Raw genomic sequence first — 72,089 nt, 5'->3', positions numbered from 1 at the left:
TTTCAGTCATGTAAAGAACACTCCCCTTCACCATTGCAATATTTTATCATATTTACAGACTTGATTTGCATAGAACTTGTCTAGAAGAGAGGTAGATATCGTCAAGAAACCAGGAATGTATCTTTCACTTGGGGCTAATTGTCTGTGGGAAGCTCTGACATTGACATCTGATTCATAGATTATTGGCTGGTCTTCAGGTTTAGCCACGTTTTTTGTTGTTGTTGTTGTTGTTGTTGTTTTTGTTTTTTAAGACACCCAGAACATGCTGACTCTCCCTCTAACTCTGTTTTTTTTTTTTTTTTACAGAACGTCCACACACGATTCAGAAGAGGAACCAGATCTCTTAGAGGTATGATGAAGTTGAGCTGGAAGGCAGTCAGTGAAGGTTGGAAGGGTCAGAATCTGGGAGTTAATGGAATCAGGGTGTTTTAGACTACAAGGGACATTCTATCTTCTACCACACTCTCTTGAGTAGGTAAAGGGAAATTTTGCAGATGATTTTGCTAAGATGCCTAGCAAATTGAGTCTCAGAGGACAGGGCTAAATGAGCACCCGTTAAAGGAAACAGAAACTCAAGGAGTCGGAGTCAGAGAACTGTAAGCATAATGTCCTACAGGCCTGTGATACCTATGAGAAAATGGAGCCCAGAAAGACAGAGCGACTCATTCAGTTCCAAACACTGCCAGGTCACAACTGTCCTGACCACTGACTCTTGCTGAGCTGTCGTCTGCATCCTGCATGTATTTTTCAGTTGGCAAAACTAACTTGGTTTACTCATGAGATTAGAGTAAAAAGTTTTTTTCCTTGTAAGATCACATTTAGAGTTCATTCTGAAAACCCAAGTGATATTGGGGCCAGATAAGAGAAGTGAATAGAACACTTGTTTTCCATGTGGCCAATCCAGGTTTAATCCCTGGCATCTGATATGGTCCCCTGAATAACATCAGAATTAATTCATGAGTGTAGAACCAGGAACAATCCCTGAATATTGCTAGGAATGGCCCTAATAGACAAATAAATAAAACTTGAAGAAGCTCATGCTCTCTCTTGAACAGAGGTCTCTCTCTCCCCTCACACTTCTCTACATTTCTTTCAATAAAAACTATTTTTGGAGGCCAGAGAGATAGCATGGAGGTAAGGCATTTGCCTTGCATGCAGAAGGTTGCTGGTTCAAATCCGGCATCCCATGTGGTCCTCGAGCCTGCCAGGAGCGATTTCTGAGCATGGAGCCAGGAGTAACCCTTGAGTGCAGCTGGATGTGACCCAAAAAAACAAAACTAAACCAAACCAAACCAAACCAAAACGAAACAAAACCTATTTTTAAAAAATAAAAACCTGAGGTCATTTCAAATAACATTACTAGAATAAAAAATATGCTCACATGGACACAAATAAGTCTTGAGTACCTCCGGGAGAGACCTTTAAAGGAAAAGAAAAAAAATGGTGCCAAAGAGATAGTACAGTAGTTAGGGTGCTTGCCTGTTATCTGGGTGACCCAGATTTGATCCATGGTGTCCGATATGGTTCCTGAGCCCTGCCTTGAGTGATCTTTGAGCAAAGAGGAGTAAGTCCTGAGCATTAGTGGTGTGGAAAAGAAAAGAAAGAGTGATAGTACAGCAGGTAGGACATTTGCCTTGAATGTGACCCATCTGTGTTCAGTCCCTGGAATTCCATATGGTCCCCTCACCTGCCAGGAGTAATTTCTGAGTGCAAAGCCAGGAGTAACTCTTGAGCTCCAAAGAAAAAGAAAGAAAGAAGGAAAGAAAGAGGAAGAGGAAGGAAGGAAAGACGAAGAGTGGAAGGGAGGAAATAAGGAAAAGGAAGATTATCATAACTGAACTACTTCAGTTCTAAAACACCTGGGGCCCTGCTCCATCCTCCTTTTCTAGTCCCTTTGTGTCTGGAAGGGCAACACCCTCTCAAGTAATGACTCTCTTATTGCTTTCAAAGTTGAACAACACAAAGCTTAGTCTACAAGGACAGCCTAGCCCCCCCTTGTCCTTAGGACAACAATGGTATATATTTTTTTACTTTGGCAGAGTTCTTTAGTTAACTAAATGTTGTCATTTTTAAGTTGGCATTTTGGCTTACAAACAGAAAAATATTAATGGGTGTACTTCAACAGTTTGGGGCATACTAAAAATAGCAGTAAAAATCACCTGTTTTCTATAACTTTTGTGGTCTAAAAAGTCCATTTTTTCTGGGGTCAAAATGCATCAATTCAGGCTAATAATACATTGCGAGTCAAAAGCTGCAAGGCACTTGTATACATGTATAGTCTTTGGATGAATTAAAGTGAAAAACATAAGCATTATCTAATAAATCTATTAAAATTTACTGCTAAATTGTCCATTGGTGGGTTTCAGTCATACAATATACATCATCCTTTACTGTCACCCTTTCTGTCACTGATATCTCCCATTTTTCCCCCTGCCCCTGCCTTACTCTAGGACAGGCAAATTGTTTCTTTTTTTTTTTTTTTTTTTTTTTTTTTTTGGTTTTTGGGCCACACCCGTTTGACGCTCAGGGGTTACTCCTGGCTATGTGCTCAGAAATCGCCCCTGGCTTGGGGGGACCATATGGGACGCCGGGGGATCGAACCGCGGTCCTTCCTTGGCTAGCGCTTGCAAGGCAGACACCTTACCTCCAGCGCCACCTACCCGGCCCCAGGCAAATTGTTTCTTACTCACTCTTTTTCCTCTCTCTCTCCATCTTTCCCTCTTTCTGTTTCCTTTTTGATACTGTGGTTTGCACTAATTTTAATAGTGGGGTGCCTTGCCTGTTAGTTTATCCACTTTCAGTACCTAATTTTTGTCCAGAGTGATTAGTTCCAACTATCATAATAAATCTTTTTTGATGAGCACATTCTTGAAAAGCATGATCAACTTCTGCCCAAAAATTAGTAAAAGGAGAACTTGTTAATAAAATATTAAGTAGGCATTATCTTCTAGCTGAAAGCAAGAAATGAATAAGGATGGATGGGCTTTATAGAGAGGGGAGGGAAGACTTTCTCACCAGGTCCAGGCTGGGTGTCAGTGCTGATTGAGTTGTGCCTTAGAGGGTCTCTTTCATTACAGTCACCTGCAGAGATGAGAAGACACAGATGACTTACTGGCAATACCAGTCGTGGTTGCGCCCTATGCTGAGAAGCAACCGAGTGGAATACTGCTGGTGTAACAATGGCTGGCCTCAGTGCCACTCAGTGCCTGTTAAAGGTATGAGGGGCTGACTGCATAGAGAATGAAAAGGACTGGAATTTAAGTTGGCATAGTAGGAGGCTGAGGTTTGATCCCTGGAAGCCCATTTTCAGGAGCACATAGTAGGCGGCCAAGGTTCGATCCCTGAGCATTGCTAGGCAAGACCTCTGGGCACCAAAGATGGAGAAACTCATGTTATCTCCAGATATAGTTTCAAATCAAAACCTACAATCAGATATGCAGCAATGTCAGGTCGGGTCTTTTCGCACCAGTGCCAGGAGTCCAAATGCCATCTTCTTGTTCCAGTCATGTTCAAACCTTCATTTGAAGAATCTAGTGTGTGCCAGGTGCTAAGCAAAAATATAGTAAAAAAACCATATGACACTAGGCAGATGTTGGCATTTGCCGAGATTGTTGTCTATAGACGAGAATAATACTGCGCTCCATGATTTGTCATGCACGTTAAATGAGTTCCTTTTCATAAACTGCTGTAAACTGACATGTATAGAGTACACCTAAAATTTGAGCTCATATTATTTTGAGAGCCACTTTGAAAGAATTTAGGGTTTTTCTTATTTCCATGTGACAGGTTGCAGTGAACCCAGGTGCTACAATGGAGGGACATGTTGGCAGGCTCTATATTTCTCAGATTTTGTCTGCCAGTGCCCTGAAGGATTTGCTGGGAAACACTGTGAAATAGGTGAGTGGTGGATGAGTGAGTGAGAAAGTGGAATGGAAATATAAACCAGCAAAGCTAATGGCAAGAACAGGAAGGGTGTGTTGTCTGTCAGAGGCAAGGGGGTGGAAAAAGAGCAGCTCAACCAAGATTTGATGAGAGAGTTGGGTGCACTGAGCAGAGCTTTGACATGTATCTGGGTCTGGCCATGACATCAGTCATCCAGGAGATTTCAGTCACCTGGGGGCCTTGTCTGGCCTCAGCATTGAGCCTGAGTGATGACAGAACCAGATGTGAGATGTTTTGGGAAAACTAATTGAAAGTGGAGCCCACCTGTAAGAAGCCACCTGTCATGTTATTTCTTTTCAATCAGATACAAGTGCTACGTGTTACAAGGACCAGGGTATCACCTATAGGAGCACATGGAGCACAGCAGAAAGTGGCTCTGAGTGTGTCAACTGGAACAGCAGTGTGCTGGCCTGGAAAGTCTATAATGGACGAAGGCCTGATGCTGTTAAGCTGGGTCTTGGGAATCACAACTACTGCCGGTGAGAGACCCCTTTGTTCTTTGGCGTTGGGGAAAAGGCACCATCAGCTCAGACTTTTTAGAGAAGGAGAAGCAAAAAGACAGACATAGAGAGGGCTGGAGAGAGAGAGAGAGAGTATAGAGCATACTGGTTTAACTCCCAGGACCCTGTCTGGTCTCCTGATCACTGAGTGCAGAACCAGGAGTAAGCCTATGTGTGCCCTGCCCCTATGCCCCACTGAAAAATATTTATAGAAAGAGACTGATTTTAAAGAATTGCCTCCCAGAATGGTGTGTCTGGAAACTCTGATTATACACAAGTCAGCAAGCTGGAAATGAGCAGGAATTCACATTACAGCTCAAACAAGAGTTATGGTTGTAGTTTAGCTGTGGAGTTATGATCCACACAAGTTATGATCTTGTACCTTCGGTGTTTGGTGCAATAGAGATTACACATTTTATTGTGGTGCTGGGGATCCTAACGGCAGTACCAGGGGACTGCATTCGTAGGCATTGGTGCTGGGATTGGAACTTTGCAGGCATTCTACCTCTGAGCCATATTCCTAGGCCTCTTGATACTTTATTTTGAGGCAGAATTCCGTCTTTTAGCTTTTGTCTCCGACCTCCATCCATGCCTGGTAGTGATCCGGGTTAGGGTAATTCCTAGCTATTCCCACCATACACGTATAAAGTATAGTATGTATTATATATATATATATATATATAGAGAGAGAGAGAGAGAGAGAGAGAAGGGAGAGAGAGAGAAGGGAAAGAGAGAGAGAGAGAAGGGAGAGAGAGAGAAGGGAAAGAGAGAGAGAGAGAGAGAGAGAGAGCGAGAGAGCGAGCCTGGGACCAAACCACCATCTGACACATTCAAGACAAATGTTTACACCCCTGTAAGATCTCTCCAGCCCCTGTAGTTTTTGTGCTTAAGGTTTCTTATTGGTTGGGTAAGACCCTCTCATATTTTCAAAGGAATTAAAGTTGACTTAGAGCAGATGTTAAACATACAAAATCCTTTCACACATCTGTTAGAATGTGGTTAAATTGCTGGGTCCCATAGCCTAGTCTAGTTGACATATAAAACTGCTTAATCACAGCAACTTGTCAGTTTGTCACCCACTCTCATCTTTTAAAATCATACTGAATCACCAGATAAAGACAGCAAGGTATATTTTTGCCTACAATTACCCAGTGTGTAACTGAAATCTCACTAAGTCTACCCAGAGAACAAGTCAAACAATTATTGTATCTGAGAGACTTCACTCTTAATCCGCTGGCCCTTCCTGTTGCCTTTTTCTCTCAGAAACCCAGACAAAGACACAAAGCCCTGGTGTTATGTCTTCAAAGTGGGAAAGTACATTCCTGAGTTCTGCAGCACTCCTGTCTGTTCCACAGGTAAGCGAATTATGTACCATGCCCCCCCTCCCATTCCTGGTGTCATTGGAAGAAGAATTTAGGAGGAAAAGGTCACATCTACCACACTTGAGATGGCAGAGGAATGGACTGGTAGATAGGCACTTTGGACATAGAGGGAAGATCAAAAAGGTGAGGGACTAGAATATTAGCATAATGAGTAGCGTACTTATCTTGCATGCAGTCGACATGGATTTGATCTCCAGCACCCCATATAGTCCCCTGAGCCCCGCCAGGAGTTATCCCAGTGTGCAGAGCTAAGAATAAGCCCTGAGCACTGCCTGATGTGACCTCCCTCTCCCCAAAAGGTGAAGTTTCTCATCTAGGCTTGACCTCTAAATACCTTTAGTTTGAGCTGGAGTTGAACTCTTTACCCATCTGTTTTCTCATCTTCAGAAGATGGGACTGGACCAGTGACTTATAGTTACTTTTCAAATAAATAGAGGTTCTTATCAAATGCTACACTCCTGATGTGTACCTGCATTAAAGTAACTCATTTCACAAAGTCACCCCTGATGACTTTGAAAGCAACTCCAGGAATAATCATCACTAATGAGCAGAAGCCAATTTCCTGCTGACTCTGCATCTTCTGAGAAATCTCTTTCAACCAACACAAATTAGTAGCAGATGAAAGTTCTGTGTCATCTTTAAATGAAAGAAGGGGAGGCTTTGCAGATTCACTTCTAGTCTTCCCAACCAAAAAATTGCCTTTTTTTTTTTGCATTGAATTAGTTTTATGTCAGGTTGATATTTCTTTTGTTACAGGAAGAAACAAGGACTGCTACTACAAAAATGATTTAACATATCGTGGCACCCATAGCCGTACCATGTCTGGTGCCTCCTGCCTCCCTTGGGACTCCAAGCTTCTAGTGCACAAGATCTACACAGCAAGGAAGGCAAATGCCCAGGCACTAGATTTGGGCAGGCATAATTACTGCAGGTGTGTAGCATAGGATTCTAGGGATTCCTGTCTGGGTAGAGGGTGGGATTTGGGTGTGAAATGGGAGATTTGTTGCCGAAAGAAAAACCCAGTAGGTGGAAAGGAGCCATGGATAGTAGTATCTAGTCCAACCTAGTTATGACTACAGTGACTATTATGGAAAGCAAGATGCACCTGTTTTTCAACCTGAAACCCAAGCTAGAGGTGTTGTACTCAGGGCACTTAGCACTCAAGAGCTGCCTACTGCACATGCCTTTATTTCAGAAAATGTAAGTTTCTTCACAGCATATTCCACAGTTCCTCCCAGCAGATCTTTGAGCTGTGAATATTATGTTGCTGATAGAAAATATAGTCACAGTTGTTTTCCAGTGCCCGAACAGAGCTGAGACTAGAATTCAGGGTCTTCATTCCACTCCATGTTTTTGCAATTGTTTTACAGAGCTTCCTTTCCCTCTTACTAACCAAGATGTGATTTTAAAATGTGATTGGAGGGGCAGGAAGGATAGTACAGAGGGTAGATCATTTGTTTTGCATGCAGCTAACCTGACCTGGCGTCAATCCCTGACACCATGACACTGGAGCTCACCAAGAGTGATCCCTGAGAGCAGAGTCAGGAATAAGCTCTGAGCACTGCCAAATATACCCCCAAAATACAAAAAAAAAAAAAAGTAATTGAAATATTTGCTTTCTCTTCATCTAGGAATCCAGACAAGGATATCAAGCCTTGGTGTCATGTGCTGAAGGACAACAAGTTAGCCTGGGAATACTGTGACGTGCCACAGTGCTGTAAGAACTTCCCATTAGCCCACCTCCCTACCACTGTGCTATCTCTCCAGCCTCTGCTCTCACTTTCTATCTCAACATGTTGTACCATCTCAAAACCACATGCATGCAGTGGTTGATTACTTTTGCTCAATCAAAATGTGAACTAATTAGGGCCGGAGAGATAGCATGGAGGTAAGGCATTTGCCTTTCATGCAGGAGGTCATCGGTTTGAATCCCAGCGCCCCATAAGGTCCCCCGTGCCTGCCAGGAGCAATTTCTGAGCCTGGAGCCAGGAATAACCCCTGAGCACTGCCAGGTGTGACCCAAAAAATATTTAATACAAATTGCAGCTCTGGTGTCAATGTACTAATGGGTATAATTTTTCAAAGTCATGTGGCCTGTGTTGGAGCCATAGTACAGACAGTAGTGTGCTTTCCTTTGACTCGGATTTGATTCCAGACATCCCATATGGTTCCCACAAGCACTGGCAGGTGTAATTCCTAATTGGAAAACCAGTAATATCCCCCAAGCATCACTGGCTATGGTCCCAACTCTCTCTCAAATAAATAATAAGAGTCATGTGACATGCCCAAGTTCACTAGATTCTAGGAGGTAGATCCAAGATCTAATCCCTCTGTTATAGGTGCCTTAGGAAAGTAGGGAGAAGAGAGGTAGGAGGCTCAAGAGGGAAGTCTACCACCCCCTCTCTACTCACTTCTGTCATGCTGGGAGATACCTGGGAAAGTTTAGGCCTGATAAAAGTGTGCCATGAGCACTAGAATGGTACGGATCTTACGTCTTACCAGTTCTATGTGTCAGTTGTTCTACCCAGCATGGGAATTTATACCTAGCACCCAATTATTACCAGAGATTATTAGATTTTCTGTACCAAACTGTATAGCACCATAAGCCTATAGAAACTTGAGATTCCAAGGGAAGAAACCTATATGGGTTCTCAAGGGTTTCACCTCAGGATATGGGTCTGACCACCACATCTGTCCTTTCCTTTCCCAGCCACCTGTGGTCTGAGACAATACAAGAGGCCTCAGTTCCGAATTAAAGGAGGACTCTTCACAGATATCACGTCGCATCCATGGCAGGCTGCCATCTTTGCCAAGTACAGGAGGATGCAAGGAGAAAGGTTTTTGTGCGGGGGTATACTCATCAGTTCCTGCTGGGTTCTCTCTGCAGCTCACTGCTTCCAGGAGAGGTATTTAGAGAACCCAGGAAATTTCACTCTTTCTGATTCTTTCACACCAGAAGAGGTCTTCTAAGATTATTTTTGCTTTAGGATTCTCCCCCAACGCCTGACAGTGGTGTTGGGCAGAACATACCGCTTGATCCCTGGAGAAGATGAACAAAAATTTGACGTAAAAAAATATGTAGTCCATAAAGAATTTGATGATGACACTTACAACAATGATATTGGTAAGATGACACTGTTCCCTTGCTCTAAGTCAGCATGACACCTCTTTCCACACTCTATCCCTCCCCCCAAATTAAAAGCAGCTCTTCTCATAGTTTTATTTTTTCATCTGTTCTTTCCAGCATTACTACAGCTGAAGTCAGAGTCACTTTCCTGTACACAGGAAAGTGACGCAGTGCGCACTGTCTGTCTCCCGGAGGCCAACCTGCAGCTGCCTGACTGGACAGAGTGCGAGTTGTCAGGCTATGGCAAACATGAGGAATGTAAGTGGAAGTCCAGGCCCCATTCTGTCTATCTGTAGTACAGCAGGTGAGGAAGTGATCATGAAAATAGTTCTGGCCCCAGCTCAAGCACTGTCCTGTGGGGCTATAGAAGTGTGCCATCTATGGTTGTCCACTGCCACTTCTGTACTTCACAGGGTGGACTAATGGGTCCAGGAAGATCTGTAAGGCACAATGCTTTGCAGATCTTACTTTTCATGAAGTTTCTGATAAGAGTGGAATGTGAGGTCTTGGACTCTGTAGCTCTATAAATCTGAGTTCCAATTCTAGACCTGTGGCATGGCCCGGGACTGCACTTTTTATTTTATACTGTACAAAACTATTTCCTCATTGGGAAAATGAGGATTGCATATTAAGTATTAACTAAAATATTAGGTTAAACTAGTGGTGCTCTTTGGAGTGACTTTGATCCATGTCTGGAGGCATTTTTTAATTGTTTACAACACAAAAAGGAGGTTTGTCTTGACCTTTAGTGAATGGAAGTCAGGGAAGCTGCCAGTTAGTTACAATGATCAGGACAGTTCCCCTTCTTCACAATCTAGTTTAAAATGTTAACAGTGCTCCAAGAGAGAAATTCTAGGTGAGGTTAAGCTTAATAAATAAAATATCAGGGGCCGGAGAGATAGCATGGAGGTAAGGCGTTTGTCTTTCATGCAGAGGGACGGTGGTTTGAATCCTGGCATTCCATATGGTACCCCGTACCTGCCAGGGGCAATTTCTGAGCATAGAGCCAGGAGTAACCCCTGAGCACTGCCAGGTGTGACCCGAAAATAAAATAAAATAAAATAAAACATCAGCAATTTTACTTAACACCTATGTGGTAGATCTTGAAAAAGTCAGCTATTGCAACCAGAGTGAGAGGTAAGGCATTTGCCTATGACTGACTCCGGATTCTACAGGGTTCGATCCCCAGCACTCCATATGGTTCCCTGGGTCTGCTAGGAGTGATCTCTGAGTACAGAGCCAGGAGTAACTGATGAGCAGTGCTGGTTGTGACCCCTCCCCCCCCCAAAAAAAAGGAAAACGAGGAGAAAGTCAGATATTAAGACATTGGATTCCTTTCTCTTCTTATTTGTAAATGATTATTTTCTGAAGCCATCATGCATTTCCTTTTTTTCTTTCTTTCTTTTAGTTTCTCTTTCCTTTTCTGAACGTCTAAAGGAGGCTCATGTTAGGTTATACCCTGCCAGCCGCTGTACGACACAACATTTGCTCAACAAAACTGTTACAAACAATATGCTTTGTGCTGGGGATACCCGAAGTGGTGGAAACCAGGTCAACCTGCATGATGCCTGCCAGGTAAACTTAAGTCTCTAGCTATACTCTGAGCAGAACAAGGGGTGGAAATAGCCTCTGGCCACTAATTCCTTACACAAAGGAAAAGCCAAAATGAAATGATTTCATCTCAGTGAACCACAGGAGATTTCAGGTAACCCCAGAGAATAAAGCTATTAGAGAAAGATCAAAGTTATCCAAACTTAAGAAACCTAAATTCTTGGAAATTGCTAAACTATTGGAATGTACTCAGTGTCAGAACATGAAACTTACCTTGTACAGGATTTCCTGTAAGCTCAGGAGATTAATATTCAAAGTGATAAAGTGACAAAATTTAAAAGAGTTTTATTTTGGTGGTGCTGGAGATGGGTGTCGAGTCACAATTCAGACCTATGAAGAAATTCTCTACTTTGATAGGTAGAGAATTGGAGTTTGATTTGTAGGGGGAGATGGGCACTTGATGTCAGATATAGGTGATTTGTGGGGAACAAAAGTTTTAGAAACTCATTCAGCTATGCAGTCATAAGAAAAGATGAAATCTTATATTTCACTACTACTTGGTTTAAACTGGAAGGTATTGTGTTAAGAAAAATGTCGGAGGATAAATAACTGGATGGTAATAGTATCATATGTAAACAATCCCTTGGCTCTGGATTAGAGAATTGAGAATGCCAAGCAAGGGGGGAGAGGTGGAGAGAGTATTATGACATGGAAGGAAGTACTACAAGGACATTAGGCATCTGGATAGTGGGGAGATGTGCTGTATATATCAAAACCATAAACATTAGCACTATTGTAAACAGAAGTGTTTATAAAGCTACAGAATTGAATTAACATTAAACAAAGTTTATTTTTGTGTATAAAAAGAGACCCCAATGCATTCAGGCCTCATACCCTTAGAAAGCAAACTATTTCAGGCTCTCCGTGTTGATGTCCTTATCAGGCTTCTATTTCATGATACTAAGAAACTGTACTTTGGAACACAGACCAACCAGTAGTTGTAGGCCCCATGATAGCCAAGGAACTATTAGCAATAAGACATTTTTGTGTCTACAGAGTGCCAAACTCCCTACAGAGAGGAGCTGTGAGGTACAGGGATACAAGAAACAAGCAAGCACAGGGTCTTGCATTGAAGATTTCATGGGCTTTGTTCTCTATCAGCATTCGTCACCCCTTCCCTGCCTTAGATCTCTTTTGGCAGCCTTTGATCTTTTTGAATGGTCTCTTTTTTGTTTGTTTTGGGCCACACCAGGTAATGCTCAAAGATTATTCCTGGCTCTGTACTCAGGAATTATTACTCCAGATGGACTTGGGGAACCATATAAGATGCCAGTGATTGAAACAGGGTCAACTGCATACTGCTGTACTATTATTCCAGCCCCTTTGTGGGGAAAACTCAGTTGGACCACTTAAGACACCAATCATATAAAATCTATATACAAAGTGAAGCAATTAGCTGCCTAAAGGTTTAAAATTATTTGGATTCAATAAGATAAGAGCAAGATTTTTAACAAGGACCAAAATTTCTTACATCTCATCTTTTGTTCATGAATTCATCTTTATAACCCAAGCCATATAGACAGTACTAACAAAAGCTAAGAATACCAAGGCATAGCTAGCCTGAGGCTACTGGCTAATAAGTAGTGATAAAACCTGTAATGTCTGGTCGATTATTTCAATCTGACTTTCTATAAGATTACCTATAAGATTATTATTATTGAGAAAAGGGCAAGGGAGATAGTATAGAGTAAGGCACTAAGCTGATCCCATTCAATTCCTGGAGTCAAAATATGTATCTGAACACTTTCAGGAGTGACTTCTGAGCATAGAGCCAAATGTAAGCCCTGAGCAACTCCAGGTGTGACACAAACCTTTCTGTCTCCACAAATAGATTGAGATAAAAATTTCTCTTTTGAGAATTTTCCCATATCTCTGCCTGAGAAATATTTATTTTCTTACACATTATGGTACATTTACCCTTATGTGTATTTTTGCCCTGAGATACATTTGCCATGAGATGTGTATACTTTCCTCAGTCTGCCCGACATATACTTTGCATTCTCCACTCTAGAGAAGCATGAGTTTTTGTCCTGAGCATGATCTAATTTTTCTCCCCTTATTTCCCAAATAAACTTATTTTACTTCAAAAAAATGTCATCTCTCCAAAAATGTATTTTGAAAGGTAAGTACAATATGAATATTACAGATGTTTGTTTATATTCACCTTACCCAAGTAGTCTGCAATTTTTCAAACAACTTACATATTTGGGGGCCTGATTGTACAGTGGGCAAGACCCTGTCTTGCATTTGACCAGTATAGGTTCAATTCCCTAAACCTGGCCAGGAATAACCTAAGTGCAAAGCCATGAGTAAGCTTTCAGAATAACCATATATGACCTTGAAGCCAAAATAACAATACAATTTGCCTGTTTTCTCTTTTGCAGGGTGACTCAGGAGGTCCCCTGGTGTGTATGAAGGACAATCGCATGACTTTGGTTGGCATCATCAGTTGGGGCCTTGGTTGTGGGAAGAAAGATCTTCCCGGAGTATACACAAAAGTTGTTAATTACTTAGACTGGATTCAAGAAAATATGCAGCCATGACAGAAATACCCAATTCCCTGAAATAATAGAAGAACCTGATAGGCTCCTCCTAAGATACATCAAAGCAGTGCTCCTTTATATATATTTCTCCTTGAGCCATCATCTAGTATAAGTGTGGGCAGAACCCTTGGAAGAGGGGAGAGGCTATATTTTCATAGGTACTGCCCATTTTGGAAGTTTTCGGTGTGTAATGTTTGAAAGGACAGATCAAGTCAATCCCTCTGGGACCAACACCGTCTACGGCAGAAGAGAGGCTGCCAAGGAGCCTAACCTAATCTGTTAATGTGAACAGCTTTGGAAATAGGAACACAGGTTAAAATAAATACACATCTGGACAGTAACAAATGACTTGATCTTTCAAGTCATTGATCTTTCAAGGATTGTATTCAAACTAGAATGCCTATTTATAGTCATAAGGAGGCTAAGTGTGGCCTCCTGGTAAGGACGGGGCTGGCTGGCCAGCTTTAAGTTCCTCAAAATCACCCTTTAAGTTATTTGACTTCTGCTTTCTCTACTCTACAACTCTTACAAGGAATTTCTATTATGTGAGAGATACATCTAATAAGCCTTATTAGAATAAAACTACTGCATTTTAGTAACTGACAGAAATTGTTTTAGCCAATTTACAGAAATTTTGTTTTTACTTTCTGTGGTCACAATTCTATATTACACTGTAATGAAACAATAAATTAAAATATATTTTCACATTTTCCATCAGAGTAATATCATTTTGTTATCCTTGCCGAATCCCACAAGCTCACTCATGTTGTTCAATTTTGTGAAAAACCATTTAAAATATCTCCTTACATGCCTTAAAATGTCTTTCATTCCAAACTAGGTGAAATATATACTGCAGATTCTGCTAGGTCTATGGACCATGGAAAGAGAAAAGAAAGGAGTTCTTGAACTAATTTTTAAAAAATACAGTATTTCAAGAAATAACAAGGTAGGACAGAGATGAACTACAAAAAGGCTGAGAAAAATTTAATGAAATTCAGTTGCAGAAGAGATTAGGGAATCTTAAAGAAAAAATGAAATCAGGTAAGTTTAAAAAAATCTAGTCAATATTTGGACTGGAGAAAAGTTAGGGAAAGGCATTCTTAGAGGCAGAAATATCACTATGTGAAAATAAAAACATCTGGAGAGCAAAGAAAAGCACTGGGTGTATAGGAAAAGAATGTGGATATCTGATCTGAAGTGAAATTCACAAAGGAAAAAGTTGGTATATAGATTATAGGAAACTTGATTGGCAAACTTAGTTTGGACTTGATTCTCTAAGCAATTTGGAGTGACAGATTTTTGTGTAAGTGCTTTATTTGTTGTGGGTGTTTTTTGGGGTGACATGCTGAATGCCTGGGTTTGCACTTAGGGATCACTCCTGGGGGGAGGGGGCTCCAGGGATTTGTAGTGTCCAGAATGGAAACTGAGTCAGCTGTATGCAACACAAGTATATTATCTGCTATACTATGGCTCTGGCCCTAGTGTAAGGTAGTTATGAACCAAGCATGTTTTATAAATGGTCCAAGTGGTGGTGAGAGGAGAAATGACTAGGTAAAGAGATACCCATCTTCCACCAAATATTAGCTACCATAACATAAATGAGAAAAGAGAAGATAGAATCTATACACAGCAACAATTTATAACGCAGCAACATCCCAATTATTAGTTCAGAATATTCTGGTTAGTTTCCATTATTTTGCTTGGCTGTTCATTAGAACAGTTCAGTATACATATACATAGTAAGCTGCTTTCTGGGCCAAAGAAATGGCTCCAAGGGCTGTAGAAGCCTCAGGTTTGATCCCTGGCACCTCATCACAGCATTCTAAATGTGGTCTCAACCCCTCCCCCAAAAAATATGTAAAGCTTTTCTTAGACTTTAAGTACTAGAGACACAACTCATATTCTTGCTACTGTTGGTTAAACATTGAGTTTCTTGGAGAAAAGATGAATATAGATAGGAATAAGAGTTAGTTGTTTATCTCTTGAGAGGCTGTCAGAATTGTTCAAGTTTAGAGGTTATCAGATGAAAAGTAGCTTCATCTCACAAGAGAAAGAGACTTCCTAAAAGCTTGGATGGGAGCAGTGGGTGTGGAATGGAGGAAACCAATTTCCTGAAAATACAGTCTCTGACCCACTTATATAAACATTGATTGAAGGACCTTCCTTCAGTCAGATTTCTTTTTTTTTTTTTTTTTTTTTGGTTTTTGGGCCACACCCGGCGATGCTCAGGGGTTACTCCTGGCTGGCTGCTCAGAAATAGGTCCTGGCAGGCACGGGGGACCATATGGGACACCGGGATTCGAACCAACCACCTTTGGTCCTGGATTGGCTGCTTGCAAGGCAAACGCCGCTGTGCTATCTCTCCGGGCCCCTAGTCAGATTTCTTAACTTCACACAACTTGCTTACAAGTTCTCCAGTGTCTAGTGAGATCTGCAATTTTGCCACTATATAAGTGTTTATGTATGGGAGGAGGATTAAGGGTAAAGGTGGGAGGTGAGATGGCTAAAGGACAATGAGCTGGAATCCTAGAAACAGACTCTAAGACAGGAATCCAGCTGGTTTTTTCCTCTCCCCCTAGCATGATCAGCTTTTCTTCAGAGTTGCCTCAATAAAAGGAATTGAGGCAGCAGGGATTCCTGGGAAGAAAATACAAAGATAAAAGACCTCTACATTCCTTTGAGAGAAGCCTTGGAAACCGTAGATTGTGAAGATAGTTGCTTAGAAGAACCCAAATGATTGAGCTTTAGAGTTGAGTCCCAGTCATGCAAGACAGATTCTTTTGGATTAGGAAAAAGTTTGTCAAACCCAGTGTGGATTAGGCACTCAGGATAAAATTCTAGAACTTGTTAGGAAAAGAAAATAAGTATATGAGAAATAAAAAGTATTTCCTTGATGCCAAAATGGTTAACAAAATGAACAGATGCTAACTAACTTGAAGAATAAGCAAGATTCTCTGGCAATTGTTCAATTCATTTTAATGACTACAAGATGACTGACATGGTGATCCAGATAGAGCCCAATTACGAGTGTCTGGTTTTAGTTTAAGTTTTAAAAGCCAAAGACTCATTCATATATTATTCAATAGTTGGAATATTGGGGAAAGTTTGAGAGTTTCAAATTTAGTTCCCCTTGTAAAGTTCTAAGATTTAAAAAATGGAGGCTGGAGAGATGGTATTGCAGATGGCTGATCTGGTTTCAATTCTTGGCACCGCAAAGTGGGCTCTGAGTGCAGAGTCAGGAGTAAGCCAGGCTTACTCAAAAGGCAAAAACAAAAAACAAATGAAATAAAGAATTCTAAAAAAATAAAAATAAATAAATTTAAAAAAAAATCTGATTTCTGACACTACATCTCCACCTACTGACCAAAAAAATAAAGTACACATACTATAAACTACCTAGTCATAACTATGCCAGTAGCATTCTAAGAAGGAAAAATGTTAACAATGATACAGAGAGGATAGTGTATTAACAAACAATTGAGCTTAGTGAACAGGAAAAGTTTAAGTCTCTTCCTGGGCATGAGGAAATTTCCAGAAGTTATGCGGTAAAGGGGTCTATGATTTAACTAAAGCATTACCAGTCTCTTCTGAGAAATCTCTACTACAATTAAGATGCACTGACCTGTTTCACTCCTGAATTAATAAGTCTAAGAAAACAAACAAATATGGAAAAGCACTAGAAAAGAGAAGTAGCTTTAATGGTTTAAATTGATTAGAACCTTTGTCCTCACAAGCTTAAAAAACTATTATTATTATTTTTTAACTATTTAACTATTAGATTTTAAACTATTAGGATGGAGTAAATTCTCTATCCTCCACAGGAGACTAGAAAATCTAAGTATAATTATGGCTTTAGTTTTTTTTTTAAACTTCACCAATACATTTTATTTCTTTTTTTTTCTTTTTACATAAAATCAAAGGGGATTCCCATCACCGGTTTGTCTTCCCTACTCCTCCATTTTTGTCCTACCACCCATATCCTCTTCCCTCACCCCCAGGGCTGCTAGAATATGTGGTCCCCTCTGTACCTATCCTATTACTTCGTAGTCTTACACCTGTTTGCTTTAGTTTTTTTTTGTTGTTGTTTGTTTTTGTTTTTGGGTCACACCCAGCATCACTGAGGGATTACTCCTGACTCTACATTCAGAAGTTGCTCCTGGCAGGCTCGGGGGACCATATGGGATGCCGGGATTCGAACCACCAACCTTCTGTATACAAGGCAAATGCCTTACCTCCATGCTATCTCTCCGGCCCCGGCTTTAGTTTTTCTAATTAAAAGCACAAAAGCAGAAAGATTCTTCTAAATGTATTTCTTACTGCTTCAACGAAATATGTATGACATAACCTAAAATAGTTCTAGTAACAAAACACTCTGGATATAGCATACTGATAAAACTCAACTTTATTAAGACTTAAACACATAAGGTACTTCTGCACATATGGAAAGAGTTCAACCGAGAAATCCTGCACGACTTGTGCAGATAAACCACTGGGTCAGAGCAATGATGTTCCACTGTGCTCCAGAGGTCAGCTACAAAGATACAGCGATAGTGACTTCATATGCCAAAGCCTGCAGGTTCCACATCACAAATACTTTTTTTCCTTCTTAAATTCATCCCTTAAAATTAGTTTGAGTTGGGGGGGGGTGATGGCAAATCAAAGGGCTTGACATATAAAACTAAAAGTATTTGCAAACCGGGGCAGGAGCGATAGCACAGTGGTAAGGCATTTGCCTTGCACACAGCCAATCTGGGATGGATCCAAGTTCAATTCCTGGCATCCCATATGGTCCCCAGAGCCTGCCAGGAGCAATTTCTGAGCACAGAGCCAGGAGTAACCTCTGAGCACTACTGGGTGTGTCCCAAACCCCACCCCCAATTTGTAGACTAAGAATGTTGTTTTTCCTGTGATCTAGGAAACCTTAAAATTCTTCCAAGCCCTCAGAAGTAATGGAATTCTCTGGCAGAGATACTTTGCCTACTGTAGCAGTTGTGCCTATGGAACATCATAAACTAGAACAAATTATACTGTTATAGATTATTAAAGAAAATGGCTGTATATAATACAATTTCTCCTCCTTCCCAACCCACTAAACAATTCTGCAGCAAAAACAAGTCCAGGAAGTAAGGAGATAAAAATAATCACATAAAACGCCTAAGTTTTTGTTAACAGCTTTAGCTTTAGCAAATAATTGTAGGATTTAGAGCGCTTTTCTCCATGCATGAAGCAGAGCATACTCCTTAAGCAACTGTGTCAAAGAACCGGTCTTAGATAAACATGGGTGACAGATACTTTGATGTAGGATAAAAATGACCCACTAGGAAAGCCTGAGGTATTCCTTCAGTAGCCATGTTTCAGAAACTGAGCTATGCTGATCAACATGGCTCACTTGCCTACATTCTATTTATTTTGAGATTTAAGGGACTCTGTTTTTCTTTAAAGCAAAAATGAACAGGAAGTTATCCACTGTTAATAAGCGTATTTTAGAGTTCAAAGATTTTGAATAGCTCCCATGGGTCAGTCATACTCTCAATCATTCTCACTGACTGTCATTTCAGACAGGAAATCTTAGATTCTAGTATCAGTTTGATTTTGTCTGACAAATGCTGAAAAGAAATAAGTTCTGTCATGAGGAATGAGCTGGTCACTTATACTCTACAATGATGGCATAAAAAATCTAGCTGCCCTGGAGGTGATGGGGTTGTTTGATTTGGAACTCTCCAGACAACAGAAAACGCTGGTGAATTCTGTAAAGTGTATAACATGGTTTGGGTTAGGGAAAAAAAGAGGCATGTCATACAATCACCATCAGAAAGAGCAGAATCACCTTCTTACTGAAGATGACAGACCAAATGCTAAATAAAAAGTAGGAGCTGTTTAGCATAACATTGCTTGGTTATCTCCAGAATTTCTGATTCTACTGAGTTTTCTAATTTTAACAATGGACTTGAATATAAGAAGTCTCCAGCTCATTTCTAGAAGTACATTTTTTAAAAAATATGAAAGTAGAGGGATCAGAAAGCAATGCATTCTTTCCAACTCTACATCACATGAAGCTTGATCAATTTTCTTGCCACTTTCACTTTAGAAGGTGTCTAGACACTTCTTTGCTACTTCCTTTTTCTTGCTCAGAGGTAAGATCCTTTACTGGCCTTTTTAAAAACTAACATTCATTTTCTTCCAAACTTTTTTTTCTAGTCATTCTTACCACCTTAAAAACAAAACCAAGTCTTTAATTGACTTTCAAAATTAAGTCCAATCAAATAAGAACTAGTTCCTTTCTAAGGTAACCACATTAAAAATAGTTGACTATGGCATTAAGTATTTTACCCTTTATCACATATTTCTTCTTTTAGACCTCGTTTGATGGTGATTTTATTTCAGTTCTGACCAGTTCTCCCATGTAACCCTTTCTCCCTTGATTAGTTCCATGGCACTGAAGGCTAAGAAAAATAGGGAGCAGGTAGGTTCTGGAGGGAACTGACCTATGAGACAGGCTGATAGTTTTACTTTTAGACAAGTAAGAAATAAAAAAATGTTCATGACTGTTCCCTTTGCAAATCTCTCTTCAGGTTCGAACTTGAAATTTCCCAGCTTTGGTCATGTATTTTATGCCCTTAAAAGGTTTGTACTTTTCTCCATACATATCTAGGCGATTCACTTTCAGTCCTGGAAGAAATTAAGGAAGAGTAAGAAGGCATAAATATTATTCAAAAGCAGCAGGTGGCACAACTTTTTACATTCATTCTAATTAAAAGAGATATATGGCTAGAGACGGCTGTAAACAAATGAACCCAAAAAATCATTCCACTTATTTTTTTACTTATTATGAACCCTCTCTCTTAATGCATGCCCCAATAAAATAAGTTGCTCCATCAAAAAGCTATCCAATTAGGAGATCTGTTCCTTATCATATCAATGTCAGTGAGTGAGGGATGTAGAAAGCCTGTCTAGAATACAGGTGGGGGACGGGGAGGGAAGAGATGGGGGCATTGGTGATGAGAAGGTTTCATGAGTGAAGGGACGGGTGTTCTTGTCATGACTGAAACCAAACTACAATTATGTTTGTAATCACGGTGTTTAAATAAAGAAATTATTTAATTAAAAAAAAAGATCTGTTTTTGAAGAATCTATGGAAATCTATGGGATATAGTAAAAACCTGTTGTTGAAGTGGGAAGAACAGAAAGTGGGTCTGAAGTGCAAGTCAGAAGGTAAGGGTAATAATAAAATAAGACCACTGATTTTTTTCCTCATGTGACTGAACTGAATACATCAATTAGTAAGTTAATACATAAATTAATAAATATATCAAATTAATAAATTGATGGCAAATTAAAAATAAATGTTTTTATGTATTCTCATTGTATTAAGCAAAAATTTAAAATTTCATATTGTCAAAGATTATTGGTTTTCTTTGTTTTATTTTATAGGTCAACTCACAACTTGGGGAACATATGTAGTGCTGGCAATTAAACTGGGGCCAGCCACATATAAGGCCAGAGCCTGAACCCCCGTAATATCTTTCTGACTCTCAAAGACTACTATGTGTTTTTCATTATTATCTATGTAAAAGAAATATTCTCCAGGACAGATCACATATTAAGGTGTAACTCAAACATATATAAACTTACAAATATATAAATTGTATAAAGTACCTTCTCAAATCATGATGCCATGAAAGTGGAAATTAATCATAGGAAAAAAATTCCAATACATGGAAGCTGAACAAAACACTGCTAAATAGCAACTGAATCAAGAGGAAATCAAGAAGAAATGAAAGATCCTTGAAATTAATGACAATGATGGTAGATACAAGTTATCAGAATCTATGGTATATAGTAGAAACTCAACTATGATCAACTTATTAACTATATCTCAGTGATGTGATTAAAAAATAAAATTAGAAAAATCAATCAGGAATAAAAACGTAAAGAAATTAGGGTGGGAAGGAAAAAGATGAGAAAGGGAAGTAATGAGGCAACAGAGGTTAGGGCTTTGGTTATATTGGGGAGCTGTGAGAGTGGTATATCTATACATTCAGAGCACAGACTCAACAACACTGAAAGCATGAGACCTAAGTAGAAACTACTGAGCTTTGTAATGTGCCTATCAAGGCAGCAGGAATGAAGTCTTTGAGGGGATTGAGGTTGGGGTAGGATGGAATATGGTGACACTAATGTAGGAGTTGACACTGGTGGTGGTACTGGTGTTGAAATTGTAAATTCCTAAAGCTCAACTACCAAAAACTTTATCAAAAACCTTATTAAAAGTTTCAATGACTATTATGTGTAAGATAAAGTAGTTGATAATTTAAAATAAATTTCATATTAAAGAGGACCAATAAAATTTATAATAAAAACTGAAAATAAAGTCTTTTGAAATTTGGGAAAATGGGAGAAAGTTTGGGAACTTCAAGATAATGAATCAAAGATGATTCAACAACTACACGTGGACACTTTATTTTTCAATATTTTTTCTCCTATGTCTCTTACACACTTTTCTCACATAATTAAGGTAACTACAAACTAAGGATTATAAACTTCCCCCAAAAATGTGCAAGAAAAGATGTCATATAAGATTACAAGTAAATGAGACAGAAATTGGTAAAAAAAAAAAGGAAATTCTGAAAGGCTTTCTATTATCTAAGTAGAAAACATGCAAGGCTTCTCTATAACCTCTCCAGACTAAGCAGAAGCAGTTCTTAACATAATTATAATGATGTGATTTCTGTTCTAATCAAAGCCACATAAGCTATGGATCACTTACCAGAAATTGCCAGCTGTTGGATCTTAAACTGTAGATTAATTGTAGGGTTTTCATCTGGTTTAGAAGCTCCAGCCTGGAGACTCATGGTACCTTTCAAACTTGGTAGTTTTTGGGGATTTATTTTTCCTACATCCCAAGTCAGCATCTTCAATGGGGGGGGGGGGAAAGTTACAACAGAATCTTTCATTCAAGGTAGTTGAGATCTAAGCTTAGGCAACTGTTCTAAGCTGTCTTTAGGGTGTTTTCAATTTGTTACCACCAATTATTTAAAGAGAAAAGTGTTACTTTGATTAACATCCCCCCCTTTTTTTTGGTTTTTGGGCCACATCCGGTGATGCTCAGGGGTTATTCCTGACTCTGCGCTCAGAAATCGCTCCTGGCTTGGGGGACTACATGGGACGCCAGGGACCGAATCACAGTCTATTCTATGCTAGTGGGGGCAAGGAAGATGCTTTACTGCTTGCACCACTGCTCCGGTCCCAACATCCCTTTTAAACGAGGTATAGAGAGTTCTTGCAAGAGTTCTTTAACACCAGCAATTTAAAATATCTTGTTTATTCTCCTACCTTAGTAACTGGGTCAAATATATGTGTTCCTTGAGATGGAGTAAGGCTCATATTCAGAACGCCTTTGGGCATCTGGCTGGTGACAATCACTCCCTCTATAGTCTTTCCCATAGTCTGCTTAGGTCCAACAGTTATTTCAAAGCGTCCAAGTGAGCTACTATCTCGGAAACTGATGCTATGCTTGACATACACTGGAATCGCCACCAAACTAGAAAACAAAAAGACACCAAAAGTCAACTTCAAAAATGTACAAAACAAAGGGGGGCGGCAATATATCCTCCATTTGTATCCTTGCTTAACTACTTATCTTTAAAAAATAAGCACAAAAAAATCTTTCTTTTTGTAAACCTGGACATCATTTAGTAGTAATCATTTTCTAATGATTCTCAATCATTTTTTCCCGCCCCGATTCTCAATCATTTTAACACAACCTATAAGTCTACTAAGTTTACTATGAGGAAGTATTTTGAATAAAACTTAGGTGCATGGGGCCAGAGAGATAGCATGGAGGTAAGGCGTTTGCCTTGCATGCAGAAGGACTGTGGTTCGAATCCTGGCATCTCCTATGGTCCCCCGAGCCTACCAGGGGCAATTTCTGAGCATAGAGCCAAGAGTAACCCCTGAGCACTGCTGGGTGTGACCCAAAAACTAAACCAAATAAACAAAAAAAACCCTAAAAAATAAAAATAAAAAAAAAAACTTAGGTGCTAATTTAATTTTTCATTTTGTTATGCCCCCCAACTGATATTTAGGGCTCCAAGGGGCAGTTTATGGCAATTATCATCCAGGTTGTGTGATCCTCATGGTTCAACCTGATGGTGCCAGGGACTGAACTTGGGACCCAGTGCATGCCAACTAAGTGTTCCTGCCCTGTTTACTATCTCCTAGATCCAACTCATGATATATTTATGTTTTACTTTGTGAAATATGACCAATAATTATTTATACTTGAAAAATAATATTCAGGGGCCGGGTAGGTGGCGCTGGAGGTAAGGTGTCTGCCTTGCAAGCGCTAGCCAAAGAAGGACCGCGGTTCGATCCCCCGGCGTCCCATATGGTCCCCCCAAGCCAGGGGCGATTTCTGAGCACATAGCCAGGAGTAACCCCTGAGCATCAAACGGGTGTGGCCCAAAAACCAAAAAAAAAAAAAAAAAAAGAAAAATAATATTCATAATTCATTAACCATTTGTATTTTCTCAAGATCATTTTACAACTTCTCTGATCATAACTTCTGATTCTTAAAAAACACTGAGGTAAGGTAGCTTGTAATGATTTGACAAAAGAGGAATAGAAAAGTCACAGTGGCAGAATGCTGATTGCTCTACCTGCAGAGTCTCCACCCGGCTGTGCTTCTTCTGAGGAAACTGAGGACCTGAAGGGAGCCCTGTCCTACTCTTCTCTGTCTTTCCTGAACTCTGGAAGCTCTCCTCAGAGCCCTGGGAAGCGAACTCCAAAAAAACTACTTTCAGAAGCTAGCCAGCGAGCCAGTGAGTGAGTAAGAAATGGCTGGATGTGGGGGTTTCCAGGCAGAGTGCTGATTGCTCTACCTGCAGAGTCTCCACCCGGCTGTGCTTCTTCTGAGGAAACAGAGGACCTGAAGGGAGCCCTGTCCTGTCTTTTCTGAATTCTTGAAGCTCTCCTCAGAGTCCTGGGAGCGAACCCCAAAAATACAGCATTCTGAAGCTGCCCAGCGAGCGAGTGAAAACTACGCCTGTCCAGTGGGGCCCGACTGTGAAAAACTGTGAGTGCTGCCTGTGTGTGTCTCTCTACTATCCTGTTGCGTGAACCTCTTGAGAGTGGGCTGAAAAGAGGCTCCAGAAGGCATTAGCTCCACTTCGCTACGCAGCCGTGCGCTCTTTCTTAAAAAAGAACATCATCACAAGAAAAAAAAAAAAACCACACTAAGAACTGTGTTGGATCACAGAAGCAAGAATTTCTCTCCAGACTGTCTTCTCTGCTGCGTGCTCGGGCCTAAGATTTGATCCTGTGTGAGGCTTCATCCACGGAGGACTCCCCTACCTTGGAGGCAAGTCGGCCCATCCGGAAAGGGCGGAGCCAGAGAAATGTGCTGCCTGCATCATATAACCAATGAATACCACCACAACACGTAGAAAAACCCACAATACGGGAAACAACGCAGGCCAGCATCAGACATAGAGAATGAAGATGACAATTTTGATGACCAGTTAATGACCAACCAACTAATCAACCTCTCAGATAAGGACTTTAGAGTAGCAATATGGAAGATACTCAAAGAACTCAAAGAAACCATGGATAGAGTGGAACAGAACACTAATAAGAATCAAGAAAATATGAAGACAGAAATCACAAAACTCCAAACTGAAATAACATGTCAACTAACAGGCCTGAAAAAATCAGGAAAAGAAGTGAATGACAAAATGGATAAGCTCTGGGACAGGGTATCAGAAGCTGAGAATAGACTTGGTGCTGTGGAAGATGAGATACATAACAATTCCATACAGCAGGAGAGATTGGAAAAAAAACTTAAAGCAAATGAACAGACAATGGAAAAATTAGTCAAAGAATGGGAACAGATGAAAATAGAAGTCTATGATAAGATTAACAGAAACAACTTAAGAATCATTGGAGTCCCAGAGACCCAGGAAGAAAATTTCCAGGAAGAATCAACGGTCAAGAACATCATTAAAGAGAAATTTCCAGAGCTAAAGAATATATGTGATCAAATCCTGCATGCTCGAAGAGTACCAACCAAAAGAGACCCAAGAAAAACCACCCCAAGACACATCCTAGTCACAATGACAAATCCCACAGATAGAGACAGAATTCTGAAAACAGCAAAATCAAAAGGGGAAATTACATTCAAGCAAGCATCCTTGAGATTTACAGCAGACCTGTCACCAGAAACACTCAATGCCAGAAAGCAGTGGTGGGATATTGTGACAAGACTGAATGAAATGAATGCTTCACCTAGAATACTGTACCCAGCAAAACTCACTTTCCGGTTTGATGGAAGAATACATGGTTTCACAGATAAAAAACAGCTCAGAAACTTTATAGACTCAAAACCAGTCTTAAGAGAAAAACTGAAAGACCTAATTTAAAACAAGACTAACCAAAAGACACACCAAATTTCGATATAAAGATGGCATTAAATCCCAGGACAATTCTTTCTCTCAACGTCAATGGACTAAATGCACCAGTTAAGAGAGACAGAGTGGCTAAAGGGATCAAAAAACTCAATCCAACCTTCTGCTGCCTACAAGAAACGCACCTGAATAGTCAGAACAAACATAGACTCAAAATAAAAGGCTGGAGAAAAATTATTCCAAGCAAACAACACCCATAAAAAAGCTGGAGTGGCCATATTAATATCAGATAATGCAAACTTTATACTCAGGAAGGTTGTAAGGGACAAAGATGGACATTTTATATTAATCAAGGGGTATGTAGAGCAGGAAGAAATAACTCTCCTAAACATATATGTACCAAATGAGGGGCCAGCAAAATATTTAAAACAGCTGTTGACAAATCTGAAAAACAATATCAATAACAACACAATAATTGTGGGGGACCTCAACACTGCTTTATCAACACTGGATAGGTCAACCAGACTGAAACCCAACAAGAATATACTAGACCTGAGGAGAGAAATGGAAGAAAGAGGCCTAGTGGATATATATAGGACACTCCATCCCCAGAAACCTGGATACACATTCTTCTCCAATGTACATGGGACATTCTCCAGGATAGACTACATGCTGACACATAAAACATACCTCCATAATATCAAGAGGATAGAAATTTTGCAGACTACCTTCGCTGACCACAAGGCTCTGAAATTATTTGTGAATTCCAAAGGGACTCAAAAGAAAAACTTTAACACCTGGAAGTTAAACAGCCTCATACTCAATAACCAGTGGGTCCGAGATGAAATCAAGGAGGAAATCAAAAGGTTCCTGGAAACAAATGACAATAAAGACACAAACTATCAGAACTTATGGGACACAGCAAAAGCAGTACTGAGAGGAAAATTTATAGCTTTGCAAGCACACATCAGGAAAGAAGAAGGAGCTTACCTGAGTAGCTTAATAACACAGCTAATAGAACTAAAAAGTACTCAACAAAAGGACCCAAAAATAGGAAGACAGAAGGAAATAACAAAGCTGAGAGCAGAAATCAACGAAGTGGAAACCCAAAAAACAATCCGAAAGATCAACGAAAGCAGAAGTTGGTTCTTCAAAAAAATAAACAAGATTGATAGACCACTGGCAAACCTAACAAAGAAAGAGAGAGAAACTTGATAACTCGTATTAGGAATGAAAAAGGAGAGATCACTACTGATATGACAGAGATTCAAAGGGTAATCAGAAACTACTTTGAAAAAAACTACGCCACTAAAAGTGAGAACCTGGAAGATATGGATAAATTCTTGGACTCTTATAATCTTCCACGGTTGAAGGAAGAGGATGTAGCATATCTAAACACCCCCATCACCATTGATGAAATTAAAACGGTAATCAAAGGTTAGCCAAAAAACAAAAGCCCAGGCCCAGATGGATTCACTAATGAATTCTTTCAAACTTTCCAAGAGGAACTACTACCAATCCTGGCAAGACTCTTTCATGAAATTGAACAAACGGAAACACTCCCAAATAGTTTTTATGAAGCCAACATCACCCTGATACCTAAACCAGACAGAGATGCTACCAAAAAAGAAAATTACAGACCAATATCGCTGATGAATGCAGATGCAAAGATCCTCAACAAAATCCTGGCAAATAGGATTCAATACCTCATTAAGAAGATCATCCACTACGATCAAGTAGGTTTCATCCCAGGAATGCAAGGATGGTTTAACATCCGTAAGTCTATCAACATAATACACAACATCAACAACAAGAAAAATAAAAATCACATGATCATATCAATAGATGCAGAGAAAGCATTTGATAAGGTCCAACACCCATTCTTGATCAAAACTCTCAGCAAGATGGGAATGGAAGGAACCTTTCTCAATATAGTTAAGGCCATCTACCACAAGCCAGTGGCAAATATTATCCTTAATGGAGAAAAACTAAAAGCCTTCCCTCTAAATTCTGGCACAAGACAAGGCTGTCCTCTCTCACCACTCCTATTCAACATAGCACTGGAAGTACTTGCTATAGCGATTAGGCAAGAAAAAGATATCAAGGGAATCCAGATAGGAAAGAAAGAAGTCAAGCTCTCACTGTTTGCAGATGACATGATGCTCTACTTAGAAAACCCTAAAGACTCTACCAAAAAGCTTCTAGAAACAATAGACTCATATAGCAAGGTGGCAGGCTACAAAATTAACACACAAAAATCAATGGCCTTTCTATACACCAATAGTAATAAGGAAGAAATGGACATTAAGAAAATAACCCCATTCACAATAGTGCCACATAAACTCAAATATCTTGGAATCAACTTGACTAAAAATGTGAAGGACCTATACAAAGAAAACTATAAAACTCTGCTCCAAGAAATAAGAGAGGACACGCGGAAATGGAAACACATACCCTGCTCATGGATTGGCAGGATTAACATCATCAAAATGGCAATACTCCCCAAGGCATTATACAGATTCAACGCTATCCCTCTAAAGATACCCATGACATTCTTCAAAGAAGTGGATCAGGCACTTTTGAAATTTGTTTGGAATAATAAACACCCTAGAATAGCTAAAGCAATCATTGGGAAAAAGAATATGGGAGGAATTACTTTCCCCAACTTTAAACTTTACTACAAAGCAATAGTTATCAAAACAGCATGGTATTGGAATAAGGACAGACCCTCAGATCAGTGGAATAGACTTGAATACTCAGAAAATGTTCCCCAGACATACAATCACCTAATTTTTGATAAAGGAGCAGGAAATCCTAAATGGAGCAAGGAAAGCCTCTTCAACAAGTGGTGTTGGCACAACTGGCTAGCCACTTGCAAAAAATTAAACTTAGACCCCCAGCTAACATCATGTACGAAGGTAAAATCCAAATGGATTAAAGACCTCGATATCAGACCCCAAACCATAAGATATATAGAACAACACATAGGCAAAACTCTCCAGGACATTGAGACTACAGGCATCTTCAAGGAGGAAACTGCACTCTCCAAGCAAGTGAAAGCAGAGATTAACAGATGGGAATATATTAAGTTGAGAAGCTTCTGCACCTCAAAGGAAATAGTGCCCAGGATACAAGAGCCAACCACTGAGTGGAAGAAACTATTCACCCAATACCCATCAGATAAGGGGCTAATCTCTAAAATATACAAGCCACTGACAGAACTTTACAAGAAAAAAACATCTAATCCCATCAAAAAATGGGGAGAAGAAATGAACAGACACTTTGACAAAGAAGAAATACGCATGGCCAAAAGACACATGAAGAAATGCTCCACATCACTAATCATCAGGGAGATGCAAATCAAAACAACAATGAGATACCACCTCACACCACAGAGAATGGCACACATCACAAAGAATGAGAACAAACAGTGCTGGCGGGGATGTGGAGAGAAAGGAACCCTTATCCACTGCTGGTGGGAATGCCGTCTAGTTCAACCTTTATGGAAAGCAATATGGAGATTCCTCCAAAAACTGGAAATCGAGCTCCCATACGATCCAGCTATACCACTCCTAGGAATATACCCTAAGAACACAAAAATACAATACAAAAATCCCTTCCTTACACCTATATTCATTGCAGCACTATTTACCATAGCAAGACTCTGGAAACAACCAAGATGCCCTTCAACAGACGAATGGCTAAAGAAACTGTGGTACATATACACAATGGAATATTATGCAGCTGTCAGGAGAGATGAAGTCATGAAATTTTCCTATACATGGATGTACACAGACTCTATTATGCTGAGTGAAATAAGTCAGAGAGAGAGAGAAAAACGCAGAATGGTCTCACTCATCTATGGGTTTTAAGAAAAATGAAAGACATTCTTGCAATAATAAATTTCAGACACAAAAGAGAAAAGAGCTGGAAGTTCCAGCTCACCTCAGGAAGCTCACCACAAAGAGTGATGAGTTTAGTTAGAGAAATAACTACATTTTGAACTGTCCTAATATTGAGAATGTATGAGGGAAATGCAGAGCCTGTTTAGAGTACAGGTGGGGGTCGGGTGGGGAGGAGGGAGATTTGGGACATGGGTGATGGGAATGTTGCACTGGTGATGGGTGGTGTTCCATTTATTACTGAAACCCAAACACAATCATGTATGTAATCAAGGTGTTTAGAAAAAAAAAAAGAAAAAAAAAAAAGAAAAGTCACAGTAATACTAAATTAGTAACAGAGTGGGACTTCTTTTCTTTTCTTTTTTTTTTTTAGAGCCACAACTGGCCAGGCTTAGAGGCTATTCCTGGGTTTGTGCTTAGGAGTGATTCATGGTGCTGCTTGGAAACTATTTGCAGTACTTGGGATCAAACTCAAGTAGAAAACATGCATGGCTAGTAGTGTCTTCTCTACAACCTCTCCAGACTAAGCAAAAGCAGTTCTTAACATCATTATAAACTTCTCTCTATTAATGGTGCCAAATATTTTATCTCCATTATAGCACTTTTCTCGCAAATAAATACACTTAAGCACTGTTATTATCCTGAAATTCAGTGAATACGGATGCCCTTAACTTGCACTGTAGGTGATGAAGTGGGGTTCAAGTCTACACAATATAGCCGTAGAGTATTTATTCGCAAACACTCATTTTCCTTCATTTCTCTTGAATAGTTTTATTCTATATTGCATAGAATGGTACTATTATGATATACTTTACTTGGAAAACCTCTTACTTAGTCACTATATTTATGATTTAAAATTGCATAATTAATGCGTTTTGAGGTCATGGGATCTAAAGACAGGTGTTACTAGATTTCAATTTGAGTGGAAAATAGTTCTTATCTAGACATATAATAGAAATAAGAATAGCAAATTTAAAACTCTTACTCTGTGCTGTGTTAATTCTCTTGCTTAATCTTCATAACAAGGTACTTTTACATTTTTAATTTACAGATAAGAAAGCAGACACAGAAAGGTTAAATGACTCATCTGGTAGTACCTACTTAGTAAGTATAGAGGCTAGAATTTGAACCTATGTTAACTTCCTAGTTCTTAATCACTACAGACTTCATTTATATATATATGTATGTATATATATATGTATGTATATATATGTATATACACACACACATACACACACACACACCAATTCTTAATTATAAGGGCTGCTTACTTCTGTGCACTGACATGATAAGAGAGCAGGCGAAAGTTTCCATCAGGAGGGATGAAGGAGAGGATACGCTCAGATTCCCAACGCTTGAAACGAACACAAGGATGAAAGCTGACATCATCCAACAATCTGGGGTTCTACAGAAAAGATTAAACAGCCAAATCTCAGAAAAGGAATTCTGTTGCCATTTTGGTAAAAACACACCGTACTTATAGAAAATTCACGGCTGATTTAAACTTTGTGGTTGTTCCTAAATATCTTCCATACTATTAACTATTTTTCCAGAGCATTTAATTTTTTTCTCTCTAAAACTAAATCTCTGATCAGAATTTTACCATAAAGGAAAGCGTGAGGTCTGGCATTCCAGTCAGTTTGACACAGGCATCAATCACCCCTTGGATCTCAGCAGTAATTGTAGAACCTGAAAGAGGCATAAAAAAAAAAAAAAAAAAAAAAAAGGATGAGGGAGAGATTACTATGTATTTTTCTGTCCTCTACAATCAACTTAATTCTTTGACTTTTTTTCTTTTCCAACTTCTTTCTCTTCCAAATAATGCATATTAAATATGGAACACTGATATCTTAATGTTGATAAAAAATGATGAGAATGTTATTAGCCTAAATAAGTTTTCTTATTTTTTTTTTTTTTTGGTTTTTGGTTTTTGGGCCACATCCAGCTGTGCTCAGGGGTTACTCCTGGCTGTCTGCTCAGAAATAGTTTCTGGCAGGCACGGGGGACCATATGGGACACCGGGATTCGAACCAACCACCTTAGGTCCTGAATCAGCTGATTGCCAGGCAAACGCCGCTGTGCTATCTCTCTGGGCCCTAAATGAGTTTTCAATCAAGTACAAGAATCATCATTATATTAACCAGTGGTTCAGAAAATTTCATATAAAAAACTTCTCTCAAAGGTCACTTCATGAACTCTGCTGTTAAACGGAACTGACACTTGTTTTAATTTTACTCTCTCTGTACTAGCTGTTATTGCTGACCTTTTCAACATGCTCCTTTCTCATAAATGCTTCTACTTTTCAATTTTCTATCTTTAATTTTTTACGAAATCCCTGTGATTTCCAAAGTTATTAATAGTTGAGTCATATATATATAATGCTCCAGCATCAATCCCATCACCAATAATATCAACTTCCCTCTGCCCCCACCAGGGCAACCTACAGGTATCAGTGGAAGTTTTTGTTTTTTCTTTACACAATCTTTAAGTGTCTATGCTTATTCACAGTTCTGAGTATCTCTTTCACTCAACTCTCACCAACTCAATTTTTTAAATTACAGCCAATTATTTCCTGTTTCTTCCAGTTCAGTTTCACTCATGCCAATTAGACAACTTCACTTGAATGTCATAAAGGCTCATCAAACTTTACATTCCCAAAAGTATATTCATCCTTAGTTTCTTGATTGGCTTCTGTGTTTCATCCTTAGCATGGTATCATATCTATATTTCTCAAGATAGAATCAGTTTCATCCTTTACTAATACTCCTTTAGTGCCACATATAATAATCAATCCATCTCGTTTCTAAGACTTTAATTTATTATGTTATCTCATTCCTATTCATTCACCACAGCATTAAGTAAAGTCGGTATATTGAAGCAACAGGCTCAGTCTTAAAAACATGCTTAAAACCATTCTTCACACTAAAGCCAGACTGAAATTTTTTTTTTGTTTGTTTTTGGGCCACACCCGGTAACACTCAGGGGTTACTCCTGGCTATGTGCTCAGAAGTTGCTCCTGGCTTGGGGGACCATATGGGATGCCGGGGGATCGAACTGTGGTCCGTCCAAGGCTAGTGCAGGCAAGGCAGGCACCTTACCTCTTGCGCCACCGCCCGGCCCCCCAGACTGAAAATTTTAAGCTACAAACTTAATTAAGTTACCACCAACTTAGAGCTTTTCCATTAGGGACTTTGAGTATGGCTTTGAGCACAGACCTTGCAAGCATATGGACACAATTTAAAACTCCCAGTGTCCACATGCACTGCATGTGATCGTGGTAACTCTGTTGTCTGTGATCCCTGGAACCACAAATGACTTACTTTCAACTATACAGCACCCAGGTGTAAGCATCAAAAAGAGGTGCAACCTTCAACAAACACAGAAACTAAAAAGTTGCGTAGGTGGTATAGCCAGGAAGCACATGTGTGAGAACCAAAATAACTTTGTCATTCCCTTGAAGAGGGTGAGCCCCAGAGCACATTTGTGCAAGAAATGTATCTAAAGGGAGTGTAATCTTTGGTGAATACCATGACTGTGTTGTACAAATACAACCCAATATGCAATCCTGGGCAGGCATCACAGATAAAAATGTACAATCCAGATATCTCATAGCTGTGCAAGCTCCAATCATCTCAGTAACACCATCATCAATAAGAAAAGAAAGTGGGAGGAGAGAGTTTTTAAAAATATTTTACTGAAACTAATTGTGACTTACAAAGTTCTTCATATTTGGTATTGACAATGTATCAAGGCCAATCCCACCAACAGTGTCAACCTTCCTCCACCAATGTTCCTTGAGTGCATCCCAGGTCATGACCCCTGCCCCCAGCAGCCAGCATAGCAGGCCCATTTTAAGTTTTGATTGTTATATGTTGGGACTCATGATTTCATTGTTATTGACTTTTGCTTGGATATTTAGTTATGTCCTTTTTTTTTTTAGTTCTGTCTTTTTTTAACACACCGATGCACCTGAGGAGAATTTTTTAAAGCAGGGGTCAGAGGAGCTTTAAATATTTGCCTTGCCTTGCATGAAGTGACACCAGCTCAATCCCTTGAACCATGTTCTTCCCAGTATCATCTGGTCAAGTTTTAGAGGCCGCTAAGCACCCAGTGGTGGCTTGGATAATCCTAGAGCTGCAAAACCAAGCAGCACCATATCCAAGGACCCAAGCACTAAATTGCCAGTCTTGTTTCCTAAGAATCAAAAGGAGAGATCCCTGGGGTTTTTCTGGGCACCGCTTGGGAGGTGCTCTCCCCAAACTCAACAAAGCAGAACAAAATTCCTCATTTATTCTAAACTACTACCTAGTATACAAGGCTCTTCATGATATGGTCTAGCTCATTGTGTGTAGTTTTCTTTCTTCTTTTTTTCATTAAAGAGTAACTTTATTTCTTTTTATTTCAATTACTTTATTTAAACACTATGGTTACAAGGCTGTTTATAATACAGTTTTTCTTCAGATACAAAGTTATTAATGACTAAATTTCAGTCATACAATGTACAATACCTTTCACCAGTGCTCATTTCCCACCACTATCCCTCCCCCACCCACCAAAAGAAGTATTTGTATTTACATTGCTCCCAAATCCATGCAAGTCTTGGGGCTGGAGAGATGGCATGGAGGTAGGGTGTTTGCCTTGCATGCAGAAGGACAGTGTTCGAATCCCAGCATCCCATATGGTCCCCTGAGCCTGCCAGGAATGATTTCTGAGCATAGAGCCAGGAGTAACCCCTGAGCACTGCTAGGTGTGACCCCCCCTAAAAAAACAAACCCCAAAATCAAAAACCAAATCCATGCAAGTCTCTATAACTATGCTCATTCTTCCAATGAAGAACTCTGCATGCACTTTGCTTAAAGTATCTCTCTTATGCCCCATCTTTTGGCCTTTTTCTCTTTCTTTACTCTATTTTAAAAACTTTTTTTTTTTTTTTTTTTGGCTTTTGGGCCACACCCAGCGGTGCTCAGGGGTTATTCCTGGCTGTCTGCTCAGAAATAGCTCCTGGCAGGCACAGGGGACCATATGGGACACCGGGGTTCGAACCAACCACCTTGGGTCCTGGATCGGCTGCTTGCAAGGCAAACACCGCTGTGCTATCTCTCCGGGCCCTAAAAAATTCTTAAATCATACACTAAGTCTTATTTATTCAGCTTGGACAACAGTTTCCAAAAACACTTTTCTAACTTTTTTGGCCATACCCAGTCAAGAGCACTTCTTGAATGAATGAGCTCACTAATATAAGGAGAAAGTTCTACAACCTTAAGTTTCTAGGACTCCTAGTCCTAACTCAGTTCTAATAAGACTTCCTAACTTAAATTGGAATAAACAGAAGATTTACTGAATTTTAGTGATGACTATTTTAGCTCTTCCAGGGATCAGAGAGAAAATACAGTAGGTAGGGCATTTACTTATATATAGCCTATCCAGGTTCAATCCCTGGCACCCCAGCTGGTCCTCAGAGCCCCACCAGAATGATCCCTGAGCACAAAACCAAGAGTAAGTTATGAGCATTGCTGGGTGTGGTCTAAAGAACAAAAAAAGCAAAATAAATAAATAAATACACAAAAGACTTTAGTTCTTCCATTAGAATTGGGAGCTACTTTTCAAAAGGAAATTTAGCCGTAGTACTCATGGATTTTTTTAATTACAGACAATATACCTATAAAATCAGTAAATATGAGACTGGTCTGCATCATTTTATATATGTTTTGAGTGGGGCGGGGTGGGGCAAGGTGGCCCACAGGACTCTCCCAGTGATTTTCCAAAAAGCAGGCCAACTTTCAGCGCCAGGGCTTGAGAGAATACAGTGTTGCTTGAGTCCCATGGTACCAGGGATTATTAAGGCCACCACAATAGAGGTGCTCAGAGGCTTCCTGGGATGTACCTAGTGTACATCATAATTTATTGTTGTCATTGCAAAACTGTATACATTCATGCTGTAAAACTTGATATTTTGACATGAATATTGTGAAGAGTACCACAATATTTCTAATATTAACTCCACCACATATATTTCTTTTTTGAGGAGAGTGCTGCTGAGACTCAAATTCACATGTGAAACACATGAACTTTACTGCTGAGTGACATCTCTGGCCTTGTTTATTTATTTATTTTGTTTTGAAGTCACAGTCAGAGGCCATACTCATGGCTTTCTTCTGGAGTTGCACTCAAGGATCCTGCCTAGTGGGCACAGGAAAACATATGGGGCACCAAGAATCAAGCATAGGTTGGCTGCATTCAACACAACCATCTTGCTACCCACTATACTATCCCTATAGCCTCCTTTATTTATTTTTGGTGATATAAATAATTACGATTTTCCATCTGAGAAAATTTCAAATATATAATACTGATATATAGTATTAATTCAACGAGACAAGATAAATTCTTTTAAAGATACCAAAAATATCAAATAACCAAGGTACCAATATTACAATATTGAGGGGCACAACTTCCTCAGAGGGAGGGAGGCCCAAGAAAAAGTGTACGGACCACAGGGAGAACTATCTGATCTGCCCAAAGAAAGAGACTCATAGCCCATCCACACAAATCAGAGGCCATACCAGGATAACAGCCGCAAGATAATCTAGCATACACATAAAGCTCCTCTGAGATCTCCCTGGCATTGGGGAAGATACTGACAATGAAATGAAAAAGAAGCATCTTGTGTCTACAAAAGGAACGATTGCAAAGTAGTTCAAAACCCCACCATGCCTTATGGGTTGTCCAAAAATTCAAAGCACTATTACTGATACTAAGACTTTTAGGGGTATATACTCAGCTGCCAAAAAGAAGAAAGACACAGGGGCAAGAGAGGATACCTGTACTTTCTCCAAAAGTCCTGGTGATAATAGCTGAAAAATTGGTGTACCTGAAGTTTGGTCAGATTGGTGTCCCAGAAAGGAATCATAGAGATCAGTGATGAGGCAGGGAAATTGGGGAAATGGTGATTCTGGGGTGATGGAGGCAACAGGCATGACTTCTGCAGGAAAGGAATTGGCCCACCTTCTCCTCCTGAGATGGCCAACTTTTTGCTCCATAGGTTGGTATACCCATGATCTGTTACAGCTCAGTTTACATCTCGTTCAAGGAAACAGTGAGCTGTCACCAGGTGTGGCCCAAAAACAAAAACAAAAACAAAATCATAATTCTCCTAATAGATTAATGCAGGTTGTTTTTTCTTTTATTTGTTTTCTTAAATTTCCTCCATTAATATTTTATAATTTGTAGTTTTCAGATTTCTTACCTCTTTGGTTAAGTTTATTTATCTTTTTGCTTTTGGGCTATATCCAGTGATGCTCAGAGGTTACATACACCTGGTTCTGCACTCAGAAATCATTGCTGGCAGGCTCATAGGATGCCAGGGACTGAATCTGGGTCAGCCATGTGCAAGGCAAACACCCTACCAGCTGTGCTATAGCTCTCGTCTAGGTTAAGCTTTGCCAATACTTAAGTATTTTTTTATTGTTCTATGGTGATTGTTACTGTTTTCTTAATTTTCTTTTTAGATAATACATTATGTACATAATTAATTTTTATGTTGACTTTATATCCTTGATTGAATTTATTAGCAAAAGTATTTTTTAAAATTGAGTCTTCAGCCAACAGATAGCCAACAGGTACATGCAAAAAAGTTCATCACTTATCATTAAGGAAATACAAATTAAGACAGCAATAAGATATAATCTTACACCAGTGAGGATAGTACATATCAAAAATATGGAAAACAATTTGTGTCAGTGGGGATGTGGGAAGAAAAGGACTCTCCTCCCCTGCTGGTGGGAATGCTGCCTGGTCTAACCCCTGTGAAAAACAATATAGAGGGTTCCCCTTAAACTAAGAATAGATCTGCCATATGATCGAGAAATACCACTTTTGGTTATCTATTTCCTGGACAGAAAAAAAACACTGATCCAAAATGATGACGCACACCACTATTAATTGCAGCACTCAATACAATAGCTAAGAGTTGAAATCAACCTAGATGTATAACAACAGATGAGTGGATCATGAAGATTTGGTATTCCATATACAATGCAATATTACATAACTGTAAGGAGTGAAGCAATCATGTAATTTGCGACAACATGGATGGAATTGGAAGTTATTATGTTAAATTAAGTAAGCCAGAAGAAAGAAAGATATACAGGATGATAGAAAAACTGCAAGAAGAATGCAGTAGATAAATGGGGAGCTGTCAAGAACATTCTAGGTCCCAGAGTATAGTGAGGAGAAAAAAGAAATTGAGTGGAGGAGGAGAAACACAAATATGAAAAGTATGGGGGCAAGGGGCCAAAAGGTCTCAGGCATATTGGTAATGCTAAGAAAGAACAGAACTAAATATCCAAGCTAGAGTCTACAAAAATAAAATAATTAGGAGCCAGAGCGATAGCACAGTGGTGGGGTGTTTGCCTTGCACACGACAGCCCAGGATGGACCTACGTTTGAACCCCAGTGTCCCATATGCTTCCCTGAGCCAGGAGCGACTGCGATTTCTGAGCGCAGAGTCAGGAGTAACCCCTGAGCATCACTGGGTATGGTCCAAAACAAAAACAAAAACAAAAACAAAAAAACAAATAAAACAAAAAAAGAAATCATGAGACCCAAACTTTAGCAACCAAAATTTAAAATGGACCTATTATGCTGGCATGCTGGAGCCAGGGAGTGGTTGCATTGGATGCACTCTGGGAAGATTGGTGGAGGAAGGTTGACACTGGCAGTGGCTCTGGCCCTGAAACATTGTATATCTGAAACCCAACTATGAAGAACTTTGTAAATCACAATGGTTTAAGTAAAAATTTAAAACAAACAAAAAACCCAAAAATAAAATTAAATTATAATTTAAAAAAATGAGTCTTCAGTGATTTTTAACATATATGCTTAAACAACTTAGACCATAACATTTAAATGTATCTAGCACAATGACCAATACAATAGAAGGTATAAATCAAACAAAAGATGTTGAGTAGGGGGTCATTCTGATTTTAGCAAGCATTATATAAAAATGGCCTTTATCTTCATAGTTCTGAGACTAGATTTAAAGTACCTACCTGATTTATCAATAATGGCATCAATCTCTTCAATTACATCAAAATAGGCCTCATTATTGGTGTATTTCACCCCAGTCCGTCGCCAAGGCACCACTGACAGCTGCCCAGTGGGAAGCTGGTCACCCACATTAGTGCTCCCTAAAATACAGAATGCAACCAATTATATAGTAATCATCCTACTTTTTATTTTAATATATCTTTATTTAAGCACCATGATTACAAGCATGTTTATAACTGGGTTTCAGTTATAAACAGAACACTCCCCATTCACCAATGCAACATTCCCACCACCAATGCACCCCCAATCACCCCCAATCTTGCTTACTTTTAGACGCAACCAATTATCTAATAACAGTATTCACTATTCACAGGCAATTAAAGAATTTATAGAAAACAAGTTTAAGTCTTCCCAACTTCTGTATGGCTAATAGTCAATTAAAATTACTTAAAAAAAAAACCTGTATTGGGGCCGGTGAGGTGGCGCTAGAGATAAGGTGTCTGCCTTGCAAGCGCTAGCCAAGGAAGGACTGTGGTTCAATCCCCCGGTGTCCCATATGGTCCCCCCAAGGCAGGGGCGATTTCTGAGCACTTAGCCAGGAGTAACCCCTGAGTATCAAATAGGTGTGACCCAAAAAACCAAAAAACAAAACAAAAACAAACAAAAAATCTGTATTATAAACAACAATGTAACCACAGTGTTTAAATAAAAATAATTTAAAAAATTATTTATAACTGATATGTCTCCTCAAGGAGATAAAAGGTTAAAGATGTTACCTGAGAAACAGATATCATAGTTTGGCTTTAAAAGTAACCTGAACTTGGTTCTCTTAAATTTCACAATAGCTTGCTACTTAAATAATGTATTGATGCTTTCAGTATAGGTGGTAATCTACAAACTGAAATAAGATTTTCATTGGTAAAACAGTATCCCAGTTTGAAGTAGGCTTTTGAGTAAAGTATTAAAATGTATACACCAACAGGATTATTCTCATATCAATACTAAAACTTGGAAAAATAACACAAATTATGTTTTCTCAAGTCTGTAAGAGTTGTAAATAAATTATTTGACTTATTCTCTTTTTACCACACAAAATATATATTTACATATCAAATGTATATCTTTGTAATTCAAATGTTCTTTACTCAAATTCTGAAATATTATAATTAAAATAAATTTTCTTATTAACCTGAATGTTCCTAATCTAAAGAATCATTAAAAAACACATATATTCAGTATATTTTTCAAAACATTTCATTTCTAGAGTAGTTCTCAGATACCCTACTGTAGATTTTAGTGAGATTTAGGTCTCCAAGCAACTGAGGCATTTTGGAAACTGAGGAACACAGGAGTACCATTTCGACCCCAGATCAAAAGGCCTGAGAAGATATTGGCAACTATACTTGCTCTTCAACCAGTTCTTTTTCACTTCAGATCTCACAGCATGCATACAAAGACATCCTAACTTTAGTCACTACTCACGCAACAACAAATAATAAACACTTCCAGATTGCAAAGGTCACAATAGGAAAGTAATGCAGAATTTCAACATGCTCTGTGAGTGAATATGGTTGCCTGAGCCCCAAACAATATTAACCAGCTAGATAGCTTATCTGATAAGGACCTTACAGAGGGAAATTTGAGGATGGGAGGAACTCAGAGAAACAAAGGAATGGACAGTCAATACAACAACAAGAGGCTATGATCAGAAATGAGAAAACTTCAAAGAGAAAAGACAGAACAGAAATAAATAGTAGGTGAAATGAAATGCTCATCAGAAGGCCTCACCAACAGAGTTATAGCTGCTGAAACAGTGAATTTGAAAGATGAATCAGTGAAACTTGAATCAGTGAACTTGAAGATGAACTTTATAACACAGCAGAACATGGGGAAGAAGTCTTAAAATAAATGAATATCTGACTAGATAACTTTGAAGCAAATTCAAGAGGAAGAACATAAGAATTATCGAGGTTCTAGATGGCCAGGTAGACCCTATGAATAAGCAACAGTTAAAGATATCAATGATGGGACAGAGTGATAGTGCAGGGCTTGCATGCAACTGACCCAGGACAGACCTCAGTTTGATCTCTGGCATCCCATATGGTCCCCCAAGCCAGGAGCAATTTCTGAGCACATAGCACATAGCCTAAGTGTCACCAGGTGTGGCCCCAAAACCAAAAAATATATAATATATATCAATGGTGAGAAGTTCTCAGAACTAAAGAATGCATGCACCTATTTCCTGGAGGCCTGAAGAATATCTGCTAAAAGAGATTCAAACAAAAATACTCCAAGACTCATTGTAGACAGAATGATAAAAAAAAATCACAAAATACTGAAAGCAGTTAAGTCAAATGACATACAATGGGAAATCCTTAAGAATTATAGCAGACATTGACCAGAGATATAGTGTAGTGGACAGTGCACTTGCCTTGAACACAGCTGACTCAGGTTCCACTCCTGACATTCCATATGGTCCCATCAGGAGTGGTTCTTGAGTGCAAAGCCAAAAAATAACTTTGAACACTGATCCTTCTTTCTCCCCGAAAGGAAAAAACAGCAGATTTACCAAAGGAAACACTCTGGGCTTGAAGAGTGGGATACAGTGAAAAAAACTCATTAAAATGAATGGCTCACCAATACACTAATATTCTCACACATCACTTCACAGATAAAGAACAATAGTTCAGGAACTTCACATATTCAAAACCAAAATCATTTATTTATTTTTAAATGGGTTTTGGGCTACACTCAGTGGTGCCTGAAAGCTCTTATATAGGATATCCATAATGTATCAGATGACATAGACTTCATGCTCAAAATCATTATAAGAAACAGAGGATATGAGGTAGCAGAATTTGTGGGATATAGCAAAAGTAGTATTAAGAGGAAAGTTTATAGTTCTGCAAGCATTAATCAGAAAGGAAAGGCCTAAATAAATAACTTGGCTGAACACTTTAAAATGACCAACAAAAGGAGACCAAAGAAGGTAGGAAAAAGAAAATCATAAAATTTAGAGGAGAGGGCCCGGAGAGATAGCACAGCGGCGTTTGCCTTGCAAGCAGCCGATCCAGGACCAAAGGTGGTTGGTTCGAATCCCGGTGTCCCATATGGTCCTCCGTGCCTGCCAGGAGCTATTTCTGAGCAGACAGCCAGGAGTAACGCCTGAGCAACTCCGGGTGTGGCCCAAAAAAACAAAACAAAACAAAACAAAATTTAGAGGAGAAATTAATAAGCTGGAATTTAAAAATAAATACAAAAGATTGCTAAAATCAAGTGCTTTTCCTTTGGGAAAAAACAAACAAAACTGATAAACAATTAGCAAGACTAACAAAGAGAGAACACTAATAAGCCAAATCATAAAGGAAAGGGATTATATCACACACCTCTCAGAAATTTAAAGAATCATCATGAAATGAGAGAACTTAGAAGAAGTAGATAAGTTCTTGAACTCTTAGACCCTTCCAAGACTGAACGAAGATGATTTTGAATGCCTAAACAGACTTTTCAACTATTGAGAAAATTGAAATGATAATTAAAAGATTTATCCAAATCAAAAGCCCAGGTCCAGATGGACTCATTAGAGAATTCTTCCAAACCTTTAAAAATGTACCTCCTACCAATCCTTTCAGGCTTTCTAAGAAAACTGAAGAAACAGAAACACTGCCGTTTCTATGAAGCCAAAATCACCCTGATACAAGACACCACTACAGAGACACCAAAACAGAGACACCACATAAAAAAGATACCACCAAAAAAGAGAGAATTACAAGCTGATATTCTTGATGAACACCAATGCAAAAAACCTTAACAAAATACTAACAAATAGAATCCAATAATGCATCAGAAAGATTATACACTTGGGGGCTGGAGCAATCGCACAGTGAGCAGGGCATTTGCCTTGCATGCGGCAGACCAGGATTCAATCGCTGGCATTCCATATGGTCTCCTGAGCCTACCAGGAATGATTTCTGACCACAGAGCCAAGAGTAATCTCTGAGTGCTGCTAGGTGTGTCCCAAAACAAACCAAAAATATCAGACACTGTGACCAAGAAGAATTGATTGTGGTCATGCAAAGATTATTTAATATATGCATGTCAATCAATGTAATACAACATATCAATCATAGAAAAAATAAAAAAATATCTGATCATATAAAAAGATGCAGAGAGAAAGCATTTGGTAAGATCCAGCACACATTCTCAACAAAATGAAAATTTAAGGAAATATCTCCAATATAATCAAAGCCACAAGACCGCAGAAAACATCATACTCAATGGGGAAAAACTAAAGGCCTTCCTTTCAAGATTACTCTCACCACTTTGATTCAATATAGTACTAGAAGTACTTGTCATAACAATTAGACAAGAAAAAATATCAAGAGCTGCTAGATTGGAAAGGAAGAAGTCAAGCTCTCACTATTTGCAGATGACATAATACCATATTTAGAAAATTCTATAAACTGCCAAAAACTTTTAGAAACAATTAATTTGTAAAGTGGTTTAACACAAAATTAATATGCAAAGTCCATGTCTTATATGCAAATAATTAAAGAGAAGAGAGATATTTTTTAAAAATCCCATTCACAATTATGACTCAAAATCAAATACCTCTGAATCAATTTAACTAAAGAGGTGAAAGACCTATAAACAAGAAATAAGAGGATACAAGGAAATGGAAATACATTCACTGATCATGGATTGGGAAATTTAACATTATTAAAATGCACAATCTGCATTGTGCAGATTCAATACAGTCTCTGTAAGGATATTCATGAAAGTTTTTCAAAGAAATAGATCAAACATTCCTAAAATTCAGTGTCCCATATGATCCCCCAAGCCAGGAGCGATTTCTGAGTGCATTGCCAGGAGGAACCCCTGAGTGTCACCAGGTGTGGCCCAAAAACCAAAAAAAAAAAAAGGTTTTTGTTTGTTTGTTTGTTTTGGGGTCACACCAAGCAGTGCTCAGGGGTTCCTCCTGGCTCTACGCTCAGAAATCCTCCTGGCAGGCCCGGGGGACCATATGGGATACTGGGTTTCAAACCACCTGTCCTTCTGCATGCAAGGCAAACACCCTGCCTCCATGTTATCTCTCCGCCCCCCCCCCAAATGTTTTTAAGGCATTTATCATGAATGATTTCGGCAGTAGCAAAAAAAATTTTTTTTGGTTGTTTGGGTCACACCTGTAGGCGCTCAGAGGTTACTCTTGGCTCTGCACTCAGAAATCACTCCTGGCTGGCTCAGGGGACTCTTTGGAATGCTGGGAATCGAACCAGGGTCCATCCTGGGTTGGCCACATGTAAGGCAAATGCCCTACTGCTGTGTTATCTATCTGGCCCCAGCAGTGGCAAAATTTTTAAGGTTTAAAATGAACAAAAAATGTTGAAAAATCCCAATAAATTTGTTTTCTGTCCAATAACTTTGTGACTGTAAAAATAAAAGCCAACTGTATGATGAACAACCTTATAACCCAACAGTTTTATAAAAAAAAAAGTTATTTAAAAAATTGTGATTAGTGTGAGGGTCACACAAAAATTAGCAACAATGCAATGACCAAAAATTAATTTAAGGGTCAGAGCAAGAGCACAGTGGTAGGGCGTTTGCCTTGCATACGGCTGCCTGTGATAGACTTAGGTTGACCCCTGGCATCCCATCTGGTTCCCCAAGCCAGGAGTGATTTCTGAACGCATAGCCAGGAGTAACCCCTGAGTGTCACTTGGTATGGCCCAAAAACCAAAAATAATTAATTAATTAATTAATTTAAAATTATGGGTGAGATAATACAGTAGTCTAGCAAGGGGCCATACAAAGTTTAATCCCTGGCACCACCCCAAACTCCTGCCAGGAGTAAGCCCTGAGCACATCTGGGTATGACTCAAATTTTCCCACCTAAAGAAAATCAATTGTGTAATGAATCCACATTGCTTCTGGCAGCACTCGAACACATTGCATTTCTCTAGTGAAAGGGTTGTGAATGGCAATCAGAAGCCTATTCTACACAAGTAGCTTTTCAAGTCAAACTCAAAGACTTTAGAGTACAACTAACTGGATTTGAAATTTCCGAAAGTATTTAAAAGAGATTCAACAGAAAGTCATATCCTGATTGTAGTAGTTTTCTGTGAAATTCCTCTTCTCCGTACCTGTTATAGTGTTGACAACTGTTCGAAGGATAGTGGGAGGCTTTATCAGTTCTTTGAGGATATTGGATTCAGTAGCCAACGGAAACCCATTGTCAAGCATCTCTTCCAATACTTCATAAACCACAACCACATTGTCTTTGATTACTGGCTCTGAACAAACTCCAAAATAATCCTGGTGAAAATACAACATAATGTATTTATCATTCAGAGGCTGTAATAAGTAAAAATAAAAAGATCCTAGATAATTAAGGACCTAATTCTGTCCATATATGTTTCTGAATGAAGGGGAGAAATGTAACTATAGTTCTCTAGCTATCTAGCTCAGTTTGGTAGAAATTACTGAACTGTTTTATAGTACGAATTAATTTGGGGGGGGTTGGGCCATACCTGGCAATGCTCAGAGGTTACTACTGGCACTACACCCAGAAATTACTCCTGGCAGGCTCAGGGGTCCATATAGGATGCCATTGATCAAGCCCAGGTCAGCTGTATGTAAGGCAAACACCTTATCCACTGTGCTATCATTCTGGCCCCTATTATTAATTTCTTTTACTAACCAGAGGAAGTCATTCAAACTGTCTGGACTAGTTTCCTCAACTAGATGAAATAAGTAGAATATAAAACAGCCTATACATATAGTTAATATAAGTTGCACAATTGGGAATTGCTAAAATTGTAGATCTTAAAAGATTTCATCCAGGGGCCGGAGAGATAGCATGGAGGTAAGGTGTTTGCCTTTCATGCAGGAGGTCATCGGTTCGAATCCCGGCGTCCCATATGGTCCCCCGTGCCTGCCAGGAGCAATTTCTGAGCCTGGAGCCAGGAATAACCCCTGAGCACTGCCGGGTGTGACCCAAAAACCACAAAAAAAAAAAAAAAAAAGATTTCATCCAAAGAAAAACTATTGGGGTAGGAGCAGTAGGTAGGGTAGACTCTTGTCTTGCCTATGGCTAAATGGGTTCAATTTTCAGCATTGGAAATGTTCCCCCTCGTACCATCAGGAGTAACTCCTGAGTGCAGAGCCAGAAGTAAGCATTGAGCAATGCCAGGTGTGCTTTCAGACCCTCCCCACAAAGGAACTAATATAATACTAATAAAGATATTGTATGAGGGTATTAATTATATTACTATCCAGATCCTTTTGCAATGTATACAAACATTGAATCATTATGCTGTACACATGAAACAAAGTTATATATAAAGACTATTATAGGCATTTATAAACAATTGGAAACTATGCAAAAGGTAATTTTATATGACGTAAATTGACCTGAAGATCTTAACAACAATGCAGTGAATAGAGAGAAAATAAAATGGAATTAAAGCAGAATAAAATTGAGGCCAAAGCATGTAAGCATGTACAGTATATAAGGAAGGGTGCTTGATATGCATGACTCATATTCTATCCCTAGTATTGAGGGGATTGAATATCCCCAGATGGTCATCAGAGCCCAAACCAGAGCAATTCCTGAGCACAGAACCAAGAGTAAGCCCTGAGCACTACAAGGTGTGCCACCCTACCTTAAAAGAAATAAAACTGCACATCAGAAAATCTCTTTGGATCATCTCTATTGTAAGATGCTAGAATTCTAAGAACTCTAGTGTCCTAAACTTATTTGCTAAATTTCTGGGTTGTAGAAAAAAATCACTAGACTCCAAACAGAAGATTTAGATTTTGATAATAATATTAGCAATGCTTAAATCATGCTAGCTAAACTGATTCTTTTTCATTATTATAATCAAGATATATATGCTTGTAAAACTAAGCATAATAAAATAAATTAGAGCTTTTTAACATACTCTGTATATCTTAAAAGTATTGCATAAATATGATGCAAGGTGAAATGACTTAGAAACAACAGTAATAATTCAGTTTACCCTTGTAGGACATCCATTTTTGTTTTGTTTTGCTTTTAAACCACATCAGGCTGTGTTCAGGGCTCACTCCTAGGTCTGTGCTCAGGATCACTCCTGGCGGGGTTTGGTGAGCCATATGTAGTGCTGGGGACCAAACCCAGATAGATCAGTCACATGCAAGACAAGAGTACCACTATTCATTCATTTTCTCTCTCTCTCTCTCTCTCTCTCTCTCTCTCTCTCTCTCTCTCTCTCTCTCTCTCTCTCTCTCTCTCTCTCATGGGCAATCTTCCTTGAATTTATGAACTGAAAGTAAATTCTACCTTTTTGAGAAAACTTGTTTTATTTATTTATTTTTAATAATTCTGGTTAATAAAAAGTAGATTTGCCTGGGGGCTGGAGAGCTAGCACAGTGGTAGAATATTTACCTTGCATGCAGCTGACCCAGAGGGACCTGGTTGAATTCCCAGGATTCCACATGGTCCCCAGCCTTCCAGGGGGGCATTTCTGATGCAGAGCCAGTAGTAACTCCTGAGTGCCACTGGGTGTGGCCCCCCCCAAAAAACCAATCAATCAATCAAGTTTAAAAAAAAGAAATCAGGGGCCAGAGAGATAGCACAGCGGTGTTTGCCTTGCAAACAGCCGATCCAAGACCTAAGGTGGTGGTTCGAATCCCGGCTTCCCATATGGTCCCTCCCCCCCACCCCCCCCACCCACCCCCACCCCCCGTGCCTGCCAGGAGCTATTTCTGAGCAGATAGCCAGGAGTAAACCCTGAGCACCGCTGGGTGTGGCCCAAATCCCCCCCCCAAAAAAAAGAAAAAGAAAAGTAGATCTGCCTTATAGATAAACATATGTATAATGGCCTCCAGTTATTTAAAGACCACTTTTAATTTTAACTTCAATATTTTTTCTCAGGGTCAAATTCACTCAACATTCACTATTCATGCTGTAACATTGGTCCTAGATCATTTTACCATCTTGTTATTTCTTTGAAAATTCTATAATTTTCCTGTACTTTCTTAAAATTAGGATATATAAACAATGTCATCCAATTTTGGATGATATCTAAAACTGAACACAGGTTCCAATGTAATCTAAATTATATCAGATAATACCATTATAAGAATATTTAAGACTCATAAACAAAAATATTTCAACTTAAAAATAAAGATGTAAGGAAAGTTACATATTTCCTTCCCAGGAGTTACTTTATTTTGAAAAAGAAAAGGTATCACGAGATTTTTTTATGGATCATAAAGCTTGAGACCTGTAAATATGATAAAGTGCTAAAGCAAAAGTGCACCTAATTCAACAGGAATTTGACAGAAATTCTTCAATCACATTCTAATATTAAAAAGTAATGTAGCCAGAAAAAACATATGCATATAAGACAGTCATTAAGATCAGGTTGTGTCCTGATTTTTATTATGTTTGGGATTTTTTTTGGTTTGTTTGTTTTGGGGCCATATCTGACGATGCTCAGAAACCATATAGGATGCCAGGAACCGAACCTGGGTTAGCTGCATACAATGCAAGCCTGGCTCTCTGTGTCCTGATTTTAATGCTTCAAAATGGATGAACAAGGAAGTCTCAGATTTCCAAAAACTAGCAACTTCACTATTTTTCCTGAAAGTTCCTCTATAATTGTGAACAATTTTTTTCACTGCCTTACATATAGGTTATTGATATTGCTCTAGTGATATGATGAAAATGTTAATTTCACCAGTGGAAAGATTAATCTTTCTAGAATGGGATTAACATTTGTACCATAAGTGGAAACCACAAGATCTAGCTACAGTTTAGAGCATTACATGGGGGTAATTCTACTTTTGAGTCCTCCTGATTTAGTTCTTTTAGAATCTAAAGTTTAACATTTATATTCAGATTTTTACTCTGTTAAGTAATACACTACATGATAAGTAGAATTTAGAGAAGCAGTATCAGAAAGTTCTGTGGAAAATATTATACGATATATTTTAATTCTCTGGAATGAAAGCCATCCTAGACATGTGATATAAATATGACTGCAAATGAAAGGACTCTTTGATTTCTTTTGTTTTTGAGTCATACTCCGTTGTGCTCAGGGCTTACTCGTGGCTCTTTGCTTGGTGAGAACCAGAAAGAGCACAGTCATAGAATTAAAATCAGGTTGTATCAGACCCAGAACCATAAGTTATATAGAAGAATATGTAGGTAAAACACTCCATGACATTGAGACTAAAGACATCTTCAATGAGGAAACATCACTGTCCAAACAAGTGGAAGCAGAGATAAACAAATGGGATTAAATCAAATTAAGAAGCTTCTGCACCTCAAAGGAAATAGTGACTAGGATACAAAGGCCACCCACAGAAAGTGAGAAACTGTCTCCCAATACCCATCAGATAAGAGGCTAATCTCTAAGATATACAAGGTACTGACAAAATTTAACAAGAAAAAAACATCTAGCCCCATCAAAAAATTGGAGAAGATGGGGCTGGAGAGATAGCACAGTCGGCCTGGCATGTGGCCGACCCAGGATGGACCTGGGTTCGATTTCTGACATTCCATATGGTCCCTGAGCCTGCTAGGAGTGATTTCTGAGTGCATAGCCAGGAGTAACCCCTGAATGCCACCAGGTGTGGCCCCAAAACAAAACAAAACAAAAATGGGGAGAAGAAATTAACAGACACTTCCTCAAAAAAAGAAATACAAATGGCCAAAAGGCACATGAAAATATGCTCCATATCACTAATCATCAGGGGGATGCAAATCAAACAACAATGAGGTACCATCTCGCGCCACAGAGACTGCCACACATCACAAGGAACAAGAACAATAAGTGCTGATGGGGATGTGGGGAGAAAGGAACTCTCATCCACTGCTGGTGGGAATGCCGTCTAGTACAGCCTTATTGGAAAACAATATGGTTACTCCTAAAAATACTGGAAATTGAGCTTCCATATGACCACCATATACCACTCCTAGGGATATACCCTAGGAAAAAAAAACAAATACAAGAATGCCTTCTGCACACCTATATTCATTGCAGCTCTATTTACAATGGCCAGAATCTGGAAACAACCTGGATGCCCAACAACAGATGAATGGCTAAAGAAACTGTGGTACATATACACAATGAAATACTATGCAGCTGTCAGGAAAAAATAAAGTCATGAAATTTTTCTACACATGATGTATTTTTTTTTTTTGATTTTTGGGCCACGACCCGGCATTGCTCATGGGTACACATGATGGACATGGAAACTATTTGCTGAGTGAAATAAGTCAGAGGGAGAGAGATAGACCCAGAATAGTCTCACTCATTTGTGGGATTTCAGAAAACTAAAGAAAATTATTGTAATAATACCCAGAGACAACAGAGATGAGAGCTGGAAGGACCATCCCACAAAGAATGGTGAGTTCAGTTAGAGAACTAACTACACTAACAACTATCATGACAATGATAGTGAGTAAGAGAAATTGTATGCCTGTCTCAAACACAGGCAGGGGGTGGAGGAGGAGGGTGATGAGGGACAATGGTGGTGGCAAGGTTGCACTGGTGAAGGGATTACAAACATGTTTGTAATCATGGTGCTTAAATAAAGACATACAAATTAATAAAATAAAAGGACCAGAGCGATGGCGCAGCGGTAGAGTGTTTACCTTGCACGCAGCTGACCCAGGAAGTACCTAGGTTCGATCCCCGGCATCCCATATGTCCCCCAAGCCAGGAGTGACTTCTGAGCACAGAGCCAGGAATAACCCCTGAGTGTAACACATCACCACACCCCAAAATAATAATAATAATATAATAATAATAATAAAATAAAATAAAATGTAAAAAATCAGGATGTGTCTGACATTATTATTTTGATGTTTTGGGGTGTGTTTATGGGTCACACCAAGCAATGTTCGAGGGTTACTCCTGGCTCTGCTCTTAATAAAGTGGTGGTACTCAGGGGAACATGTGGGATGATGGGGATTGAACCCATGTTGGCTGCATGCAAGGTAAACATCCTACCTGCTGTGCTATCTCTGGCCTCCACAAATTATTGACAGGGAGAGTGCAAGTACAGAATAATTTCTAAAACATATCTTTAGGGGATGGAGACACAGTACAGTGGGAAAAGCATTTACTTTGCATGCCGCCAACCCAGATTTGATCCCTAGTACCCCATCTCGTCCTCTGACCACTGCCAGGAGAGATCCCAAAATGCAGAGATAGCAGTAAGCCCTGAGTATCATTAGGTGTGGTCCCAAAATAAAGCAAAACCAATTTAAGTATCTCACATTTTTTATATAGCCCAAAGTTAGCATAAAGTTCACTATTTACCAAAAAAAAAAAATCAACTATAATGCTGGAGCCATAGTACAGTAGATAGGACATTTGCCTTGCATGCAGCTGACTCTGGTTCGATCTCTGGTATCTCATATGGTTCCCTAAGACTGTCAGGAGTGATTAGATGCATGCAAGAAGAGAGCCCTACCCACCATAGGATAGTTCCAGCTATCATGCAGTAAAATGCAACTGTTCAATATCTTATTTTAGATGCAGCCAATAAGCATTATTTCTTATTATTATTAAAAGAAGAACATTATTAGATGGCAGAAAAAGTGAGAAATATACATTTTGACTTCTTAAAGTGTTCTTCAATTGAAGCTTAGTATTACGGAAACAGAACTTTATAGACACTATAATTTACATCCTCACATTCACACACCTGAAAAGTGTCCACAACTCGGTGAAGAAACTCAATGACAAACAGAGGTGGGACTTCTGTTTGGATCACAGCCACAAAAAATATCTTGTGCCGGTAAACACTTAAAAGATAGTGGTGAGGAGTAGGGATAACTGGAGGTACGTTTTCTGCCTCAGTTGCTCTCTCTTGTGCCTCAAAAAAGTAATCACAAACAGAACGGCTGACCACACTTTTCCAATGTTTCTCCAGAAATATGTCTCCAGAGGAATTGATTAAAAATAGGCTGTGAATCATGTTGAAGATTATCAATGAAAGAGGGAAGATCTTTTTCTTCAGTTGGAAGTCTCAGGACTCTGCAAAATTTTAAACCTAAACACAAAAGAAACTATGATTAGTTTAATTCAATCAAAGCATACCCCTATCTTTTCCAGCGGTCAAGTCCTACTTGTCTTTTGCCTCCCTCTACACCATACTTGAAGTATTGCACTCCAGAATTTCTAAGGCTAATTATGATCAATCATCTTCTCAACTGTTCATATTGAATTCTATTCTGAATAAAATTCATTTAAATTTTGACTTAAGTTTTGGATGTTCATTTTTCTCAATTATGTTCAAAGTTCCTGTGAAAAAAAGACCATTGTTAGAGTATTTTGTCGTCTCCGTACATACCAAAAGGGCTTCGATGATTAATGAGTTTCAAGTATATGGCTACACTATTCACACATAGAAAAATGCTTATGGGATCCTGGGTGTGGATCAACGGCAGCATGCTTGCCTTGCATGTGTGGTACCCAGGGTTAGATCCCAGGACCTTTAAAAAAATAAAGAAAAGAGTAGCAGGAAAGATAGCATGGAGGTTAGGTGTTTGCCTTGCATGCAGAAGGACAGTGGTTCGAATCCCGGCACCCCATATGGTTCCCTGACCCTGCCAGGAGCGATTTCTGAACGTAGAGCCAGGAGTAACCCCTGAGTGCTGCCGGGTGTGACCTAAAAACAAGGGAGGGAGGGAAGGAGGGAGGGAAGGAAGGAGGGAAGGAAGGAAGGAAGGAAGGAAGGAAGGAAGGAAGGAAGGAAGGAAGGAAGGAAGGAAGGAAGGAAGGAAGGAAGGAAGGAAGGAGAAAGAAGGAGAAGGAAGGAAGGAAGGAGAAGGAAGGAAGGGAGGGAGGGAAGAAGGAAGGAAGGGAGGGAGGGAAGGAAGGAGGGAGGGAGGGAGGAAACGAAGAAAGGAAGGAAGGAGGGAGGGAAGGAAGAAAGGAGGAAAGGAGGGAGGGAAGGAAGGAAGGAAGGAAGGAAGGAAGGAAGGAAGGAAGGAAGGAAGGAAGGAAGGAAAGAAGAAAGGAAGGAAGGAAGGAGAAGGAAGGAAGGAAATGCTTGGTTGTGCAGCCATTAGCCAAAAGGAACCACTGACCACTGGAAATGTGATAAGTCTGAACTGAGATGCGCCAGTAGGTCTAAGATTCCAGATGTTACAGTCTTGGCAGCAAGAAAGGAAAAGGAAGACTCCAAAGGTTAATACCGAAATATGGCCTAATAATAATTTATCACTGGTTGTAATAGTGGTTCTCCTTTGAATTCCTGGTTGTAGCACATTCATGCATAATTTAGCCTTTCCTTATTGGTAACATGGCTACACTGGAAAAAAAAAAAAAAGCCCTATATTTCCAAGTGCCGTTTCCATGGAATGAATGAAACTCAGCCCCTGAGGTCGAGACCCACTGGGTGGGCCAACGCCATCCTTGGAGGAGGGAGGCCTCGGCTCCAGCCAGGCTCTGAGTGAGAGTCTGCCCTGGAAGGCGAGCAACGAACCCCACTGGGGGGCCCTGCACCTCCTAGGCCAGCCTGAAAGGAGCCGCCCCAAGGGACCCCAGACTGTCCAATCTCCAAGACCTGCGGGGCCCCGGAGCAGGTGGGGGTCCCTAGCCAGGGACGGGCGTGCAGAGAAGCGCCAGAGATGGAAGACGGGCGGTACCAGGGTCCGGCTGGCCCAGGGACTCGCTCGCCCGCGCGACCTGACCCCTGGGGGTCAGGCAGGGTCATCCCGCGACCCCGCCCCTTGCCCCTCAAGCCCCGCCCCTCCCGCCCCACTGCGGCTGCGCGTCACCAGACCCCGGCCCGACTCGCCGACCCTCTCACCCTCACCAGCCGGGCCTGCTTTATCCGCCTCCGCTGAGCCCACCGTGCGCTGATGTGCCCGCAGGTCCCGCCCACCGCGCGCGCAACGGCCGCTACACGCTCGCTGATTGGCTGGCTGGCTCGCGGCCTCGCACCACCGCGCCCGCTGCCTAGGTCTGTCTGGAAGCCTCGGATTCGGCGCTGGCGAGACGAGCTCCTATTTTGGATCCAGCACCATCCTTAGCTCCCCGGGGTTACAGCCCCCAATTGGTTCCCGTCAAGGTTTCGCCTCCGTCTCATTGGTGCGCTGCTGAGGCTCCCAGTCCTGATTGGCTGTTATCAACAGCTTCAGGGGGGCCCCCCTGGCATCTCTCTAGTCTCCCAGTTACCAAGGGAGGAGGGCCTACCCGGCTGCTGCTGCTGCCGCCACCCGCTTCATCACGGAATGAGCCTGGGAAAGGATGCCACACAGTGATTTTGGTATCCAGGACACAATCTAGCTAATAGTACATCATGGTAATAAATTCTAAGCGGTAATAACTACTCTTCATTAGATATGTGCCTTTAAAAAAGAGAAATAATGCCTTTTTTTCCCTTTATGTGCACCAGATAAATGAAAGGTGATGTAGATCTTATAGATAATTATATAGCTGAGTTCAGACCCAATCAGACCACCACCTGTTAGAACTTCAGCAATGAACTAGACCTTTCAAGACCCTGTTTTAAGTATGAAAAATTGAAATCAGTCTGATGCAGAAAGCATCAAAAGACAAGGTTCAACTTCAATTTGACTAAAAAAGTAGTTATTAAATGAGATGAGGTATGAAAGGGGTCTCCCTTGGTTCCTGGCACTTTATATGTATGTTTAATGAAGTGGTGAACTAAGGCGATGATATCCAGTTAGATCCTAGCTTTATAAAACTAAACAGCTCAATGCCTGGGTTACAACCTTTTTATGGCAATAATGAAATGTTTCTGAATGCACAGATCAAAAATTAATTCAAAACCAACCTCATATGAATTGGAGCGCTTACCCATGTTATGTTTCTCAGGGTCCGCAATGGGGTCTGAAAGATAAGCCCTGCTCTAAATCATATGACTGTCCACTTGCCTGAGCTTCACTTGTGTTAATAACTGGAGTGTGTTCCTCCACACACAAATTCATACGAAAACTTTTGGAGGTGGAGCAAAGGAACCAATCTTTTTATTTTCTTAATTTATTTTACTTGTTATTAGTTGTTACTATTGTAGTAACAATAGTTGTAGTAACACTTGTTGTAGTAACACCTGACAGTTCTGGGGAATTGCTAGAGCCACATCCACTAGTGTTTGGGAGCCACTAGTTGTTGGTACAGAACACTGAGCCTAGCATAAGCAAGAACTGTGATCTACCACTTGAACTGCATTTCAGCCCTCTTCGAAAATGTTGTGTATTGTCCTATCCCATACCTCCTAGGGGCTAATTTCGAATTAAGTAAAAAGAGAAAATCCAAAATCAAAATGAATGAAGCTGCATCATATGTGGGGCTTGGAGGTTCTAAGACCAGAAGGCTTGAGTTTGAATTCTTCAACATTTAGCCATCTCTGACCTTGAAATTTTATCTTCTCTGTACTTCAGTTCCCTTATTTCAGAAATAAGGATGCTAACGATACCTGCTTTTTAGGGTGATGATGATTGAGTTAGCAAAATTATCAGTAAGAAACAACACAAGATACAATTATGTGTATCTAAAGTGTAGAAAGACAGCTACTTCTATGATTATTTCTCATTCACTGAATAATAATTTACTAAAAATGGGCTGAAGCAATACTATATCAAGTAGAATGTTTTGCCTTGCAAGAGGCCAGCCCTAGTCTAATCCCTGACAACGCGTATAGTCCCCTTCAGATTCCTGAGTGCAGAGCCAGGAATCAGCCCTGAGCACAGCCATGTGTGAAAAATAAATGTACAGAGAGACTTCCATGAATCAAGCCCTGTGTTAAGTGCTGGAGTTGCTTAAGTATTTATTTCACAAACATAAGAGTCTAGCTGGGAAAATAATGAGAAGCAAATAATTACAAAACAGTATGCTATGTAAAGGATACATGGTTAGGATGGTGCTGGGTAGTGGGCTTGATTTATGGTCCAGGATATCATTGTAAACTGAACCTGTAGGATAAATATGGATTTCATTGAAATGGAAGCACAGAGTGAAGAATATACAATGAGATCACTAGGAAACAGTATTCCTAGTAGATCACTAGGAAATAGACATAGCCAAGTAGAATAGGAGAAAGTTTCAGGCTTTACACTTTTCTAAAATGAAATTAGTAAAATTATCTGAAGCCAGGTATTTATAACATTTGCAAAATATTTGATGTATTATTGTCCATTTGGTGAATTCTATTAAGTTCTGATAACTTCTGCTTAGATATATAGTATCTGTAGACATAAGCCCACAATCCCTACCCTAAAGGAGATTTCATTCTACTGAGAAGTGAAATTACTGTAAGTATATTAAGTAATGTATAAAGTATGTTGGAAAGTGGTGAGTGCAGTGGGAAAAAATAAAGGGTTCAGGAATTATAGAACTGGACAAATTATAGTGTTTAAAGACTGCAACTAACTACAGCAATGAGAGTCTTAATTAGGAGAGGTATTTGAACAAGGACTTGAAGAAGAAGAGGGTGCTAACTATGGGGATATCTGAGAGGGGAAAGACATTTCATTAAGAAATAGATAGTGGGGCCTGAGAGCACAGCGGCATTTGCCTTGCGAGCAGCCGACCCAGAACCTAAGGTGGTTGGTTCAAATCCTGGTGTCCCATATGGACCCCTGTGCCTGCCAGGAGCTATTTCTGAGCAGATAGCCAGGAGTAACCCCTGAGCACTGCTGGGTGTGGCCCAAAAATGAAAAAAATCAGAAAAAAAGAAGAAAAAGATAGATAGTACAAAGGCTTTAAGATCAAAGCATGTTTTGGGAGTTCCAGGATAAGTAAGGTTGATAGGCTGGATTAGAATGAAGAAGGGGTTAAAGTGGAATATGAGATTACAGGATTGAGGATGAGGACCTGATTCCAGAGGGTCTTGACTTTAAATTATTTTGGCTTGGTAAGAGGGATGTCAAATCAAGGGTTTAAGCAAAAGTGTGACAGAATCTGACCCCAGACTTTAGGGACATAAAGGACAGAGAAGGAAAGAAATGAAAATGGGAAGGAAGAAAATGAGAAAGGGAAGTAACAGGGAAACAAGGGTTAAATTATATTGGTGATGTGGAAGAGTGGTATAGCTATATATCTAAACGACAGAATCAACAACACTGAAAATACAAATCTAAGCTGTGGCCACCAAACTTTGTAAAGGCAGGAGTGTGTATAGTGGGGAAGAAGCAGGGAAAGATGGGTTAAGGGAACATTGGTGATGGGAGTTGACACTGGTGTTGGGATTGGTGTTGAAATACTATATGCCTAAAACTCAACTATCAATAACTTTGTAAATTACAGTTTTAATTGAATAAAAATTATTTTTATTTTGTGATATGTGACTGCTGAGAGCCATTTTTCGGACTCCACAAGATCATGTCTCAAGCTGAAGCTCTGCTCCATATTTTATCCCCTCACTGACTATTTCAAAAGACTTAAAGGGGACATGTATATATCTTTTGAATATTTCTTTAGATGTATTTCCTAGTTATAATTCTTATTGTCTATATTCTTATGTAATGGCAGTTTCCCCCATTTCTTTCTTTGAATCTATTTAGTAGTAAATTCTAGTAGCTAAGTTTCTCATGGGTTCCAAGTTTATCTTAGAACCAGGTTATTGTGATATTTAGCTTGATATTTTTACCCCCATATGCACCAGTAGTACCATGTGGCATTGTTTCTTTTTTGCATAGGCACATTAAAATAGGGGAAATCTTGAACCGGAGCGATAGTGCAGCTGTAGGGCATTTGCCTTGCACATGGCTGACCCAGAATGGACCTGGTTTGATCCCCAGCTTCCCATATGGTCCCCCAAGCCAGGAGCAATTTCTGAACACATAGCAAGGAGTAACCCACAAGTGTCACTGGGTGTGGCCCAAAAACAAATAAAATAAAATAAAATAAAATGGGGAAATCTTATGTGTACAAACAAGTTCTTATTTAATAGGGATAGGAACACATTAATTTTATATTGCAATGGGGCCTTATAACCTGTTGTCATAGTGACGGCTTAGGCTTCAGAAGATCAAGTATTGGTCATTCACCCTGAATTTTGGATCCCATATATGGAACCAGCAAGTTTTTCTACACCAGCACCATGAATCAGACTTCTACCAGGGAAGGCTCTACTGCTACCCTGGCATTGACTTGCTCCAGAGTGTGTTCATATGACACCTTGATGAGGTAGTAATAGGAACAACCTGCTTTCGGGGCAGGGTTCTATGCCTTGCCACCTAATGGTGAGATGAAGCCAGAAGACATTCCTTTTTATTGTACTTTTTATCTCTTATCTTTTAATTGAGGCTCCTGCCTTTTTCATAGAACCTTGGGACGTGGATTACTTTATTTTGCCACATATTCCTGCATTTTTCTATAAAACTGAGAAGAAAGGAATAAAGAAAGGTTGGGGTCCAGGGGCCAAGTGGTCTTGGAGGCATTGGCTGGGAAATAAATAAGAACAGAACCAAATAAGCTAAAGTCAATTATATTAGAATTAAGGGATCTAAACTTTAACAGTCTAAACTTAAAGAGATCTGTTATACTGGCAGGCCAGGGGGCAAAGGGTGGTGGTATAGGATGTACACTGGGTCCATTGGTGGAGGGAGGTTGACACTGGTGGTGGGAAGAGCCAGCCCTGACTCTTTATATATCTGAAATTCAACTATAAAGGACTCTCTCGATCACAATTGTTTCAATAAAATAAAATTTAAATTAAAAAATTTAAAAGTTTGACAGGATTTGATTTAACAGTCCACTTGGTAAGTAGGTTTAGGGAAACTCTTTAGGAGACTGCTATGGTAACTAAGGTGACAGAAAGAAGGCTTAGATGAAGGAGAGCCCCTACATATGAAGGGAGGGACAATCAAATTTTGTATCTAGTCTGAAGGTGAAGCTAGCTGAATTTCCAGATGAGATGTGAGGAGGGAAAATGAGAAAATTGAACAAATGCACTCAGCATCTAGAAGGATAACATCATCAACAGATTAAAAGAACTATAGGAGAATAGGTTTAAATTTTAAAACCATCAGTTCTAGCTGGGATTTGTGAAGATAGCTTTAATATAGCTATTAGTTCTATTAAACACCCAAGTAGACATGTTATGGAGTAGACATATCTGTGAACTTTGGTTTCAGAAGAGATGTGAATTTGGAAGTTGTAAGTATCTATAGTTAAAGTCTCACTGAGATGACTAAAGCATCTTGAAGAAAAAAGAACCAGAGTGTGGGGATAGTCCAAATTTAAGAGGAAAGGGAGATCCTGATTCATTGGATTCTTTATTTAATTGCTGACACAGTCTTCTTTTTATAACTTAGAAAACTGAAGCAAATGTGTAAGTAACTTGCTGAAGATCAAAGTGGCAGTAAGCAAGAACGCTGGAAATAAAACACACAGGAAGATCAACGCAATCTAGTCCAGAGAGCACACTTCCTGCCTCTCATATGCCTGGGAACTCAATGAGGAAGTGGTGAGTGGGAGAATGAAACGTTTTCTGACTTATATTTTAGAAAAAATAATTGTGTGGGTAAATCAGAGAAGGCAGGCTTTGACACAGGAAGGTAAGTGAGGCTTTCCCTGTAATAATCATGGGATAGAGACCTCAAAAGAAGTAGACATTCCAGAGGAAGATTTATTTTGGAGTCATAATGAGAACTGGGAATTTCTTGAATCTGAGTGGTGTGGACAAATGGCAAATTATTAATTGTTCATAAGTTTTTGATTTGCCAATTGTGTGGCTATAAGTATCTTTTTGAGATGAGTTAGACAATGACATAGGACTTAATCTCTACTCTTTAAGACTTAACTGTGAAGCCTCTTAGACGTGTTTCTTGATTCCATAGACACAATTCATTTTCTATGTGGTACCTATGTGTGTTTATGCTCACCAAACTATTGAACAGGAAATTTCCTACATTTTCTTTAATTTACCATATCTATTAATCTAATCTCTCTCCTAGTCTATATTAATGGCATTTATAAAAGGCGAGTCCTCATACTTTCAATTTTGTGTTGGACCTAGGTAAAGGAATCATAGGCTTTCTTTGTTTGCTTGTTTGCTTTTCGTTTTTGGATCACACCCGGCAGTGCTCAGGGGTTCCTCCTGGCTCTATGCTCAGAAATGGCTCCTGGCAGGCTCGGGAGACCATATTGAATGCCAGGATTCGAACCACCGTCCTTCTGCATGCAAGGCAAACACCCTACCTGTTTACTTTGGCTCTGGCCCCATCATGGGCTTTCTTAATTCTATTTTTCCTACCTGCAACTATCCTTTAATTCCCTAACAAATTTTATCTCTAGTCATGGAAACTCCACAGGGGCCAAAGTGATAGCACAGCAGGTAGGAGGGCATTTTCCTTGCATGCAGCTGATCTACATTTGATCCTCAGCACTCCATATGGTCCCTGAGCCTGCCAGGAAAGATTTATGAGTGCAGAGCCAGGAGTAAGCTCTGAGAAGAGCTGGGTGTGGCCCAAAAGCCAAAATAAAAAAACAGCAACAACAACAAAAAAATCCCACAAACAAAAATCTCTCCAAAATGTAACAGTTGTTAAGTTTTCTCACTGCAGTGGTCCTTCAGAATAGTTAGGTATTGTATCTCTAATTGTAGCATAAGAAAAATACCATGTTGCTCTCATATCTATCATGTACCTAACATCCCTTTCCTCAAATAACAAACATAAATTTAGTCATATTTCTATGACCTTTATCATCATAAAGCAGTGTTGGAAGACAGATATTTATTTACAAAAACATTTTGAGTTAGAGGAGGTAGAAGAGTAGTGATATAAATCCATTCTTTTTTCTTTTACCTTTTGATATTTGATTTATTACAATATCATTTATTGTAAACATTTTCAGATTGGGGGTTTTAAGAATTAACAAAAGGAATTGTCTCATGGGGAACACTTAATATTCCTTGATTATTTTAATAGACCATAGCCACACAATTCTGCCATCAATACAGAATACCCTCAAAAATTTAAAATCATTTCTCCTTAGAAACTACACCCTCCTGGGGCCAGAGTGACAGTACAGCAAGCAGGGCTTTTGCCTTGCATGTGACTGACCTGGAGATGGATTTGTCCTTTAAATGCCACTAACAATCCTGTGATTACTGATTTCAAACACTAATTTCTTGTTTAGTGTAATCTGTGCAGAAAGTATTTGCAATATGAATCAAAGGAGATTCTAATTAGGAGAGGATTGCTATTTGGGCTCCTAATCAGCAAAGGAATGTCCATGTCTTTTGTTTTTTATTTATTCTGTTTTGGGGGGGACACACTTGGGAGTGCTCAGGGGTTACTGCTGGCTCTGTGCTCAGAAATTACTCCTCTCGGGCTTGGGATACCATGTGTAGATGCCAGGAATCGAACCCAGATTGACCACATGAAAGGCTATCGCCCTACCTGATGTACTCTGGCCCTAAAGACATTTCCTTTAGTAATAGAGTTAGTAACTGGTAGTTGCCCTATGTGTTGTACTACAGTGGGGATGGGATATGCACCATAATGGGATATGCACTACCTGGAGAATGCCAGAAATTTCTCCTTGGCTGTGTTGTGTGGTCAGTCAAATATCTGCTATTTTCTGAAAGGACTATGTGTGTATGGAGGACATAATGGGCATAATAGGATTAATACATAATGATCTTAGGGGCCAAAATTAGGACAATTCACCCCTTTGACCTAAGGTATCAGGATAGGGATTTGACAACTCAGGTTGTATAATTTCTTTTTTCATTTTTACTTTATATGACTATCTTCTATTTCCTCCTCTCTCCTACTTTTGAAATGTAAATATTTTACTTCAGAAAAATAAAAGAAAAAATAGAATACAAGGCTTACATGGAATGTTATTTGTTGAACTCTCTGGATCTAGGTTTGGTATGTTTGCACATAGTTTCAGCTAATCTACGTTGAAAGTGGACTGAATTATATAGGAGCTCACAGTCACCTTAAGTTTTTCATAATTAACAATTAATGATCCATGTTTTTCACTCTCTTTGTAAGACAGGTAATCATATGGCAACTTTCTGTCAGGGGACCTGATTGGGTAGTCCCAGTTGGAGTCATTATTGCAAACTGCATCTGCTTCTATCTAATATCCTGTAGATTTTTAGCATTTAAAATTAGCATGCCTTTGATATGTTTTGTTTTGTTTCTGGGCCACACCTGGCAGTGTGTGGCTTTAATCCAAGCTCTGTGCTTAGGGTCCATTCCTAGCAAGTTAGGGAACCATTTGTGGTGCCAGGGATTGAACTTGGGTTGGCCACCTGCAAGGTGCACTACATGCTGTACTATTGCTCTCAACCTTAGCATGTGTTTGAGCCAAAGGCCAAATATTGATTCTTCTCTCCATGTAAGATGAAATATATCATATATGTGATTCTTCTTTCCATTTATGACTTCTTGACAAGTAAGATAAAAAGTTAAGGTTATACCTTGGAATTCTTTAACATGTTTAAAGAGAAGTCTTCTTATATTAATTTCAGTCTGGACCAAGCAGAAATAAGAAAGGGCATATGGATGCTAATGGTCCCAGACTCTCCTTTTTCAAACTCCCTGAGGAACATACTTTATAGCAGTATTCAAACCCTGTGAGCCAGCCTGGAATGCCTTCTGGTGAAAGAATGTTGGTTAGAGTAGATGGAGAACGAGTCAGGGAGAGGGAAGGAGGCTAAAAAAAAAAGGTTTAAACTAGGGATGTTTAAACTAGGGATGGAGGTTCTGATAGAAAAAATAAGAAGCAGGAGAGATAGTACAGCAGGTAGGACTCTTGCCTTGCATGCAGCTGACCTTGGTTCAATTCCCAGTACCCTATGTGGTCCCCCAGATCCTGTCAGAAGTGAACACAGAAACAGGAACAAATCCTAAGCACAATTGAATGTAGCCCCAAAACTAAAAAAAAAGAGAGAGGGGAGAGAGAGAGAGAGAGAGAGAGAGAGAGAGAGAGAGAGAGAGGAGAGAGAGAGAGAGAAAGAAGAGATTGGGATACTTCTAGATACAGAAAGGGTTATCCTGAAGATCTCTTTTCTGCAGAAGGCCATATAATTTTCTTTGGGCCCAAAGAATTTCAAGCAGCCATAGGTAAATAATCTCAGAATGAAGGGATCACTTCATGATAATAGGGATCTAATCAGTAGGATTGGGGAGGGGGAGACACCAGAAGAAAATAAGGTCAAAAAGGGTCATGATTGGAAAGAGGTTGAGTAACATTGACTAGAGAATCAGATTTGTCAGGAAATTTCATGAAGCACAGAAGGGGAATTTTCTTTTTTTTTATTTTTTTTATATCTTTATTAAACATCATGATTACAAATATGATTATGATTAGGTTTCTTTTTTTTTTTTTTTTTTTTTGTGGTTTTTGGGGTCACTCCCGCAGTGCTCAGGGGTTACTCCTGGCTCCATGCTCAGAAATTGCTCCTGGCAGGCACGGGGGACCATATGGGACGCTGGGATTCGAACCGATGACCTCTTGCATGAAAGGCAACGCCTTAACCTCCATGCTATCTCTCCAGCCCCTATGATTAGGTTTCTAATCATGTAAAGAACATTATCTTTCACCAGGTGAACATTCATCCTCCACCAATGTCCCAAGTCTCCCTCCATCTCACCCACCCCCACCTGTACACTAGACAGGGCTTTCCAGTTCCCTCGTTCATTCAGATGGTTATGGTAGTTCTCAGTGCAGTTATTTCTATAACTGCACTCACCACTCTTTTTTTTTAATTTATTTAAACACCTTAATTACATACATGATTGTGTTTGGGTTTCAGTCATGTAAAGAACACCACGCCCATCACCAGTGCAAACATTCCCATCACCAATGTCCCAAGTCTCCCTTCGCCCCCACCCGGACCCCCGCCTGTACTCTAGACAGGCTCTCCATTCTCCTCATTACATTCTCATTATTAGGACAGTTCAAAATGTAGTTATTTCCCTTAACTAAACTCATCACTCTTTGTGGTGAGCTTCCTGAGGTGAGCTGGAACTTCCAGCTCTTTTCCTCTTATTTGTGTCTGAAAATTATTATTACAAGGGTGTCTTTCAATTTTCTTAAAACCCATAGATGAGTGAGACCATTCTGCGTTTTTCTCTCTCTCTCTGACTTATTTCACTCAGCTAATAATAGATTCCGTGTAAATCCATGTATAGGAAAATTTCATGACTTCATCTCATCCTGACAGCTGCTTAATATTCCCATTGTGTATATGTACCACAGTTTCTTTAGCCATTCGTCTGTTGAAGGGCATCTTGGTTGTTTCACAGAGTCTTGCTATGGTAATAGTGCTGCAATGAATATAGGTGTAAGGAAGGGTTTTTTGTATTGTATTTTTTGTGTTCCTAGGGCTATATTCCTAGGAGTGGTATAGCTGGATCGTATGGGAGCTCGATTTCCACCGTTTTTGGAGGAATCTCCATATCGCTTTCCATAAAGGTTGAACTAGAAGGCATTCCCCACAGCAAGTGGATAAGAGTTCCTTTCTCTCCACATCCCCGCCAAACACTGTTTATTCTTATTCTTTGTGATGTGTGCCATTCTCTGGGGTGTGATGGTGGTATCTCATCGTTGTTTTGATTTGCATCTTCCCTGATGATTAGTGATGTGGAACATTTTTTCATGTGTCTTTTGGCCATGTGTATTTCTTCTTTGTCAAAGTGTCTGTTCATTTCTTCTCCCCATTTTTTGATGGGATTAGATGTTTTTTTCTTGTAAAGTTCTGTCAGTGCCTTGTATATTTTGGAGATTAGCCCCTTATCTGATGGGTATTGGGTGAATAGTTTCTCCCACTCAGTGGGTGGCTCTTGTATCCTGGGCACTATTTCCTTTGAGGTGCAGAAGCTTCTCAGCTTAATATATTCCCATCTGTTAATCTCTGCTTTCACTTGCTTGGAGAGTGCAGTTTCCTCCTTGAAGATGCCTGTAATGTCCTGGAGTGTTTTGCCTATGTGCTGTTCTATATATCTTATGGTTTTGGGGCTGATATCGAGGTCTTTAATCCATTTGGATTTTACCTTCGTACATGATGTTAGCTGGGGGTCTAAGTTCAATTTTTTGCAAGTGGCTATCCAATTGTGCCAACACCACTTGTTGAAGAGGCTTTCCCTGCTCCATTTAGGATTTCCTGCTCCTTTATCAAAAATTAGGTGGTTGTATGTCTGGGGAACATTTTCTGAGTATTCAAGCCTATTCCACTGATCTGAGGACCTATCCTTATTCCAATACCATGCTGTTTTGATAACTGTTGCTTTGTAGTACAGTTTAAAGTTGGGGAAAGTAATTCCTCCCATATTCTTTTTCCCAATGATTGCTTTAGCTATTTGAGGGTGTTTATTGTTCCAAATGAATTTCAAAAGTGTCTGATCCACTTCTTTGAAGAATGTCATGGGTATCTTTAGAGGGATGGCATTAAATCTGTATAATGCCTTGGGGAGTATTGCCATTTTGATGATGTTAATCCTGCCAATCCATGAGCAGGGTATGTGTTTCCATTTCCGTGTGTCCTCTCTTTTTTCTTGGAGCAGAGTTTTATAGTTTTCTTTGTATAGGTCCTTCACATATTTAGTCAAGTTGATTCCAAGATATTTGAGTTTGTGTGGCACTATTGTGGGAAGGGGAATTTTCTTCAGGATTTAAGATTTGGGTTCTGCTATAGGAACAATGTTGTACCTCAGATCATTTCTGGAGTTGGAAATAGTACAAATCCAGATGTAGAACACGATAGCAATGTAAATTCTGGGACCAGAGAGATAGTATGGAACTAAGGCACTTACTTTACACATGAATGACTGCAGTTCAATCCCCAGCACCATATATGGTCCCCTGAGAACCACCAGGAGTGATCCCTGCTCACAGAACTAGGAGTAAACCCCAAGCACCTCAGATTGTAGCCCAACTTCAACCCTTTTGCTCCTGCCAAATAAAGTTCCAAATAAGTACTAGACTTCCTAGTCATCTAATTTGTACTGAATCCCAAGCCAAAAGAAAACCAGGGTTCTTCTGAATGGAGGAAAGGTCAAAGTGTGACCAATTATGAAGGAGACACAGGAAGAAAATATTATTTCCTATGACTAATTTTAATGGAGTATATACTTTTATGAAGGTTCTGCATAGGACTCCTGAGGAGGACCAGTAACCATCACTTTGGAAGGAAAGAAGGGGCATTTCCAATTCCTTTCAATCCAAGAAAAACATATGAAAAAGTGAGCATTTTCCAATGTATTTCTCTACAAATTGACTCCTAAAACTTCATGAACAGTGCTTATTTGTTTAGGACTGTCTCCAATGTTAACACTCTGGCACTGACACAGGAAAATTAATCTCCCTATTGTCTGGGTCTCCTTTAAGGACAGGAGAGAGAACAGAAAAAAAAATCTGTGGGCCACCAATAATGGCCTTGTATGATACTTACTTCAACCAACCTTTGCAGATCATTTCCCTCCTCCCCTATACCCTGCCTATATTCCAGACAGGCATTGCATTTCTTTATCATTGTCATGGTAGTTGTTAATCTAGTTATTTCTCTAACTGCACTTAACACTCTTTCTGCTAAGCTTCATATCATGGTCTGGTCCTTCCAGTCCTCATCTATTGTCTTTAGGTGTTATTATTATACTCTTTTATTTTCTTAAATTCCACATATGATTAAGACTATTCTGTGTTTATCTCTCTCCTCTAACTTATTTCACTTATCATAATAGTCTCAAGGTCCATGTATGTATAAAATAAGCTCATGACATCATTTTTTCCTAACAGCTGCATAGTATTCCATTGTATAGATGTATCACAGTTTATTTAGCTACTAATCTGTTGTTGGACATCTGGGTTGTTTCCAAATTATGGCTATTGAAAATAGCACAGCTATGGACATAGGAGGGCATTTTTGTATTGTGTTTTTGTGGTCCTAGGGTATATCCCTAGGAGTGGTATTGATGGATCATATGGGAGCTCAATTTCCAGGTTTATTTAGCTACTAATCTGTTGTTGGACATCTGGGTTGTTTCCAAATTATGGCTATTGAAAATAGCACAGCTATGGACATAGGAGGGCATTTTTGTATTGTGTGTTTGTGGTCCTAGGGTATATCCCTAGGAGTGGTATTGATGGATCATATGGGAGCTCAATTTCCAGGTTTTTTTGAGGAATATCCATATTGTTTTCCAGATAGATTGGACTAGACATCATTACCTTTCTCCCCAGATCCCTGCCAGCATTGTTTATTTTTTTAAATAATATCGAGAAAGCAATATGGAGATTCCTCCAAAAACTGGAAATCGAGCTCCCATATGACCCAGCTATACCACTCCTAGGAATATACCCTAGGAACACAAAAATACAATACAAAAATCCCTTCCTTACACCTATATTTATTGCAGCACTATTTACCATAGCAAGACTCTGGAAACAGCCAAGATACCCTTCAACAGATGAATGGCTAAAGAAACTGTGGTACATATACACAATGGAAAATTATGCAACTGTCAGGAGAGATGAAGTCATGAAATTTTCCTATACATGGATATACATGGAATCTATTATGCTGAGTGAAATAAGTCAGAGAGAGAGAGAGGGAGAGAGAGAGAGAAGAGAGAGAGAAATGCAGAATGGTCTCACTCATCTATGGGTTTTAAGAAAAATGAAAGACATTCTTGCAATAATAACTTTCAGACACAAAAGAGAAAAGAGCTGGAAGTTACAGCTCACCTCATGAAGCTCACCACAAATAGGGATGAGTTTAGTTAGAGAAATAACTACATTTTGAACTATCCTACTAAGGAGAATGTATGAGGGAAATAGAAAGCCTGCCTAGAGTACAGGCGGGGGTTGGGTGGTGAGGAGGGAGATTTGGGACATTGGTATGGGAATGTTGCATTGGTGATGGGTGGTGTTCTTTACATGACTGAAACCCAAACACAATCATGTATGTAATCAAGGTGTTTAAATAAAATATAAAAAAAGAAGTGATAACACGAGAAGGCAGCTTTATTGGAACAATTCTTCTTTTTAATTTTTATTGTGACTGAAGTGCATTACACAGAATTATTACGGTACATAGTGATGATGTCCTTGATTGTTGATACTTTATGGGGATTTTCTTCCTTTGTCTTTGGAACTCCAATGATTCTTTTGTTATTTCTGTTGGGTTTATAAAGACTTCTTTTTTCATCTGTTCACATTCTTTGAGGACTTTTTCCATTGTCTGATCATTTGTTTTGAGGCTCTTTCTCAACCTCTTCTGTTGTATGGAGTTGTTATGCATCTCATCATCCAGCTCACTGATTCTATCTTCCCCCACTGTTACTCTGTTGGAGAGGTTTTCTAGTGAGGTTTCCATTTCACCTATCAAGATTTTCTGCCCTGTTATTTCAATTGAAATTTTTTTTATTTCTTCTCTCAGATCCTCTTGATTCTTATTTGCGACATATTCAATTAGTTTTATGTTTTCTTTGAGTTTTATGAACATCTTCCATATTTCTTCTCTAGAGTCTTTATCTAAGAGGGTAAACAGGTGGTTGGTAATTTTTGAGTCATCAAGCTACCATCTTTGTTTTCTAAGCATGGTGGGGCTCTGAATTGATTCTCTATTGTCACAGTTGTAGTATGACATTTTCTATGTTCCATGCTGGTATTCCTTGACTAGGAGAAGCACGTGGCAGCTTTGCTGCTCCTTCTCCTCCTCCTCTTTTTCTCCTCCTCCAGCACCACCCCCACCCCCACCCCCACCCACAACCACCACCACCACCATCACGACCTCCACCATCATCACCACCACCACCACGCTCCACTTGCTGCCTCACCAGCAGAGTTGAGAACAGCTACTGAGAACATAATCAGTAAGCTGGAAGATGAGCTGCATTACACCTCCATACAGCAGAAGTTGGAAATGAGCTGTAAAATAAACAAACAGAAGATGGAAAAGATCCTCAAATTCAGTGAATAAGTAACCCTGAGTGCTGCCGGGTGTGACTCAAAAAACAAACAAAAGAATTTAGTGGATGGTTAAAAACCTTTGATATGAATTGAATAGAGACAACATAAGAATCATTGGGGTCCCAGGAAACCCTTATGAAGAAGCCTTCCTTATACTGCTGAGAAGTTTCCTGAGCTAAAGAGATCTTGCATCCACATTCTGGAAGCCTGAAGATTACCAGCTAAAAGCACCCCCCAGCACATTCTAGTCACTCTGATGAAAACCATGGAGATATAATACTGAAAGCAGCAAGATCAAAATGGAAAATTACATACAAAGAAGCATCCTTAAGATTTACAACAGATTTATCACAAGCAACCCTCCAGTCCTGAAGGCAGTGATGGTTATAGTGAAAAAAAAAAAAAACTCAATGAAATCAATACCTCACCAAGAATACTTCACCCAACCAGACTTTCATTCAGATTTGAAGAAAGAATACACAGCTGCATGGATAAAGACTGACCGGCGGAGGGACCTGTTGTAGAGAGAACTGAACTTGACACCCCTCCTCAAATAAAAAACACACTCTCTCTTTAGCTGCTCACCACTTCTGGCTATTACCTTTAATTCTTCAAACTTACTATGGTAGATGTTTTTGTTCTTTTCCCATAGCAAAAATAATAGAAGACATACAACTATTGTTTAAAGACTTAGGTATATAAAGGAAAGTAAAAAGAAAGAGTAACAGGTATATAGTACACAAGACATGACACAATTAGGTTGTCCTAAGATGCATTTTGCCTCAAGGTGACAAAAATTATGTAACTCCTTCTCAGGAGCCCCACAAAGCCACCTCAGTTTCATCCCTGAAATCCAAATTCTGCCTATCACAGAAGCAGAACACCTGTCTCCTGGGAGCCTCGGGCTGGCCTCCTGAGTCCAACCTTATTGTACCAAACAGCACCACTCCCTAATTATTAACTCATAAGTCTCTAACTCTGAGAACCCACACATGTCTCAAGGATGTGACATTATTCCTTGGCTGCTTACTCTATGCTCCACTTATCTCACTGTGCTTTGCCTAGAATGACCTCATGAATATGAGTAATCATCTTATAATGATAAAAAAAATCTTAATTTTATGTCTAAACCTCAGTTTCTTTACAGACTTGCAGACCCATATATCCAATAACTTTTTTTGGTGTTTACTATTATAATTCTTTTTATTTATAATATCTTAATTTAAGCATCTTGATTACAAATATGATTGTGATTAGATTTCAGTCATGTAAAGAACACCCCCTTCACCAGTGCCACATTCCCACCACCAATGTCCCAAATCTCCCTTATATCCAATAACTTATATGACATCATTACTTTGTGTCCCAGAGATTCTTTTTTTTTTAATTTTTTATTTTTAATTATGAGAACAAAGATGCAAAGAAAGAGGACAAGGTAAAGTTACAGTGGAAGGACAATCACCCATAAACAGAATTCTCAGTAGTCCCATTGCTGATATCTTAACTGTGAACTTTCAGCCAAAGAACATTAAGAAAAATAAAACAGAACCCATGTACAATTACTTTGTCCCTCAAGTCCCCAGATTGTAGTACATAATATTTCTTAGCAGCACACAAAGCAATCTAAAGACATAAAACTTTTGTAACTCCTTAAACATTGAAGGCAAAGTACTTTTTTACATTTCCATGCACATGCATATTAGTTTAAGTTAACCTCAAAAGTTTAAGTGGGTTGTTTTTCTTAAGGATTAGAGTCAAAGGAACACAGTAAAAATGGTGTTAGAGTGGCAATTATTGTTTGCAGAGGCCCACAAAATATGAGAAACATGGAAAGGAAAAGCCTTGGCCTAAATACAAGGAGACCCTACCCCTGAAGTTTCCTGGCAAAAGACCAACTCTAGGCTCCAGGCAAACTAGTTTGTCCAATCCAGGTCATTGTCTGTAGTGCCAATACACTTTTATTTTTCACACAGTCTCTGTTGTTGGTATCATGTTTATGTATTAAAAATCCTGGAATCGGCATATCCTATATTGCAGTCAGGATGGTGCAGAGTGCCCTCTTGTTTAACCTCACAATTAAAGGGCAATGCAGAGAACCCTGTCCTGTAAGCAGGTCATTGTTGTCAAGTCTTCTGAATGTTAAGGGAAGTATCTTTTGAGCAGGTTGATGTCAAAACTGTGGTAGTGTCTTCCCTGGTAGAGGATTGCTTTCAGGTGTTGTTATAAAAAACCTTGGATGTTTCGTAGATAGCTTCCCTGGTTCTGGGGTGAATGGAGAATGCCCATTCTTCTGAGGCCTGTGCCAGGTCATTATATCAATGTTCAGGGTGTAAGGTCCCATTGCACTACAAGATTTGTGTGTTCCAATCTCTATTAGGTAAGAATTTATTTGTCTGTATAGTATTTTTCCATTTTAATGTGCCTATGCAAACCAGGAACAATGCCACGTGGCGTTATCAGTGCATATGGGGACCATAAGAACAAGTCCAACAATCCCTATGACATGGTTCAATCATAAGCATTAAACCGAGGGACTCTTCCACCAAAATTCCTTATTGAACAGCTCACAAAGAGAAGACAAGATAAACAGTGGGTAGAATTGTAATGGTAAAAGAATATATAGAAAGAGTTATAGCTGTTAAAGAAAATACACATAAAATATTCAAAAGACATATGTGTCCATTTTATGTCTTTTGAAATAGTTGGGGGTTGGTAAATCAAATGCATGACTTTGGTCTGTGATTAGAACTGTTTAGTACTGAAGTTTAAAAGGGTAGATGTGAGGTACTGATGGTTGGGGGTGGGGAGTTAAGGAGTAATAATGAGCTTTGTAGGGGTGAGCGAAAGGGCAGAATATGTTGGGGCAGGAGGTTGGTCTTGGTGCCTAATAAATTAAAGAACTGAGGGTAAAGAGGGTTAATTAAGGGGAAGATAACGAATCGGGATTGGGAGATGAGGGAATAGAAGGGGCTCTGTGTGGAGGAGGGGAAATATATCAGAGGGGCTATATACATTGTATAGATGAATTGTTTATGGATTAGGCTTGGCAGTCAGAGAGGACCACTGTATAGGAAGTCACGTCTACATATACACTGATTTTAGAGACCTATTTGAATATTATCCTCCAAATCTAGGGAATCTCATTTGTTTTTCCCAAACACAGTTGAGAGATAAGAATATTTTTGGATGTTGTTAAAAAGAATATATGTCGTGCGGGCGCATTTGCACCCGCACGCTTTTGAAAATGAATAACAGTAAGAAACAGTAAGAAGAGAAATCCTCAATGAGGTCCAGTCTGGGGTGGGGGCATCTCAGTCCCCTGAACTAAGTGGTCAGCCCAGGGGGCCTATGGCTAGCTGTCCTGCCCAGAGCCCCCAACATACCAGCTGAAGAGAAACAGAAGAACTGGCATGTGGAGTCTTGCGGGTGCAGCCCTGCCTCTGTAGTTTGTGGATGCATAGGGAGGAATTTCTCTCCCCCCTCTCCCACCAGGGTCCGATTAACCAGGCGTGGCCCTGAAGACCCGTCTGGTGTGGGGGGATCTCAGTCCCCTGGACTAAGTGGTCAGCCCAGGGGGCCTATGGCTAGCTGTCCTGCCCAGAGCCCCCAACATACCAGCTGAAGAGAAACAGAAGAACTGGCATGTGGAGTCTTCCGGGTGCAGCCCTGCCTCATCCCAGAGATTCTTTTTTTTTTTTTTTTTTGGTTTTTCGGGCCACACCCTTTT

The 72,089-nt window shown here is 39.5% G+C and overlaps 2 protein-coding genes across 2 annotated transcripts in view; one reads left to right on the top strand and one right to left on the bottom strand.

Moving 5' to 3' along the window:
- PLAT (plasminogen activator, tissue type) overlaps nt 1-13,817 on the top strand; it is a 14,599-nt gene extending 782 nt beyond the window's left edge. Inside the window, exons 2-13 of the mRNA XM_049771848.1 lie at nt 307-349; nt 3,078-3,215; nt 3,787-3,897; nt 4,247-4,421; nt 5,706-5,797; nt 6,581-6,755; nt 7,456-7,541; nt 8,535-8,730; nt 8,812-8,948; nt 9,069-9,209; nt 10,360-10,526; nt 12,947-13,817. Of these exons, the coding sequence (XP_049627805.1) occupies nt 307-349; nt 3,078-3,215; nt 3,787-3,897; nt 4,247-4,421; nt 5,706-5,797; nt 6,581-6,755; nt 7,456-7,541; nt 8,535-8,730; nt 8,812-8,948; nt 9,069-9,209; nt 10,360-10,526; nt 12,947-13,105 (1,620 nt within the window). The 3' untranslated portion in view covers nt 13,106-13,817. The remainder of the gene's footprint in view (nt 1-306; nt 350-3,077; nt 3,216-3,786; nt 3,898-4,246; nt 4,422-5,705; nt 5,798-6,580; nt 6,756-7,455; nt 7,542-8,534; nt 8,731-8,811; nt 8,949-9,068; nt 9,210-10,359; nt 10,527-12,946) is intronic.
- A 5,647-nt stretch (nt 13,818-19,464) lies between these two features.
- Nucleotides 19,465-51,501, bottom strand: AP3M2 (adaptor related protein complex 3 subunit mu 2). Its single transcript, XM_049771868.1, has 8 exons — nt 51,159-51,501; nt 44,597-44,768; nt 38,459-38,596; nt 31,012-31,097; nt 30,680-30,813; nt 22,439-22,646; nt 21,873-22,017; nt 19,465-19,774 (listed from the first exon to the last, which is right to left on the bottom strand). The coding sequence occupies exons 1-8, from the start codon at nt 51,429-51,431 to the stop codon at nt 19,674-19,676; spliced, it is 1,257 nt and encodes a 418-aa protein (XP_049627825.1). The 5' UTR covers nt 51,432-51,501; the 3' UTR covers nt 19,465-19,673.
- Nucleotides 51,502-72,089: the final 20,588 nt, after the last annotated feature.

Source organism: Suncus etruscus, chromosome 4 (genome assembly GCF_024139225.1).
Source record: "Suncus etruscus isolate mSunEtr1 chromosome 4, mSunEtr1.pri.cur, whole genome shotgun sequence".
Classification (NCBI taxonomy): domain Eukaryota; kingdom Metazoa; phylum Chordata; class Mammalia; order Eulipotyphla; family Soricidae; genus Suncus; species Suncus etruscus.
Note: the sequence above shows the minus strand (reverse complement) of the source record. Positions and strands in the feature narration are given on the sequence as shown.

What these genes read in the sequence shown, in the direction of transcription:
- AP3M2 (XM_049771868.1), bottom strand. Translation starts at nt 51,431, where the DNA reads ATGATTCACAGCCTATTTTTAATCAATTCCTCTGGAGACATATTTCTG. An exon ending in TGCCATTATTGATAAATCAG is followed by an intron (nt 31,098 to 38,458) that starts GTAGGTACTTTA and finishes TGCCTCTTTCAG; the next exon opens with GTTCTACAATTACTGCTGAG. An exon ending in TATTTGACCCAGTTACTAAG is followed by an intron (nt 22,018 to 22,438) that starts GTAGGAGAATAA and finishes CCCCCATTGAAG; the next exon opens with ATGCTGACTTGGGATGTAGG.